The sequence below is a fragment of the Lactuca virosa genome, chromosome 5 (genome assembly GCF_052849685.1).
Source record: "Lactuca virosa cultivar CGN04683 chromosome 5, Lactuca_virosa_CGN04683_v6, whole genome shotgun sequence".
Lineage (NCBI taxonomy): Eukaryota > Viridiplantae > Streptophyta > Magnoliopsida > Asterales > Asteraceae > Lactuca > Lactuca virosa.
In genome coordinates, this window is record NC_136430.1 from 250,784,438 (window position 1) to 250,856,526 (window position 72,089).

Consider the following 72,089-nt stretch of genomic DNA (forward strand, 5'->3'; position numbering starts at 1 on the left):
TAAGCAAGTTAGTCATACCATGTTCAGTGTAAACCCTTATAAGTTTATGATCATTCACATACTGGGCAAGATTGAGGACATCATCATCATTTCCTAGGGCCCGTAATCCAAAATGCATGTCTCCCTTAGGCACTTGAAAATGATAATAGATAACTGGAGGAACTAAGTATCCTAACCCTTTCATAATCGCATCCAGAAAACTCTTCTATATCCACCATATCAACATATGTCACAATACCCTCAATGTAGTTAACATCTGGAAACTTTGTGAACTCACCTCCATGATGTAGCTTGATGGTAAACAGAATATGATGTCCATCTTCAAGTCAAGAGCAAAAAACAAGCTTCAGAAGGGATGATTTCTGGTAAGCAAATCAAGTAAATGATCAAAAACAAAATTACGTACCATAAACCACACTTAGGTCGAATGACGTGCTTGACAACCTTAAGTGCCACATTGGTATATGCATTAACTACGAAAGTCACTTGATCGAAGCTAACAACCTTGGTAATCAGATTCGGGTTCTTGATCTTGAGTTAATGACGAGGGAAATTGAATCGACTCACAGTTTTTAAGGACAATAAATGTGAATTATATTATCCGTATGGTGATAATTACATATGTACTCTCTTTTATTAATATTAAATAAAGGGAACAAATAGGGAATGACCAAAATACCCTCAATTTGACAAGTCAAACATATATTAACGAAAGGAAATAGACAAAGGTTAACCCTTTCTACCAATGACGCAATAAAATGAAAACTTTGGACCTGTGGTGTTAGTCCAAACTTTTTTGGACCAAAGTGGCAACTTTGAGCAAGCCACATGGACCATTTGTGCCACTTAGTCTTTAACATAAAGTTTGATATGGGGACACAAAACTTCAATTGTAGTCGGTAATAATAGTAGAAGGGTAATTCCAATTACATGAATGAATTTCTAATTATGAATGATAAATTTAATATTATTTTGTTTATTTTATAATCATTAAAATTATTATTATTTATATTTTTATTATCTAAATAAGGATCGACTTGTAAACTTTCAAACTATTTCAATATTTCAGCTTATACCTCTTAAATATGCATGTAAGTTATAAGTCATTTATTTTTATTTTTTTTTAGTTTGTATTTTTATTATTTGGACAATTCAATTTAATTTAATTTATAACTTTTAATAAGAGAGGTGGAAGGAAAAAAGAGAACGGAGGGGGGAGGCAAAGGCTATGACAACAGAGGGAGTTGGCAGTAAGAACCACTATGGTAGGAAGAGAGGTGATGGCGATCAAAACAAAGAATGATACGAGGGTGTGGCCGGACTAGGAAGTTATAGGTTCTCTCGTTGCCAGTGACCGTGATCAGAATGGAAGATGAAGGGGAAGATGAAGGGGTGTCACAAGTAGAAGGTTTGGGGTGGGATCAAAAGACGTACAACAGGAGACGAAAGATGCATAATGACTGGGATGCATCTAGCAATTTAGGGCTTTTATTCATTTATTTATTAATTACATAATTGGTCCTTATAATTTATGAAATAAACAAATAATAGAAAAAGAAGGAAGGGGTACGTGAAAATGACAAAATTACCCTCATATGAGAGGCATGTGATGGGGTTTAATGGATGAAAAGTCATGATTTTAGTAAAAAGGACCATTAAAGCAAGTTTTGGAAACCATAAAGATCATTTTTGTCAAAAAAAATAAATAAATAAATAATAAAGACTGAATTTGTGACATTTGATACATTAAATGGACCATTTATATAATTTTATCAAATAAATATGTTGCATTGTATCATACGTTTAGTTTTAAAATCAAAGTATAAAATTATAAAGTCTATAGGTATTTTTTTAGTAAAGTTCAAGAGGTTTTTTTTGATGTTTTTAATTAATTAAGATTATTATATATTTTTATTTATATATCTCAAATTCGAGTTTAAAGTAAAATTTAAAAAATTAAAGGTGTCTTTTAAAATATTTTTTATCTTAAAGGGGTCAAATGAAAATAATAAAAAACATAAGGATCTATGACATAAAGTGATGTAATGGGCTCTCTAACTTTTATGCAAATTATGACGTATACACGATAAAGCTGTCCGGAGTGGCTATACAAACCTACACGTGATGTTGAGTTGCCACTCTTGGAGATGCGTGAACACCGCCCTTAGGGTCGATGCTCTTGCTATGGCATGAGTCCAAAGACAGAATGAAACGTCTAATGGGAGAAGAGGAAAGTGGCAATGGTCATTTTGACCAATTTGTATCCGTTGCACATTAAAAAAAATAAAAAATCTTTTTTCAATTTAAAAACCTATCAACTTCACCTATAAATACCGTATATTTTACTAACATTTTACACTACAAAAAAAACACTCTTCTCATATATTTTTTACCTTCTACCTATGGATTCAAACCAAAATACCCCACTTACTCCAAACACCCCAAACATTCCAAATGATCAATTTGCAAATCTTAGTTACATGCAATTGATAACATCTCAAATCCAACAACAACATCTATTCACCAATCTTTCATACCACCCACGATACCACCAACAACAACAACCATCACAATTTAATCAACCCCAATTTCAAGCCTTTTGTCCCACCCTCGAACCAGGACGGCGGAAACGTCCAGGGGCGGATGACGTCATTGTGTAGTATCATAACAATTGAATATAAATGAAACATAGCAAACCAAACGACATATGTTGAGATAACAAACTTACATTGTTCACATATTGTATTTGTTCATAAGTTACACAAAAGTGACATAAAAGTAAGAAAATACAAAATGCAGCAATCTGGTTCTCAAGGACTAAGATACATGCTTACTGGTTCCATGATAATACAAGTCATTTTGAAAAACGTCAACATTGAATGTTGGGAGTTCATAAGCATATTTGTATGAAAAGATTTGTAACATCTTTGTTTAAAAATGATTTGCATAACTCCTAAAATTCCGATATTTTCTATAAAAATGATTTGTAAGACTAAACAAAATGTATCTATGCATATCCATTGGTTCTTTCCTTTGTAATTGTAAAGTGTATGTTCCCAGAAAATCCAATATTTTATGTTGTATGAAAATTGTAGTCTTACACCCTAAGACCATAAATGTATGCAATAGTGTACTGAAGGGTAGTATGCAGTTTTATATTTTAATACAACCGGTGAAGTGAAAACTTCCCGTAAACTAAGATAGTGTTTTTAATCCCTAAGTGAGTTATTATAACCATGCTTGATGTGACTAGTGGCATGTACGACGTTCTTCAGGCGTCAGAATCGGTAAGATATTTGTCACCCTAGACTGGCATGTCTAGCTGTAGCGAACAGCTTAGGTGTGGGGTTGTCAATCCCCGTATAGATCTATACACAACTATCTCGCTCTCCCTCCAGGAGACTCTGGCTATAATACAAGACTTAAAATATACGCTAGGTCGGTACGGTGAAGAGCGTGTCTCACTAGAGCATTAACGGATTTACGCGAACTACGACTCCCTTGTATTGTATAACGAAATGTTTTCACTATTGAAAATTCATGACGGTTGTTTTATGACACGTGTTTTATGAGTTCATGACATACGTTTTATTATCTACGTTGTATAAGTTTTATGACATGCAGTTTACGACACGCGTTTTATGAATATCATACATACGTTTTATGACATGTGTTTTATGACGCGCAAATTGTACTGTCATCAAGTTGTTTTGTATTCCATTTTGTGTAAACTATTTATAGCATTTTATATAAATAGTCAATGGTGAATATGTCTAGTGGTAATATATGTTTGAAAGATAACGTAATATGCTTGGGTTTAACCCCATCAAAATAGTGACGACAATAATCACGACCATTTTTACTAGAAAAGTTATACTTATCAAAAATACAAAACTTTGTAGTTTTTGCACTTCTTATGTTTTACCGGTTAAATGTTAGTATCACCAAAAATAGTTTATGTTTATCAAACTACTTTATCAACTTTATGAGTCACGATTTTTATAATAACATGGAGTCTTCAACATCTTTTTACCAACAATTTATACAAATTTTAAATTTGTAATAGTGAGACTCGTAAGCATCCAAAGATCAACATATATATATATATATATATATATATATATATATATATATATATATATATATATATATATATATATATATATATATATATATATATATATATATATATAGTAGGCGAATGCCCGCGCGTTGCGTGGGATATAAAAAAAATATTTTATATTAAAAATAACTAAATCATTGTTATTAACAATTAAATAATAATTTCATAAAAAATATAAAAAATGATTTTTAGTATTGTTATTATGTTGAACTATATTATAAGAGATAAGGTTGGAACTTGAAGTTGTTTTGCATATACAAAGTTATATGATTAAAATAGAAAAAAAAATTAATTTTTAAAAATAAATAAATCGTTATTGTTATCTATTAAATAATAATTTCATATTAAATTAAAACGTTTATATTAAATATTATCATTATGTAGAAAATACGATAATAGAGACATCTTTTTATCTATCTTAAATTTTATCATTCTGTACAACATATGATAATAGAGACAACTTTTTATCTTAAATAGTAAAAAAAAAAATGTTTTGTATCATAAATATTATCATAATTATGTAGAACATATGATAATAGTGACGTCTTTTATAAGGTTAAAACTTTAAATTGTATTACATACATGGTTGTAAAACTTGGCTAACACAACCAAATACTCGGCATGTTACTTAAACCCGGCCTCCAATGGAAGCGAGTTTGCCTAACTCAGCCAGAAGACACTCGGATACTTATTAAACTCGATCCAAATCTAAAAGATACGGTCCAAAATCATTTTCAAAATTCTGAAATTTAATTGGTCATTTGTCGACAAAGACAATCTCACCAAAGAATACACTCAACGTCCTACAAAGTTAGATGCAAGGAATATCTCATGGCTTAGTCCCTGTGAAATATTTCACAACCTTTCCTATTTATAGATGAGAATACATTCTCTTGTTTACTCTCACGATCAATGTGGGATGAATACATTTTAATTAAACTCATTTCTTTATTTGCCAATAATTTCATTTTGTTAAATAAAATATTAAATAATAAAAATAAAACGTTATCCAGAAAATTTATTGTTCAATAGTTCCATTTTTCAGTAATCTCGCAAGTTGCTATAAAAATTAAGTTTTTATTGAATAACTTTTTATTAAATCCTAAAATCATAAATTCAGTTAGGTACTTAATATAGAAAGTTTGTTTATATGTATTTTCATGATTCAAAATGTCATTATAAAATGAATTCATTTATAAAATATAATCGAGTATATATTTCATGCTTTTGAATCAAAGTGATTTTTCAAACAATTATAATTTTATGTTTAGGTAGATTTTTTTATATTTATATAACATTATGTAACTTATAATATTATTATAAACAATTTGAATAATCATGAGAGTTTCAAATGTATGTGGTGAAAGGAAAATGCTTCATTTATCGGTCCAAATTGATCAAACTCGGACCGATTCAACTTAATATACCAAACTACATAACGTTTTTTCTATTGAAACCCGGTTTGTATATATTTTGTGTTTTTGAATCAAATTTATTTTTCAAACAATTATAATTTTATGTTTAGGTAACTTATTTATAATATTATTAGAAACAATTTGAAAAATCATGGGAGTTTCAAATGTATGTGCTGAAAGGAAAATGCTTCCTTTATCGGTCCAAATTGATCAAACTTAGACCGATTCAACTCAATATACCAAACTACATAACGATTTTTCAACTGAAACTCTGTTTGAACCTAAAAAAATCTTGTTCAAAACCATTTTCGGGATTCTAAAACTTAAATGGACAGTTTCCAATAAAGACAATCTCACCAAAGAATACCCTCAACACCCTAAAAAGGTAGGCATAAGGAAGTTCTCATGGTTTGGTCCATTTGAAACATTTCACAACCTTTCCTATTTATAGAAGAGGAAACGTTCTCTTGTTTACTCTCACCATCGATGTGGGATGAAGACATTGTAATAAAACACGTTTTCTTGTTAATAAAACATTATTCAACTTATTTAGTAAAACACCCTTTCTCTTGTTTACCCTTTCTTTATTGTTCAATAGTTCCATTTTCTATAATCTCGTAATTTGCTATCCAAAAAAGTAAGTTTTTATTGAATAACTTTTTGTTCAATTCTAAAATCATAAATTCAGTTAGGTACTTAATATAGAAAGTTTGTTTATATGTATTTTCAAGATTCAAAAGTTCATTATAAAAAAAATTCATTTATAAAATATAATCTACGTATATATTTCGTGCTTTTGATCAAATCGAATTTTCAAACAATTATAATTTTATGTTGGGAAATCTTCAGAAAAGTCCCAATATTTACGGAAAAGTTACACTTAAGTCCCAAGATTTTTTTTTGAACGAAAAAGTCTTGAAAACCGGCAAAAATTTGCAGTTTGACATTTTTTGTCCGGTTGAAACCGGTACCAAATTAATTTGGGACTATTTCGTAAACTAACCCAAATTATTGGCACTTTTCTGTAAACAAAAAATATTAGGACTTTTCTGTAACAAAAATATTAGGACTTTTCTAAAAAGAAAACCCTTATTATTATTATTATTATTATTATTATTATTATTATTATTATTATTATTATTATTATTATTATTATTATTAAAAATATAAATAAGAATATTATTTTTTGAACTTGTTATTATTAATATTGTTACTAATACATATAAATGCATTTAAATGAAAAAATAATATTAATGACATTGTTTAAGGGTGGAGGTGGAGGTGGAGGAGATGATGATGCTTTTAGCATTGAAATCGTGAATGTCTGCTTGTATATTTTTACTTTGTATATGATCATTTCACATTTGTTATTATTGTTTTCAATTCAGAATATTAATACTTAACGATTTAAAAGAAGTTGCATATTTGTAAAATTGTTTATAAATAGTTTAAGGTAGAAGGGTTTCTCACTTTGTATATAAAATTGTTTAAGGTAGAAGAATTATTTTCCAAATCCAACAAATCCACTACAAACATCTACATAGGTAACCCATATCAAAATTTAAAAGTATTAATTACAATATCTTGTTTAATAAAAAGTAATAGGAATAATTCAAAAGTATTAATCCAAAAAACATGTCATATTACTTTTTATTAAACAAGATATTGTAATTAATATTTTTGAATTTTGATATGGGCTACCTATGTAGATGTTTGTAGTGGATCTGTTGGATTTGGAAAGTAATCCTTCTACCTTAAACATGTTTATATACAAAGTGAGAAATCCTTCTACCTTAAACTATTTATAAACAATTTTACAAATATGCAACTTCTTTTAAATTGTTAAGTATTATTATTCTGAATTACAAACAATAATAACAAATGTGAAATTGTGACATCCTTTCACAGCCAGAAAAGACCGATATTAATAATAACAAATTTGAATTAAAAACAATAACTTCTTTTAAATTGTTAAATTGTTAAGTATTATTATTCTGAGTTAAGTATTCTTATTTATATTTTTAATAATAATAATAATAATAATATGACTGTTGTTTGTAGAAAAGTCCTAATATTTTTGTTTACAGAAAAGTCCTAATATTTTTTGTTTACAGAGAAGTCCCAATATTTTGGGTTAGTTTACGAAATAGTCCCAAATTAATTTTTGACCGGTTTCAACCGGTCAAAAAGGGTCAAACTGCAAATTTTTGCCGGTTTTCAGGACTTTTTCGTTCAAAAAAAAAATATTGAGACTAAAGTGTAACTTTTGCGTAAATATTGGGACTTTTCTGAAGATTTCCCTTTTATGTTTAGGTAGATGTTTTTTTATATTTATATAACATTATGTAACTTTTTTAAAATATCATTGGAAACAATTTGAAAAATTATGGGAGTTTCAAATGTATGTAGTGAAAGGAAAATGCTTCTTTTATGGTCCAAATAGATCAAACTCGGATCGATTCAACTAAATATACCAAACTACATATTTTTTTTTCTAGTGAAACCCGGTTTGTATATATTTCGTGCTTTTGAATTAAAGTGATTTTTCAAAAAGTTATAATTTTAGGTTTAGGTAGATGCTTTTTTATATTTATATAAAATTATGTAACTTATTTATAATATTATTAGAAATAATTTGAAAAATCATGGGAGTTTCAAATGTTTGTTGTGAAAGGAAAATGATTCCTTTATCGGTCCAAATTGATCCAGCTCCGGTTCAACTCAATATACCCAACTACATAATTTTTTTCTAACTGAAACACGGTTTAAACCTGAAAAAATTTGGTTCAAAACCATTTTTTGAATTCTAAAAGTTAACTGGACACTTGCCAATATAGACAATCTCACCAAATAATACCTTCAAAATCCTATAAAGGTAGGCATGAGGAAGTTCTCATGGTTTGGTCCCTTTGAAACATTTCACAACATTTCCTATTTATAGAAGAGGAAACATTCTCTTGTTTACTCTCACCATCAATGTGGGATGAAGACATTGTAATAAAACACCATTTCTTGTTTATAGAACATTATTTAACTTATTTATAATATTATTGTAAAGAAATTGAAAAGTCATGGGAGTTTCAAATGAATGTGGTGAAAGGAAGTTAAAAAAGGGGGTTTCAAATGCATGAGATTCAAGAAAAAATGCTAGCTTTATAAGTATGTATGATTATATATATATATATATATATATATATATATATATATATATATATATATATATATATATATATATATATATATATGTTTTTGTTATATTTAAGTATCTCGACCCATAAACATGATTTTTGTGTTATGAAAATAATAATAACCATCTATATCTCGATGTTTATGTAGTGAGTGAGTAGTATCAACTTTTTATACATGAACTTGTTCCATATTCAAGCAATCAACCATAGAGCATGCAAATGCAAAAGGACAAACACACTTAGACTTATATAAACCATATAAATCACGATTTTAATGAGCATATGTATGATAATCTTTAACATTCCATGCACATTTTAAATCACAAACAAGTTGGTGCATGCAAATATCCATTGGGCAAACATATTTTGACTTGTATTCCCCCCCCCCCCCCTCTAAAAGCATGTAAAACTCGAAAATAATGGGGGTATGAAGCTCACATTGGTTGTTTTCGTGAGTTGTAGGAAGGTGGAGAAGTGGTTTCGAGTCTAGCCTTGCACAAGCTTGAAGGTTACATAAAAAAGTTGTTTGTACATGAATACCATTTTGACCCTGAATTTGCCAGATTCCTTTCAACAACCTTCTCTGCAATTTCAACCCCAAACTTCTCAACGTCAACAATTTCACGCACAATCTTCACAACCATCTCAAGTTCCATTATCTTAATCCCAACCTATAAATCTCGAGAAAGTGACGATGACGAACGTGTTTTTAAAATTCAACAAGTTCTCGAAAAATATCGCTACTAGATTCTATGTTTTTATATTTTTTAGTAATTTAGGTTTTATTTTCTATGTTTTAGTAATTTAGTTTTAATTTTCTATTTTTTTTAGGTTTATTTTTCTATTTTTTTAATTAATGTAATGTGGTTTCAATTATTGCAAAATATTTTATTATGTTTTATATTATGTTTTTTATTTAATTTAATCATAAAATTATAAAAAATAAAAATAATAATAAAATTGTGAAGTGGTAACCATTTTCAATGTCGAGTGAGTTGGTGGTGGGTTGTTAGTGGAGCTAACATGTCGCTGAGTTGGAGTGCATTTCCGGTGGCTTGAGTTGACTGTGACCACTCCCTGCCTAATTATTGTGAATTTATTTCATGTTGCACATTCTTGGAAACTGTAATAAATGCAGTGAATTTATTTCTTAATTTTTCTAGAAAACGCGGTTTACAACCATCGCTATATGAGTTTTATATAGGCCCCTCGAATAATATTTATTAATTAAATGAAAATAAATATCTCTTCATGGGAACAAAGATCAATGTCTGTTTGACCACAAAGAAGATATAAGAATTCCCTTTCCACTACTAGAAAAATTAAAAATACCTACGATATTTTCCTACGGAAATATTCCGTCGGAAAATATCGACGGAATACCTACGGAATTCCGACAGAAAACGATGCCCTAAAATACTGACAATATTGTGACGGAATACCTACAGAATACTGACGGAAGACAAATCCGTCGGAAATCCGTCGGTAAATACCGACGGAATAGCTACGGAACTGACAAAAAGACTAATTTGTTTATTTTCCGTCACAAATCCATCGCTAAATAGTAATTTATTAATTTTTTACTATTATTATTATTATTATTATTTATTATTATTATTATTATTATTATTATTATTATTATTATTATTATTTCCGTTATTTTTATTATTATGTCCTACGGATTACCTACGATTCTTTTTTTATTTTCGACATTTCGGGCACCGGACGTCGTTTTTTTTCGCTTTGTTTTTTTCGCATCTCTATTATAAATGATTATCTATAGTTTTCCCAACTTATACCTGATACCTAGATGTTTATAGTGACGTACTCATTTTGATCGGTTACACATTTCACACTTTAAAATTACAATCACATTAACATATGTACATATACATACCTACACATACACATTGACATATCCATTCATATATGCCCATAGAAACATAAATTCATATATACCCATACCTATAGAAACATACATTCTTAGACACACATTCACACATACACATAGATTCATATACATACATACACATATATTCATACATAAACACATTGACCAACCTCTATAAATGTATGTGTCTATGGTTATATGTGAATGTTTGTGTAATTGTGTATGTGTATGTATGTATATGTACATATGTGTGTATGTATGTGAAAGGAGTAACTGTGCGAAAGGAGTAACGGATCTAAAGGTGCACGTGGTTATACACACATATATTAGGTATAATTTGGTGATAGTATAGATAATCATGTGAAAGAGAGGTTTGAAAAAAACGAAGCGAAAAAAACAACGTCCGGTGCCCGAAATGTCGAAAAAAAAAAAAATCAATAGGTAATCCGTAGGAAATTACCGACCGAATAGCGACGGACAGCCCCATCCGTAGGTACGGATTACCTACGGATGGGGCTGTCCGTCGCTATTCCGTCGGTAATTTCCTACGGATTACCTACGGATTTTTTTTATTTTCGACATTTCGGGCACCGGACGTTGTTTTTTTCTCTTCGTTTTTTTCATACCTCTCTTATACATGATTATCTATAGTTTTTCCAAATTATACCTGATACCTAGATGTTTAAAGTGGCGTACTCATTTTGATCGGTTACACATTTCACACTTTAAAATTACAATCACATTAACATATGTACATATACATACATACACATACACATTGACATATACATTCATATATGCCCATAGAAACATAAATTCATATATACCCATAGAAACGTACATTCACACATACATTCTTAGACACATAAAATAAGAGGATCTCTCTCTCATGGCCATGACTGCTAGAGTTCAATTGTAGTTTTCTCTAATATATAATAAACGATAATGATGTTTATTAACAATTTAAAATGAGATATTATTCGTTGAGACTTAATAGTCGACGTGTAGTTATAATAATACAATTTATTTTAAATGAGATGTTTATTAACGATAATACATACACATTGTTATGTTTATATTATTATTATTTTCTTTTATATTTATAATATTTTTATTTTGATTATTGTTTTTATTTTTATAATAATAAATATAATTATAATAATACAATTTATTTTAAAAAAGAGAATGCAAATGAGATTTTATTTTATGTTTTGTTTTTATTTTTATTTTAATTTTGGTTGGAACGGTGACTTCACGAAAAAAATCAAATACACCCGCTTAATTCTCTAAATATTTTAGAACTCCCTCTTTTTCTTAACTTTCCCTCTATTCCTCTTTCTCATCAATAATCTCTCATGTCGCCCTCCTTCTCGTTCGGTCTCCTGCTCTCACATCTGCAATCTCCATCATCGATTCCACTTACACGACCGGCCTGCCGCCACTCGACCAAAGCTCCGACTTGCTGGAACGTCTCACCACCGCTGTCACCGCCAATTCAGGAAGACTGGAAGACGATGCTCACCAAACCCTCATCGATCTGCCTCGTCTCTCTCTCTCTCTCTCTCTCTCTCTCTCGCTCTCTCTCTTCTGATATTACATGGGAAGACTTCACTGCCACCGATCCACCATCGTAGGTCAACAACCATCGTCACTTGGGCTCCAACTCCTATCTCCCACCGCCATCAGATTATCGATTAACGAGAAATAGCACAACAGTTACAAGTAGGTGAAGCACCAGTCGAGTTTGTAGTTCGTATCTTGTAACCCTCTCGTCAAAGTCGTAACCCACGTTGTTCACCCATCACTCATCATTGTTCAATTAGCTATCTCTTTTCAACCATAGACCATACCCGCTCAATCGAAGGTTCAATGTGTAACAAGTCTTTATCAGGTCAGATTCTTACTGTTGTGAAGTTTAATTTCTCGATTATTGAATTTGTTATTGTGTTAATATCTTGAGTTTGTTGCATTGAAATATGTTATTGTGTTAGTTTGTCTATTCTTTGAGTATTGCATCTATTAACATCTATGTGAAGTTTAATTTGTCGATTCACTCATGTCTATTCATTGAGTATTACATCTGTTAGCCTATTACTTCCATCTGTATTGTGTAATTAAGAGTCAAAGCAAGCTAGAATTGATATCTCAATTGTTTTGCATTTGTTGCTTCCCCTGTTTAACTGAGATCAGATCACATGGTTTGTGCTTTGTGGTTTGTTGAAGATACAATAATTATAAGTTTATTTTTATTTTTGGTGTAATCATAAGTTCATTGTAAATTGTAATCAGAAGTTCATTGACCTTACACAATTACAGTAATCAGATTGTTATTGATTGGTTTTTATTGATTTATTTTTGGTGTTGACTCAAAACTTGAGAATTTTTTTGGTAGTGTAACAATGAGGAACCCTGACTTTGAAAGAGGAGGAGCTACAATGATATTTTTTATCTGTTAACATTACCCAAAATGATTTGCTAATAAGATGATATTTTTCACTACTATGCACATTAGTAATTAATACTTATTTTCACATTGTTTTCAGGTAAGCTTTTACATTGTTAGTTTGATTCAAGATTGTGGCTCCATTTCACTATTTCAGTGGATAATACTTGCAATATTTGTGGGACAATAGTTGCAAGATAGAGGGCCAAAGTAAGAAGGGAAGACAAGGTTAGAAAGAAAGAACCATTTTATGTTTCTTGTTTGTTGGGCATGCTTTTTAGTCAAGTTACTACATCTTGACTAGTAACTTCTATCATCAAAAGAAATATGGACATGATTCTATTAAAAAATCACTGAAACATTGCAATTGCTTGTCAAATATATAAGTACATTGTCCAAATTGACAGCGGACGTGAAGTATATTGTTATTCTCTACAATTTCCATTTTTTCCATGTCTTTATTTTATAAATGATTGATGTATTGAATCTGCGGTTGTTTTACAGGTCATCAACCAAGGGCTTAAGAATTATAAAAACTTATATTCGCTTGTAGATTTGCTCATGTAAGTGGTCATTCATTTTTATGATTTTTGATGTAAATTAAGTACAAGGAATATTTTATACAAAGTAGGATAAGAGAAGTGAAATGCATTGTATTTGTATGAATTATATTGACTTGTATTTAAGATATTTTTGTGAAATACATTGTATTTGTTTGACTTATATTGGTTGAATAAGAATTTTATTATAAGGTTATTCTATTGGGTTTTTTCTGCATTTTAGACAGAAAAAACTGATTTTTTTAAAATTTTTTTTTTACTAATTTAGTGACGGATTACTGACCGAAATTCCGTAAGTAAATATTCTGTCGGAATTCCGTTGGTAAGTTGGTCAAACCAGGTTCTGTTGCTATTCCGTAGGAAATCTGTCGGTAAAACATTTCGTAGGTATTCCGTTGGTAAATTACCTACGGAAAAGTGTCGTCGGTATTCCGTAGGTAATCCATCACAATTCCGTCGGTAAAATTTACCCACGAGTGTTTATGCTACGGCCTGTTTTCCGTCGCAAATCCGTAGGTAACACCCTATACCTACGGAATACCTACGGATTTTGCGGTAGGTATTTTCAGATTTTCTATTAAAGGTGTCTTTTAAAATATTTTTTATCTTAAAGGGGTCAAATGAAAATAATAAAAAACATAAGGATCTATGACATAAAGTGATGTAATGGGCTCTCTAACTTTTATGCAAATAATTATGACGTATACACGATAAAGCTGTCCGGAGTGGCTATACAAACCCACACTTGATGTTGAGTTGCCACTCTTGGAGATGCGTGAACACCACCCTTAGGGTTGATGCTCTGGCTATGACATGAGTCCAAAGGCAGAATGAAACGTCCAATGGGAGAAGAGGAAAGTGGCAATGGTCATTTAGACCAATTTGTATCCGTTGCACATTAAAAAAAATAAAAAATCTTTTTTCAATTTAAAAACCTATCAACTTCACCTATAAATACGGTATATTTTACTAACATTTTACACTACAAAAAAACACACTCTTCTCATATATTTTTTTTACCTTCTACCTATGGATTCAAACCAAAATACCCCACTTACTCCAAACACCCCAAACATTCCAAATGATCAATTTGCAAATCTTAGTTACATGCAATTGATAACATCTCCAATCCAACAACAACATATATTCACCAATCTTTAATACCACCCACACTACCACCAACAACAACCATCACAATTTAATCAACCCCAATTTCAAGCCTTTTGTCCCACCCCCGAACCAGGACGGCGGAAACGTCCAGGGGCGGATGACATCGTTGTGTAGTATCATAACAATTGAATATAAATGAAACATAGCAAACCAAACGACATACGTTGAGATGACAAACTTACATTGTTTACATATTGTATTTGTTCATAAGTTACACAAAAGTGACATAAAAGTAAGAAAATCCAAAATGCAACAATCTGGTTCTCAAGGATTGAGATACATGCTTACTGGTTCCTGATAATACAAGTCATTTTGAAAAACGTCAACATTGAATGTTGGGAGTTCATAAGCATATTTGTATGAAAAGATTTGTAACATCTTTGTTTAAAAATGATTTGCATAACTCCAAAAAATCTGATATTTTCTATAAAAATGATTTGTAAGACTAAACAAAATGTATCTATGCATATCCATTGTTTCTTTCCTTTGTAATTGTAAAGTGTATGTTCCCAGAAAATCCAATATTTTCTGTTGTATGAAAATTGTAGTCTTACACCCTAAGACCAGAAATGTATGCAATAGTGTACTGAAGGGTAGTATGCAGTTTTATATTTTAATACAACCGGTGAAGTGAAAACTTCCCGTAAACCAAGATAGTGTTGTTAATCCCTAAGTGAGTTATTATAACCATGCTTGATGTGACTAGTGGCATGTACGACGTTCTTCAGGCGTCAGAATCGGTAAGATATTTGTTACCCTAGACTGGCCTGTCTAGCTGTAGCGAACAACTCAGGTGTGGGGTTGTCAATCCCCGTATAGATCTATACACAACTATCTCGCTCTCCCTCTAGGAGACTCTGGCTATAATACAAGACTTAAAATGTACGCTAGGTAGGTACGGTGAAGAGAGTGTCTCACTAGAGCATTAACGGATTTACGCGAACTACGACTCCCTTGTATTGTATAACGAAATGTTTTCACTATTGAAAATTCATGACGGTTGTTTTATGACACGTGTTTTATGAGTTCATGACATACGTTTTATTATCTACGTTGTATAAGTTTTATGACATGCAGTTTACGACACACGTTTTATGAATATCATACATACGTTTTATGACATGTGCTTTATGACGCGCAAACTGTACTGTCATCAAGTTGTTTTGTATTCCATTTTGTGTAAACTATTTATAGCATTTTATATAAATAGTCAATGGTGAATATGTCTAGTGGTAATATATGTTTGAAAGATAACGTAATATGCTTGGGTTTAACCCCATCAAAATAGTGACGACAATAATAACGACTATTTTTACTAGAAAAGCTATATTTATCAAAAATACAAAACTTTGTAGTTTTTGCACTTCTTATGTTTTACCGGTTAAATGTTAGTATCACCAAAAATAGTTTATGTTTATCAAACTACTATATCAACTTTATGAGTCACGATTTTTATAATAACACGGAGTCTTCAACATCTTTTTACCAACAATTTATACAAATTTTAAATTTGTAATAGTGACACTCGTAAGCATCCAAAGATCAACATATTTGAACACACACACACACACACACACATATATATATATATATATATATATATATATATATATATATATATATATATATATATATGTTTTTGTTATATTTAAGTATCTCGACCCATAAACATGATTTTTGTGTTATGAAAATAATAATAACCATCTATATCTCGATGTTTATGTAGTGAGTGAGTAGTATCAACTTTTTATACATGAACTTGTTCCATATTCAAGCAATCAACCATAGAGCATGCAAATGTCAAAAGGACAAACACACTTAGACTTATATAAACCATATAAATCACGATTTTAATGAGCATATGTATGATAATCTTTAACATTCCATGCACATTTTAAATCACAAACAAGTTGGTGCATGCAAATATCTATTGGGTAAACATATTTTGACTTGTATCCCCCTCCCCCCCCCCTCTAAAAGCATGTAAAACTCGAAAATAATGGGGGTATGAAGCTCACATTGGTTGTTTTTGTGAGTTGTAGGAAGGTGGAGAAGTGGTTTCGAGTCTAGCCTTGCACAAGCTTGAAGGTTACATAAAAAAGTTGTTTGTACATGAATACCATTTTGACCCTGAATTTGCCAGATTCCTTTCAACAACCTTCTCTGCAATTTCAACCCCAAACTTCTCAACGTCAACAATTTCACACACAATCTTTACAACCATCTCAAGTTCCATTATCTTAATCCCAACCTATAAATCTCGAGAAAATGACGACGACGAACGGGTTTTTAAAATTCAACAAGTTCTCGAAAAATATCGCTACTAGATTCTATGTTTTTATATTTTTTAGTAATTTAGGTTTTATTTTCTATGTTTTAGTAATTTAGTTTTAATTTTCTATTTTTTTTAGGTTTATTTTTCTATGTTTTTTAATTAATGTAATGTGGTTTCAATTATTGCAAAATATTTTATTATGTTTTATATTATGTTTTTTATTTAATTTAATCATAAAATTATAAAAAATAATAAAAATAATAAAATTGTGAAGTGGTAACCATTTTCAATGTCGAGTGAGTTGGTGGTGGGTTGTTAGTGGAGCTAACATGTCGCTGAGTTGGAGTGCATTTCCGGTGGCTTGAGTTGACTGTGACCACTCCCTGCCTAATTATTGTGAATTTATTTCATGTTGCACTTTCCTGGAAACTGCAACAAATGCAGTGAATTTATTTCTTAATTTTTCTAGAAAACGCGGTTTACAACCATCGCTATATGACTTTTATATAGGCCCCTCGAATAATATTTATTAATTAAATGAAAATAAATATCTCTTCATGGTTCATGGGAAGAAAGATCAATGTATGTTTGACCACAAAGAAGGGATAAGAATTCCCTTTCACGCTGTGAAGCACCTGCAAATAATTGTCTTAGATGATATATATCATATATTAAAACAATTGCAACCAGAATCTGGTCGTAACTCACATCAGTAATTATGTTTACTGGTCATGAGGTTGAGTCCTCCTCAACCTTAGAATGGCCACAACCATGTCGCCGGCTTACCTTTCCAGAGATTCAACTAGCAACCCAAAACTTCGATGAGTCATTGGTGATCGGCCGTGGTGGGTTTGGAAAAGTTTACAGAGGAACCATCATTAGTGAGGCAAGGCTTTTAGTTGTTGCCATCAAGAGGTTAGATTCAACTTCTAACCAAGGAGAAGTAGAGTTTTGGGCAGAAGTTGAGACGCTTTCTAAGTTAAGGCACTGTCACTTGGTGTCTTTGATTGGTTATTGCACTGATGGGACCGAAAGAATCCTTGTTTATGATTATATGCCCCATGGAACCCTTGAAGATCATCTCCACAAACTTCAAACTCCTCTACCTTGGATGCTACGACTCAATATATGCATAGGGGCAGCTCGTGGGTTAAATTATCTTCACACTGGTACAGGAATTAAGCATGGAGTTATACACCGTGATGTGAAAAGCTCAAATATATTGTTACATAAAACATGGGCAGCTAAGATTTCTGACTTTGGATTGTCCAAGATAGGTCCAACAAATCAGCAGTTCACACACGTAAGCACTGTTGTGAAAGGAACATTTGGATATCTAGATCCAGATTACTTCTCAACCGGTAGGTTGACAAGAAAATCCGATGTGTATGCGTTTGGTGTAGTAATGTTTGAAGTACTTTGTGGGAAACGAGCAGTGGATGAAAGTCTTGATGAGGATCACTGGGGTTTAGCAAGATGGGCTCAAGATTCTGTGAAAGAAGGTAGGCTAAAGCAAATTGTTGATGTAAATATAAGGGAGAGAATATCACCTAAATGTTTAAAGGAGTTCTCAAGGCTTGCAGAACGGTGTTTAAATAGCCATCCAAAGCAACGTCCTACAATGGCTGAGGTTATGGTCGGACTCGAGTCTATACTAGTTTTACAGGAGAAAACCAATAATACATTGCACCCTGCAAGCATGACCATATTCGGTAGAAAGATGCCACTGTTTCTCTTCCAGTCAAATGGGGAAATCCATGGTATGATTCTCTGTTCATCATTAAAATATTCAGTTATTCAGTTAATTTATATATATATATATATATATATATATATATATATATATATATATATATATATATATATATATATATATATATATGCAATTTCTAGCTGTACGGTTACAGATCATCATTTACTCTGTGTTTTGTTCTGGACTCTTGCTCCCTTACAGATATATGATTGCTTCATCTATTTTTATTCCTGTAAACTAGACCAATTCACTTCTCGTTAACATGATTGATAGTTACACACCTTTCAAATATTTCTTAAACAAAATGGGGATATAAATTTAAAGCATTTTAATAAAGGTTAAGCAGATCAAGGCGTTTGAGTGAAACACCTTTGACATTGCAACATTTTCAAAAAGTTCTACATTGAAACCACAAGACAAAGTGGTGAGATTTGAATAGAAAAAAGAGTGCATTTGAAGGGGTCCCAAATGAAATGGCTTTTATGTCTTTTTCAAAAGGTTAAGTGGATGAATCTTTTTAATTTTTTCTGCGTCGTTTTAATGGTATGACGTATTGTTAGGAATACACGAGAATATACAAAGACACAATATTTAACGTGGTTCGGTCAATGTTGAAAGCATGAGTTTCCCCTTGATTGATTTTGTGCAATATATATATATATATATATATATATATATATATATATATATATATATATATATATATATATATAGGTTCTATGGAAAACAAAAAACCCTAAAAATAAAAAAAATGCATAAAAAAATACTTAAAGATCACAAAACTTTTTTTTTTTTAATTTTTTATGAAAAAATTGCAGCTTTTACTTTAAATTCGTTGAAATTTTTTTTTGAAAAAAAACCAATTTAAAAAAATAAAATAAAATAAAAATAAAAAATTGATTTATTATTTTTTTTAGCGATTTTATTAAAAAACCTGCGATTTTCTATAAAAAAATAAAAAAAAAAGTTTTGTGATCTCTAAGTATTTTTTTATGTATTTTTATGATTTTTTGGGTTTTTTTGTTTTCCAAATAACCCTTCCCTATATATATATATATATATATATATATATATATATATATATATATATATATATATATAGGCCTAGGTTATTCTATTCAAATTAATTATTGTGTTATTGTATGCATAAATGTGGGCCAATCATTTTATTTATTTTAAGAAAGTGATTAATACATATTATTTAATTAAATATAATTGAAAAATACCATCTAATTTAACTAGAAGGGTATTTTAGTCAGTTAACATAGATTTAATAAAGGAAATTTGCATATTTTAAGGGATCAAAGATTCTATTAATTTTAAAAATCCGATTTTACAAATTATAAGGTTTTTAGTTCGGACATTCTGACAGAATATGTTTGAGTATATTCAAAAATAACAAATTTTTTTGTAGAATAACAAGATTCTCAAACCATCAATTGAAGAATTAAAACAAAAATTACATTAATTTTTATAGAATACATGTAACAATTGCTAAGAATTACATTTATTTTTAAAAAATAAAACAAAAAAAACTTTCAAATCTGGAAAAAAGAACATCAAAATCTAATAAAAACACAAATACATTCTAAAAGAATAATGTTGCTAAGAGGCGTCGTTCAAATTTTGTGGTCCGTTCTTCAAGCATCAGCTTCTGTAGAAACAAATACAATGAATAAATTAGTGAGAAAATATCCATACTCCATTCCAACATAATTGGAATTCGTGATTCTATTCTGATAGAATTGGAATTCATTTACCAATAATTATATTAATTCGGGGAATTCTAACAGAATATGTTCATGATTATCATAAAAAACATTCTTTTTTGATAGAATGCTATAAACGAAGAAATACCATTCAGTTGAAGCATTTTAGCGAGCACTTGGTGTGCATGAAAACAACTTTCAATTCAGTTGAAGCATTCATCTGTCAAATAAGCAACCAAAACAACCATGATTTGTGTTCAACCCATCAAACCCAAAAACTCATATAAACCTATCGATTAAACTTCATCGATTTACAGTAAATCAATCAAAATAAGAAAGAATATTAAAGAAACCTGTGATTATCCAGCCAACAACCCTTTGTTTCTTCTTCTGCTTGCCCATTGATTTCACAGCCTCAATCCAAACACCCATCTGATTTCGGTTCTTCTTCCCTGCCTCCACCGAACTATTGATGCATTTTGTCGAATGTTTTATGTGCGTGATTATACCTGAGAAAGCTGGATTGGAAAATTGGGTTTGTCATCAGTGGTTTATGTGAGTTTTGAATTATCATTCGAAATCAATTGCAAATCCAAATCAATTACGAGTCAATTTCAACTACGGAAAGTTTCATCAACGAGATCAATTATATGTAACATTGATAATTTGAAAAAAGAAAAGTACCAGGAGCCAATTTTCGATTTGGCTTTGACGCTCCCTTGCCGATAAAACGAAAAGATAAACCCTAACCTGTCCTTTGACTTTCGAATTGATATCATCATTGGTCTCTGGTCGGATTCTTATCTTCCTCGTTTGTTATTCCCTTTTGTTTTGATCGAAGAGGGTAGCTGTGGTATCGTCGACAACGATGGCTATGAGGAAGGAAGTGGGTAGTCATGGTGGTCGTATGCTATGAAGATGATGGTGTGGTTATCGGCGATGAAGATGATGGTGGTGCTCAGCAACCGGAAAAACAGGAATATGGTGGTGGTCGTCTGGTAAATTTTGTGGGTCGATGTTTCTATACGGTGGAATCGGTGGAACGAGGGGTTTGTTCAATTTAGGGTTTTCAGAATCGGCTTTTAGATAAAGAGGGGAACGAGATTTAAACTGGAGTGATACCATGATTATAGGGATTATTTTTGGAAGTTATTAAACAAATGACTAACTTACCCTTATTTATTTATTTTATTATTTAATTTTTTATTTAATTTTCATTGGTTCACATTGATGCATACAATAACACAATACTTAGTTAAAACACCTGAACCTATCTCTCTCTCTCTCTCTATATATATATATATATACATATATATATATATATATATATATATATATAGGCTTAGGTTATTATATTCTAATTAATTATTGTGCGGACGTATGGACAATGCTATTCTTTGAGAATGATAAAGAAAATATGTTGTTTGATAATATAAATACGTTCAATCTTACATAACTATTGTCATTAACACACATTCTTACTAATTAAATCGTCTATAAGGTTATTATACACTTATTATTATTATTCTCATTTCTGTCAGAGTGTTGTCAGAATGTTTATTGAGTCGTATTCTATCATAATGAAAATGAGTGAAAAATGATGTGCGAGAACAAAAATAAATAATAATTAACGAGAATGCATGAAAATGACGATATTTTTGTAAGGTTGAACGTATTCGCATTACTAAACAACTTATTTTCTTAGTAATTCTCATAGAATAACATTGTCCACACATCCGCACAATAATTAGTTAGAATTCTTTAACCTAGCTCTCTCTCTCTCTCTCTCTCTATATATATATATATATATATATATATATATATATATATATATATATATATATATATATATGAACTTAAAAAAATGGGCCAAATACAAAATGGGCCGTATATATCTAGGACAATACAACAATAATAATATGACTAATATGCCCTTACAGTTTGAGCGGAAGATTCACGAATGCTTAAACTGGATTTAAAATCAAAGAACAACATAAATGGGAGACCTTTGGTGAAGATGTCAACAAACTGATATCTGGAAGGGACATGAAGAACTCGAACAAGGCCGGTGGGAACTCTGTCGCGAACAAAATAAATATCAATCTTGATGTGTGGTTCGCTGATGTTGAACGGGGTTGGCTGACATGTCAATGCCACTCACATTATCACAATAGATGAGAGTAGCTGATCGCAGAGGTAAGTGAAGCTCACGTAACAAGTTGTTTAACCAAAATATCTCAGCGAAGGCATTGGCGACACCGCAATATTCGACCTCTGCACTGGACCGGGACACATTATTTTCTTGTTTGGACGACCAAGAGATGAGGTTATCGCCGAGAAAGACACAAAATCTTGAGGTGGACCTGCGAGTGACAGGGCATCCCCCCAGTCTGCATCAGAATAAGCAGTGAAAGCCATGGAGGGTGAGGAGTACAACTGGAGGCCATGATCTAGAGTTCCACAAATATACCTCAAAATGTGTTTGAAAGCGTGGAAGTGTGGCTCTTTGTGGGTCGTGCATGTATAGGAAGATCTGTTGGATAGCAAATGTAATGTCGGGGCGAGTAAATGTAAGATACTGGAGTGCCCCCGCAAGGTCGCGGTATATGGAAGGATCTGAAACAGGCGTGCCACCATTCCCTAGTTTTGCTGATGGATCCAAAGGGGTACGACTAGGGTTGGCGTCAATCATGATGGCTCGCTGAAGAATCTCAGAGGCATATTTCTATTGATAGAGGAACATGCCTGACGATGATCTTGTGACAAAATCCCCAGAAAGTAGTTCAAGCCCCCCAAGTCGGTCATGGAGAATTATTTCCCGAGAGCGGTGATGATGTGGCAGAGCAGATGGGGGGTGGAAGCTGTTAAAATAATATATTCGACATAAATCAGTAAGTACGCCATGTCATTGTCGTGGCGCAAAATGAATAAAGATGAATCGAATCTGCTATGCTGAAACCCAAGACTCATGGCGTGTGATGCAAAACGTTGAAACCAAGCGTGGGGAGCCTGTTTGAGGCTGTAAAGGGAATTTTTTAAGCAACAAACATGAGTTGGTTTCGATGTGTCTGTGAAGCCGGAAGGCTGGTACATATAAATTGTTTCTGCGAGATGACCATGAAGAAAAGCATTTTTTACATTAAGCTGGTGTACGGGCCAGTGTCTGGAGACAGCCAGGATGAGCACAGTACGTATGGTGGCTGGTTTGACAACCGGGCTGAAAGTTTCCTTGCAATCGATGCCTAGATGTTGATTTTTATCATTAGCAACAAGTCGTGCTTTATACCTGTTAAGAGAACCATCATCATTAAATTTGTGTTTGTAAAGCCACTTAGAGCAAACCACATTGACCCCTGTAGGACGCGGTACAAGAACCCAAGTCCTATTTTTATTAAGATCCCTATATTCGCCACGCATAGCGGATTTCCAGTTAGGATCTTGAAGGAATTGGATATGAGATTTTGGAATTGGAGAGAGAGTGGAAGTGTGATGGTTTAAATGGTTAACGGGTTTGTAAATACCACTCCGAGCTCGAGTATGCATAAGATGAGTTGAAGACTTATGAATAGAGGGGTTGACGAAAGTGGTGGGGGGGAATCGAGATAGTTGGGGTTGTCACCATAGGTGCTTCCAGAGTAGAGTGAGTAGCTGGAGCAAAGGTTGGATCGGGCGAAAAAGTGACAGAAGTGGGTGATGATGGAGATGTTGATGTAGGTATGGTGGGTGACGATTGTAGGGTGATAGGAGTTGGTATGTGAGAGGTGGTGGTTGATGGATTAGACATAAGGAGCCGAGATGCTATATAGTTGCGTGGATCAAAAATATTGAGAAAATCATAGGAAGGTGGAGCATTGGGTGTCATGGATGCGTAAGGGAAAACACGTTTATCAAATATTTCGTGTCGAGAGATAATGATCTTTTTAGTTTGAAGATCAAGGCATCGAAAACCTCAATGGTTATCGTGGTATTCAAGGAAGATGAAAGGAGTGGAGCATGGTGCTAATTTGTGGGGAGGGTGCAAGTGTGGATAGCATAAACACCCGAAAACACGAAGGTGGTCATATGTGGGGTGTTTTTGATAGATTTTAAAGTAAGGGTATGATTTTCAATGGATTTGGATGGAAGGCGATTAAGGAGATGTGTGGCCATGTGGAGAGCCTCCACCCAATATGTTGGCGGGTGATGAGATTGGAATAGAATGGAGTGGATGAGGTTATTTATAGTCCGGAGCATATGTTCGGATTTACCATTTTGTTGGGATGTTTTTGGACACGGGAAACATAAGTGGATACCATTTTTGTCAAAGATGGCGCAGAGAGCAGTGTTGTCGAAGGTGTCCAGTTGGGACCAATCATCAGACAAATTCTTTGGTGTGGGATTAGTCAAGTGGTGATTAGCACCAAAAGTAATGTCGCAGGCTTGAAAAAGCTCTTTCCAGGCGTTGTAGTTTAGTTCCTCGAGATCAAGAATGATTAGAACATAGGCTTGAATGTTGGTGTTGGTGAAGGGTAAGGGTTTTTCTGCTTTATCTTTGTTGTTGGTTTCCGACATGTTAACATGGGTTGAAGATGATGGTGAACTAGGGACGGCTAGGGTGGATTCCATGCACCATGTAGGATAGGTATTTTTGTTTATTACTTCTTGCCTAACAACCTTTAGCCTACTCTAAGCACTTATCTCGTCAATATATTAGGTGTTAGGTTTCTTTAGTTTTCCAGATACAAATCGATATCCATTCGGGTTAATAATTCTCAAGTCATGTTAAACTGATATGTTGGAAAGGTGCCCCTAGGTTGGGGTTCTAGTCTCATGTTGGACAAAGGTGTTGATTTAAGAGTCGTGTTAGTGGGTGTGTGAGTTAGTTGTTAAGAAAATTAGTTATATGAATATAAGATAGCACAAAAATTTTAATTCTCATATACTTACAAAATCCAAACAAAATTATAGTTCTTTTGATTTGTTCAATTTTAAGAGCTTCTTCTTTTCTGAATTTGTTACAAAAAATATAAATCTTTTGACTTGATTCTGATGAAGGTTGTTACGAATAAAATGAGAAAATAAATCACACATAAGAACATAATTCTAACACAGCTCGGTGAATATTGTGACCTATTTCCACATGACATGATGGAATATTCCTATTCACGAGCTTGAAAATTGATAATACATTTGAAACCATAACTACCATCCGTATTATAAAAGCAAATTACAAAACATAACCCTAACTAGAGTAGGGTCGGGCCTCAACCTACACCAAACACTTATCATGTTGATATCGGGTGTCAAGTTTCTTACTTTACTCGGGGGGGGGGGGGGGGTTCGATAGCCATTCGGCCCTTGAATTCTCAAGTGACATTTATAATTCCCATCTTAACTTGAGTATACTCCAAACTCAAGAAACCAAGAACTCTCACTCCTTCTTCTCATGTTTCTTTGAAGGGATGTATTTCCCGACTTCATGTGGACATCTACCTAATCCAATAGTTTCTCTAACTTCTCTTTTCGTAACTTATTTATCAATATATCTTCTTAATTATCCTTTGTGACAATGTTTAGGATATAAAATTTATCTGCTTCTACAATACCATGAATGAAATTTCAGCCTAACATCAATGTGATTTGTCTTTTCGTGATTGACTTGATTTTTTTGCAAGACACAAAGCACACTGACTTTCACAATACAATATATATACTAATGAGATCGTGTATCCATATACCCTCGTATATTCCGTTAATCGTTGACATGTATTTTTCTTTAGTTGTAGACAAGGCAACAATGTATAGTGTTGACTTTTAACTTATAACATAATTGAATTTAGTAAATATATAACATGTCAATGATCTTCTTTTCACCCGATCATTGTAGTCATCCGAGTCCGCATAGCCAACCAACCCTTACTTTATGTATTAGCACCATGAACCCAAAAAAATGTTAGTTGTTCCCTTTAATTATCATATAATCCACTTGACTACTCCCAACGACCCTTTCCTATATTGCATGTAAATCTACTTACCACACAAATTACACGAGTTACTTCAGGTATCGTAAACACCATATAATACATCCGACTTCCAATAACACTTGAATATGGAACTCTACTCATGTACTTATTTTCCTTATATATAGTTGGTATAGTGCTCCAGTCAAGTTTAAAGTGTGCTGCTAAAGGAGTTTCAACAGTTTTGGACTGATCAATATGGAATGATTTCAAAACTTTCTCAATATAACTTTCTTAAGAGCCTTATATCATCCATACTTTATATCCCTCTGAATCTCTATACCCACTATATTCTTTGTTATACCTATATCCTTCATCTCAAACTTACTTTTCATAAAAAGATTTCAAGTCATTAATTTCAACCATATTCTTAGCTATAATTAACATGTTATCTACGTATAACATCAAATACATACAGGAACTATAAGACAATTGCTTTGAGTAGACACAATTGACAAACTGGTTTCTAACATAGCCTTAGGAAACCATAAACGAATCAAACTTCTTGTATCACTATCTTGTACCCTGCTTTAAACCATATATAGATTTATTTAACAAATATACATGATCTTTCTTGGAGTCAAGGAAACCTTATGGCTGGGATATATAGTTCTTTTATGCTAGATAACCATGAAGAAATGTAGTTTTGACATCAAGTTTCTTAAGTTCTGGATTATGTTCATTCATCATGGATAATATAACCTGAATTGTATTATGCTTCATGACAGGTGAGAAAACCTCATGCTATTCGATTCCTTTCTAGAGTCTTTCCTTCTTTTGTACACCATAATCAATAACCTTTCACTCTAGTTGTATATACAATAAATATACACTTCATATCCCTCAACTTCAATTACCATCATTAACATGAGCATAAGTAGGACAACCAAATATACATAAAATAGAACAACCAGAGGCTTCAATGGATCGTAACTCTTGAGGAGTCTTTAATTCATTTGAAGTTGATGGAGATCTATTCAACAGATAACAAGACGTATTGATTTCTTCTATCTAGAATTGCTTTATATATATTAGCAAATAAACATATACATCTTGCTGATTGCATCAATGTTTGGTTCCTCAGTTCTATCAACTCCATTTTCTTGTGGTGTGTTTCCAATAATGTGGTGTCACACCATACCTTCCTATTTTATAGAATTCATTAAATGGATTATTGGGAAAATCTAACACATTATCTGCTCTAAGTGTCTTGACTTGTTTATCTATATGTTTTTCAATGATAGTCTTCCACTCCTTGAACTGTCCAAAGACTTCATCTTTTCTTTTTAGAAAGTACAACCAAAGTTTTCTTGAGCACTCATAAATTAAACTTACAAAGTACAAGCGTCTACCATGTGATTTCACCGGAGAGGGACCCTATAAATCTAAGTGAACATATTCAAGAATTTACTTGTTTGTATGTTGACTATAACTAAGCTTCACCATGTATTACTTTCCTTTGACACAATCTTCATAGAATTTCATTTTTCCAGTTACATCTCCGTCAAAGGAGCCCTATTTATTCAATATACACATACCCTTCTTACTCATATGCCCTAATTGATGATGCCATAACTTTGTTTTATAATCATGTTGCTCAAAAAGATTAGGATATAACCACCGTTTCTCTTACTAATCTGCCATCGAAAAACTAGATACGATGTTGCAGTTTCCCTTCATTACTATGATAGTAATAAAGTACATTTGAAGACCTTTACATACTCAATGTTCCTCGTGTCACTTCCCTTGATACAACACATCCTTTCATCACCCAACTTTACCATGCCATTTCGTTCTTTAAAGGAATCGAAAAAGTCACATGAGTATGTCATATGGTGAGATGCACCAATGTCCAAGATCCAAGTATCCACATAAATGGTTGTTCTAAAAGTCAAAACTTCACCTCTGTCCCTTTCATCAGGAACTCTCATGAACAACAACAATACTACTACTGTTTATTGATTCTTTTTTAATTTCCCTTCTTTCGTTGTGAAAATCTATTATAAAGTGTCTCATCCTTTGTAATGATAACATTTAACTTTACTTGAATCTTTGGATTTGGAACGTGACTTTGTCCTATTTTCACAATCTCTTTGTTGCTGTGCCCCTACCTAACGAATCTAGTTAGACCCTTCTTCGCCCATAGTAATCCCTTCCTTTTAGTTTTTTTGACAACAAATATTCCTTCACGCCGTTAACAATAATCATTGTTCTACCATATTGTATACTATCAATGAGATTCTCATATAAATTTGATAGTGAACATAAAAAATAAAAGCTTGATATTTATATTTAATCTAAACTTTGATAACCAACATGCTTTAAATGTGACTATTTAGATTCATTTCCTTCTATTCAAGAAGTTTATATATATATATATATATATATATATATATATATATATAAACTTCTTGAATAGAAGGAAATGAATCTAAATAGTCACATTTAAAGCATGTTGGTTATCAAAGTTTAGATTATATATATATATATATATATATATATATATATATATATATATATATATATATATATATACTAGGTGTGAGACCCATTGTTACATGAGTTTATTTAAAAGAAAAACTAAATATAAAATTCTAAACATTTGAGAAGTTTGAATTTATAAGAAAAGTGAGAAAATTATGAATTATAAAAATTAAAGTGTTTTTTTTCTCATTTAAATTTAAACAAATAATTTAGATGAATAAACAAATAAAATTAATGAATCTTTAATTTAGTAATTTTGAAATTAGAAGGAAAGTTCATTAATCAAATTGATATGCATTTATTATTGCATTTAAATATATTTGGAATTTAATAAAATGAAAAACCATAAAATGACATGTGGAATAAAAATTAATTTATCTTTAATCTAAACTTTGATAACCAACATGCTTTAAATGTGACTATTTAGATTCATTTCCTTCTATTCAAGAAGTTTATATATATATATATATATATATATATATATATATATATATATATATATATATATATATATATATATATATATATACTGATTTGAATCATGAAAAAAACCTCTTTGAAAATGTCATTGGAAAGTCCGTGTCTCACCTTTTTAGGCAAGCTAAAAAATTTACAATTTTTGCGTGGTTGACATAAGTCTCGATGCATGTTTAACATAGTGTTGGCCCGCTTATTGGGTTGTTAGAGAATGGCCATTTTGCGAAACAAACTATAGTTACTTACTGAAAGTTAAAATTGAAAATTTTAGGTGAAAACCAACAGTTTCCTTCTAAAGAACCTGTGAAGATTCCACCAAAACAAAGTATTTTTGAAGCGCCTAATATAAAAAGTATTAGAAGTGTAGTGGTGATCACCAGAGATGTTAATGATCTTAGACAAAATCCTGTATATAGCAATCTCGATATTTTTACATATGATGAGATGCAAATGGCTACCAAACGATTTATGTCGGATCAAGTTATAGGTGCGGGTGGATTTGGAGTTGTTTATAAAGGATTTATAGATGAGAATGTGAGATATGGTTATGGTAAAACTCAAGTTGCAGTTAAAGAACATAACCGTAAAGGATTGCAAGGTGATACGGAATGGCTGGTATGTAATTCAACCTGTGTTTCTTTATTTATTATCCTTACATCTTATGAATGTGATTGTTTTTGAATTGTGTGTATATAGGTGTGAGTGTGTGCATAATACATACCAACACTAACTTGGAGTGTGTGTCATAATGTGTGTGGAAAAAATGAATATGTGGTTGTGATGGATTCAAGGTTAACTCGAGGACCACTCAAAACCAAATAATTTTAAAAAATACGTTGACTTCCTTTAGTGGGAAGAGGTAGTTTTATAAGAACTACTAGGTTTAAACCCGTGGAAAACCACAGTTGCAAAATAAAAACATTATTTATAATTAGAAATCCAAAATACTAATCAAATATTTATAAAAAAATAATTTACAAAATAGAAAAATTAGTGATTTCTCAACAAAAAAGATTGAAATATTACATAGAAAGCAAAATCCAGGTATAAAAGGGGTTGGTAACCAATAAAAAAAATTCATACAACCACTAATGACTAATCACAATTGAGAAAAAAAAACATTATTTATAATTCGAAATCATAATACCAAAGGCTTCTAGCCCAACAGTACAAGTATTGTCATTCCTTCTTGAGGTCGAAGGTTCAAGTCTCGTTTTTAGACATATGTGAAATTAGGAGTAATGTAAGAGTACGTTAGATTTGCTGTTTAAAAAAAAAATCAAGTTCGTAATGACTAATCAAATACTTGCAAAAAAATTATGAATTTATAAAAGCAAAAGTTTTGTTAGTTTTTTTAAATACAAACTATAAAAGTGTATTTGATATTATGATCCAAGAGGATTTTACAATAAAAAGAACAAAAAATCTCAATAACATCTCTTTTTGGCACCTTGATGCAAAAATCTTAAAATACCAAAATCTTGTTATAACAAATTAAACATACACAAAATACATGCCAACCATAATTAACGAAGTTGCATAAATTATTCATTTTATGAGCTGTATTACTTTTTCCACTATCCTCATAGCAAACGCCTAAAGCTTTTTGGTGTAATAAAGTTTAATTGAAAAATTGCAAAGCCATCAAACACATGAAAATTTTAATAGATCACTAAACATAAAGAGTAACAGTTTACATTGCATCCATTTTGAATTTTAGAACTTCCTTCGATCAGTCAACTTTCAAAAGCTATTGTTTTAACAAGAATTTTGAACAATTTTCTAATATTCCCTAGCAAGTAGGTAGCTAGACACAAAAGACCTATCCCCAAGTGTAATAACTTTAATTGGGCTGTCAAACTGTGGCCACTTATAGAAATCCAAGACCTGTAATCAAAATACCATGAATCGGATAATGAAAACCATAGAGATCTGAAAATCACAAACTAAATAATCAAATATAAGGTTAAATGCAAGAACTGTTAACATTGTTTTAGTTACATGTATTCGAACAAATTAATTTTAGATCTTTCTATGACATTGTATGTAATTAAGAAAACATAGTAACATGTCTTATCAGAAAGTTGTTTTGATCATCATGAACGTATATTGCTACTTTTTGGAAATATTTGCCAATATTTCATTGTTATTCTTATGAATATTGTTCTGGACTTTGTCTAGAACTCAATAAAAAGTGGGTAACAAACTGAAATATTGTTATAAAAAAAAATCATTTGATTATAGAGTAGATAAAAACTTATCCCATCACATAGATAATTCACTAACTTTTTGCAAGAAATAGCAATGTACTTTCCCTAAAATAGGCAATGTACTTCTTTAGCAACATGGAATAAGAAAAGCAAGATCGTTATAACTGTATAAAAAGTAGATTAAAAAGATCATACCTTCCATCCGCAAGATGACAAACCTAGATCTTTGGAACTAATCTCAAAAGGTGTATAGGCCCATACATAAAAAAAATCCAGTAAAAAGAAGCATTAAAAGCAAAATTTGCAGTAAATATGATTACACGTCAACAAATGGAAAGAAGCACACAAACTCATAATGAAGCATGCCAACAAATTGTAAGAAGAACAAACACTCAAAATTTTCATTAGCGTTATAGCGATGTAGAAGATAAAATGAACAGTGAAGCATATAAAATAAAGGTAAGAAGCCAACCTTTAGAAAATCACCAACTTGTGTCATAAAATCCTTGATTATCCTATGAAGTTGACACACCCATTGCATCATGCATGTAGTACACCTTTCCTGCACAACATCCAATACATGAAAGATATTATAAATTAGTATAAAGTACTTGAAAATTACAATGTACACATATCATTTTTGGTGAACCTTAATAGAAATACATTAAATGTTAGTCAAATCGGTGCTCAGTATCCTTCCTGTATATTATTTTTCGTTATTTAAAGCTCCTAAGTCGGTGATTGACGGGTAAGAAAAGATCAGAAGAAACTTCATGTGGGGAGATAGTGACAAGAAAACGAAGATAAAATGGGTTGCTTGGGATGTTAATTTAGGTCCGAAATGTTCAGGGGGTTTAGGTATTGGCTCTCTCTACTCGCTTAACATTTCCTTGTTGTGAAATGGCTGTGGCGTTTCATGGTTGAGAGAGATGCCCTTTAGAGAAGAGTGGTATGTGGCATTCATAATTCTCACAAAAAACCAGTCAAGAACTTGGCCAAAAAATTCGATCCCTGGTACTCGGGGTAACATCTTGAAGGTTATTCCTGACTTGCAAAATCTGGGGGTAAATCTTGATGATATTTTCGAATTGTGTATGGGAAATGGGGCCAGAACTCTGTTTTAGCTAGACAAGTGGATAGGCGGTGATTCTTTAGCTTCTAAATGCCCCGGTCTTTTTGAGCTTGACAAAAGAAAAGGCTGTTTTGTTTCAGAGCGAGTGGATCCTACAGATTTGGTGTGGGCTTGGAAACGGCGGCCCAACGAACAATCTGAGTTACTGGAGTTGGATTGGCCTCATGGGTTGATCGCTCAACATATGTGGTCGCCGGATGACCATTGACGGAATTGTCGGCTCTCAAGTAATGGCACGTTTTTTGTTCATGATCACAGGGTGATTATTGACGAAAAGGTCACATCCCCAATTAATAATCCTACCATTTGGATTCATACGGTGCCTTTGAAATGCATTTGTTTTGTGTGGAGAGCGTCTATGGGGGGGCGTATTCCAACTGGCTTGGCTCTTTCTCGTAGGGGTATCTCGTCTCGTTCCACGGCTTGTGTTACTTGACACGGTGGTGCGGTATCCAGTGGCGGATCCAGAAAAAAAATATTACTGGGGTACATCTTATATAAAAAATGAAACAAAAATTTGAATGTAAAAAAAATCAGAAATTTTGAGATTTTTTGTGAGCTTTTTCGAATATTACAAAAATAGTTTTTTTCAGCACAAGTGGGTGCCAAAAGGTATAATTTCAACAAAAGATTAATTTTTGAAGGGCTGGTTTAGTAAAATGGAGGCTATAATAAACTTTTAAGTGGGGGCCATGGACCCCCCTTCTTACACTGTGGATCCGCCACTGGCGGTATCCCTTTCCAGCGTTTTGACACGGTGGCTGATATCATTAATTTTGCGGCTAATTGGGGACTATCCCAAGAAAGGCAAATTTCTCATCTCTATTTGATGCGGTCCCTCTAGAGCTTGTGGAAGGAAAGGAATGAGTGGGTGTTTAACAAATTGCATTCTAGTCCCGGTAGATTGACAGATAATATTTATCTTTTGGTTTTCAATTGGATTCAGCATAGAGAGAATTTCGGGGAATGTAAATGAGTTGATTGGTGTTGTTCTCCCTTTAAAATATTATAATATGTTTCTTTTGTTTTTTGCCCTGCCTCTGTTCTTTTTAGGCTCTCTCCTTTTTAGACAGTGAGTTAAAAAAAATAGAAAATTGAAAGAAAATCTGACTTCCAAAAATATCAAATTAAGCTTTAGATTACCCTTATATCAAGGGGTTTGCGAAATTTTAAACTGAAATTTCAATTTTGGGAGTGCGAAGGAGTTCCGTCTATCGATTAGTAGCTAATTTCAAGGAAAACAAAAGAATTCAAAGAAAAAGTAGGATAAGTTGGTAATTTAATTTTTAGGTGAAATAATATTTTATAGAGGCTGTAAAAATATTTTTTATTAGAATAGGAGAGGTGATATAATCACTCAAAATAGCTAAGTTTAGGGAGTTTTATTTATTTATGTATTTATTTTCAAGAAAACCGGTAGCTATAGAAAGAAAATCAAAATAGTGTTTTTTTAATTTAAAACTGGCATTTTTGAATTGTTCTATATATTTTTTTAACGGCTGGTTAGTGATTAATATAACTAAGTTAGTAAAATTCGTCAATGTCTAAAATTAGAACTCAGGACTCCCAATCTAAAAGACAAAACTTCTACAAAGTGGGGTAGTCTAAGCTAGATGTCATATGTTTACCCTCCTCCACAATAAATATCTTTAAAATGTTCTTTCATTTTTTTACACTACAATACTTTGATGGTGTTCGCATGCATACCTTTGCTTCCATGTATATATGGCGAAATAACTTGAAGGTGAAGTGATTCATACAAAACAAATTTTTTCCGTACACAACAATTTATGCTTTATACAGTTGTACAATACAATATTTTATGCTTTATACAGTTGTACAATACAATATTTTAAAGCATAAATTGTTATGTATGAAGAAAAATTGTTGTGTACAAATCAACTTCAAACATGAAATGTATGTTTGTATTTATGTGTGTATCATGTATGTATGTAAAGTTACTATGTATGTATTTATATAATGTATGTATGTTCTTATATAATTTCCAGGCTGAAGTAAATTATTTAGGACAACTACAACACCCAAATATTGTGAAGCTTATTGGATATTGTTGCGAGGAAGATCATCGCCTTTTGGTGTACGAATATATGGCATCCAGAAGCTTGGATAAACACCTATTTGACAGTGAGCAGATTAATAAATTCTTATATTTTTTGTATTTTATTTAAGAATTTATGGCAATCCGAAATTTATGGTGTTAATGTCGAATCTTTTTGGACCTAACAAAAAATTTATAATTTTTTCCCATTAACATACCAAAGGCAATGCGATCTTTTCTCTCATGTTTTGGTCTAAAGGTTCTAATGAATATTTTATTCGCAAACAAATAATATATATATATATATATATATATATATATATATATATATATATATATATATATATATATATATATATATATATATATATATATATATATATTAGAAACTAGCTTTTTTTTTTATTGAATTTTGTTGCACTTCCATTTTCACGTGCACAAAAATGTTGAGAATTTGTAATATTGTAATAATTTTTTTTTTGTTATGTTAAAGGAGTATGTACTACATTGACATGGTCACGGAGAATAAAGACTGCATTGGATACGGCAATAGCGCTTGCTTTTCTCCATGATTCTGAAAGACCAATCATCTATCGGGATTTCAAGACATCAAATATCTTGTTGGATGCGGTTAGTATGGATAAATAATATTTTTTAAAAAGTTGAGAAAATGCGGCACAAAGATTGAAGGAAAAAATAAATGAGACAAAATTTTTGGTTTTCTTTGTCAAGGCTTTCTTGTTGTGTATTAAGTAAAGAAAACAGCATTATACCGTTTACCAAAGTCTTGTCCGAATCAAATCAATTAAAAAAAAGACCTTAATGTGAATAAATTTGCAGGAATTCAATGCAAAATTGTCTGATTTTGGACTTGCAAAAGATGGACCAATGGGGGATCAAACACATATATCAACACGAGTTATGGGTACATATGGATATGCAGCTCCTGAGTATATCGCGACCGGTGAGGCCAATTTCAAAGTAGACATACAATATATATATATATATATATATATATATATATATATATATATATATATATATATAATATTTGCATTTGTTTCTAATATAGCATTGTATTTTAAATTTTTTTGCTTAGTACATTGAAAAAGTGCTTAACTATAAAAGTGTGCTCATTTTTTCGTATATTGTTAATTTGAAAATTTTACCAAATTATAACAATGAAATTTGTTTTGTATTTGGATGACATTGTTATAATTAGGTAGATTTTTAAAGTACAATGCAGTAATAGAAAAAATAAAATTAGGATGTTATAATAAACAAATAAATAAAACTGTGTTGCTATTTGTTTTAGTTAACCCTTCCTTTCAAGGCTATATGTGTATTCTCATTTATTGGTATATCATAACATGTTACTTTTATTTATTTTGGTTATAGCATTGCACTTTATATTTTTTTAAATTAGACGTTGAACTTTGAAAAATGCATTTAGCTATAGCATTGTAATTTCAATATTTTTTTTCTTATTAGGTTTGTATACTTCAAAAATCGTGTGCAGTTATCACAGCGAAAATATCTTTTTTTTTTTATTTGGAGGACATTTATATAATCAGATAGAGTTTTAGAGTTTTCAACGTACAATGTAGTAATACAAAGAAATGAATTTAACATTCTGTAATAAACAGATTGATGAAAGTATGCTGCTACTTCTTGTAGTTAACTCTTTCTTTTAGGTTCCAAGAAATAACAACATACTTTTGTTTATTTGTGTATTATAGCATTATAATAAACAAATTAATAAAAGTACGGTATCATTTCTTGCATTTAACCTAATATGTTTTAGGGCTAAATACAAAAAAAAAGCAATGTGCTTTTATGTATTTGTGTATTATAACATCCTATTTTCTTTTCTTTCTATTATTGCATTATACCTTCAATTTTTTTCTTACTGAAACATTGGACTTTAAAAGTACACCCAACTTATATCATTCTATTTCCAATTTTTATGTTTCTTGTATGAATTTTTTTATGGCATTGACAGGACACTTATCAGTAAGAAGTGATATATACGGTTTTGGGGTGGTGCTTCTTGAGATGTTGATTGGTCGAAGAGCCATGGACGCAAGTCGACCTAGCTGTGAGCGTAACTTGGTTGATTGGGCTCGACCACATCTAATCCACAACAAGAAACTTGTGAGAATACTTGACCCAAGAATCGAAGGTCAATATTCCTCAAAAACTGTCATTAAAGTTGCCAATTTAGCTTACCAATGTGTAAGTCAAAACCCTAAAGACAGGCCGATTATGACTCAAGTGGTTGAGACACTTGAATCCATCCAGACCCTCGAACTTGGTCAAGATGATGCTCTTTTTCAAAATGGGAATGAGAGTGTGAATTACTTTTATTGAAAAACTTGAGGAAAGAGCTTTCTTTATAGAAAATGGTTTTCAAACTTACAACAACATAAATAAAGCAAATGAAAAAGGGAATCATAATTCCTAATAATACAATTATGCTCGTACCGCACATATGTCAAGAAACCACCGAAAGAAAACTCTAATGGATAAGATTAATCTTTTCTTTAAAATATCCCAAAATACTTTTCTTTATAACTTCCTCCTATTGTTATTTTGACTTTTATTTGAGTTTGGATAATGTATAAGTAAAACAGGATAAGACCACCGTTTGCCACATTTGCTGATGAAACAAGATAAAGAACGGGTTCTCCCTACTTGCATTGAGCAAGATGTTGCGTTTTTTTTTTGAGATCACTTCATTCACATCGTTGGGGAGAGACAGAGAGGGGTCAGTAATAACTCACAGGCGGGGTAAAAAGGTCCATCCTTCATTCATATCTTTGTTTTGCAAATTTTTAAGTAACTCGGTTGGGAGTACCTTTGTGAAGATGCTTACCACTTGATCTCAAATCGCCACATGATTTAATTGTAATTTCCCGTTCTTTACTTTTCCCCGGACGAAATGGAATGATAAATCTATATGTTTTCTTCTAAAATAATCAATAAAAGTGTGTATGCGATTTTAATGTGTGTATCTCATTAATCACAATGTTGGTACTTATACATCAAAGATCTGTTTGGATCGGATTACAAATAATCCTATCAGATTACAAAACAAACTAATAGATAAGAATTACATTCAAATACATAATAGCTAGATAAGAAGATAACATTGATATACTTCAACATCCCCCCTTAAGTTGGAGCATGGGGATCGAAAATGCCAAACTTTTCCACCAATTTGTCAAACTGAGTTTTGACAAGTGCCTTAGTTAGAATATCTGACAGGTGCTCGGATGTGTGAACATATGATGGAGCCACTAGACCTTCAACAATAGCATCACCCACAAAATGACAGTCTACTTCTATATGTTTAGTTCGCTCTGTTGGATTAGGTGTCTAAGCCCATAACTATATATGGTATGTACTTGACCCGATTGTAGCATGGTACTTTTGGGTTGCCTTCATCAAAGCAACTTGATTGGAAGAATAATGGAGAAAGAGGATAAAAGTGATTTATTAATATATTATATGAATAATATATTAAAAGAGAAATCATATTATTTAATTAACATTGGTCAAGATTTAATTTAGAATTAATTTTGTGGTCAAAAGAGGTTAATTGAATTAAGGGGACTGATATTGTAATTATCAGATAATTGCAAAATGGGCTGAGGATCCCTAAAGATAGGGGCGGACAAAATCTTATGGATAGCCCATAAGAATTAGTCCAAGGCTAGGGTTCTGGAAGATTCCTATGGGCTGCTTAGAGCCTAAGCAACCGGATTAAGTCTTTGACTGAAACCCTAATTACTCACCTATATAAAGACCCCCTTGACTTCACATTTTTGGCTACCACAACCCTAGAAGGATTCCTAAAGCCGAAAATAGCCTTTCCTCTCTCTCTATAATATTCTCCAATTGTTTGATTTTCAAAGCTAAAAAAATGTGATTTTTGGCCACTGACTGTTGGACTCGTTGAGTCCCATATGGGAACTCGACGAGTCCCATATAGGAACTCGACGAGTTGGATCATATGTGATGAACTCGTCGAGTCCATGCCATGAACCCGATGAGTAGGATCTCTTGTTTTTAGATTTTCGAGTTTTTTGGTCAAATTTGGATTAGGATCATTACCACAAACTGTTTTGAATGATAAAATTTGATTTTTCTGATATGGTAATGATTATTCTCATCCAAATTGAATGATGATTGGCAAATTTTAAGATAATTATTTGATTTTGTGAAATGTTAATTATTTGTAGAATTTGATTTGAATCATCTTGCTATATGAAATTAGATTAGGTCAATTTTGTGATATAGTTAATTATATGATTAATTTAATTGTTATCAAATTGATCCAAGAGAGTTTTGAAAGGTTTCAAAACTTGCCCTCAAGTTTTGGAATTTGAAAAGTCTCATTTATGGAACTTTAAATTCTAAGTTATGGAATTCAAAAGGTTTTGAAGAGTTTCAAAACTTGCCTTCAAGTTTTGGAATTTGAAATGTCTCATTTATGAAACATTAAATTCTAAACTCTAGAATTTTAAAAGTTTAAAATTCAACTCTTATACTATTATAATATTAAAAGATTAATACTTATATATATATATATATATATATATATATATATATATATATATATATATACATATATATATATATATATATATATATATATATATATATATATATATATATATATATATATATATATATATATGACAATCAGTCTTACCGTTAGTAGGCCGCATTCACGAAGTTGGTCTATAAGGGGGATATAAGGAAATTGCCTATAAACTGGCGATTGAATGGGTGTCCACTCTCACCCACTGCGTCCTTGACTGGTGGAGGGTCGTTAGCCGAGCGGGTAGCGGAGGTCATTAATACTCGTTAAAAAGTATAATGATAATTATAAAAGTAACTAAATGTTTTTATAAATTCTCAGTCTTAGTTACTTTAGGAAAAATGTGAAATTGGTGCTATTCCATGAAATTGCACTTTGCACCTTGCCAAGTCGTTAGTGGAGCGTGTGTGGTTAACCGACACACTAACTTGGACTAGCAAGGGTGGCAAAGGGTAGCTTGATGTTTGTCATAGATCAATGGAGCGTGTGTGGTTAACCGACACATTGATTAGGTGATAAATGACATCAAGAGTACCAAGCACAATTGCATGGTTATCCACACATTATTTGTGATCCTCGGTATCCCAGTCACAAATTTGAATGGCATAATCGAGATTTAAACATGCCATTGAAAAGTTCAATGAATCTCAAAAGAATCTTGGAATTTCAATTCATTTAAAACTTAATCCTCAATTTCGTTTTTCATGGTGGAAATTGGTAATTCGTCATTTACCTACCTTCAAATATTTTGCAATTGGATTACGGCATCCCTCTTCCGAATTGTGAAATATTGTGTTGGGTCCTAGCTTTAATATTTCATTTGGATGTTATATTAATGATTCTTATCTAATCTAAAATTTGTCTTTCTTTTCAGATGTCTACCCCAAACGCTACTGACTCCAACCCTTCCGGCTCTTTCTCCCTTATGAACTTATGTGGGAGGGTGATTTTCGATGGGTCGAATTTCAATGACTGGATTCGAAAAATTCGTATGGTCACTCGTTACGAGGATAAGGAATATGTCCTCGATAAAGAGCTAAAGTAGGTTGATGAAGCGACTGCTACTCCTGAAGAAATTGCTGAATATAGGGCTCATGAGAAGGACGCGACAAAGGTGTCGTGCGTCATGCTTGCCACTATGACAGCTGAACTCCAAAAGTCCTATGAGGACTACTATCCTTTCGAGTTGCACCAAGACATGATGGAAAGGTACCATCAAAGTGCTCGACATGAAAGGTATGAAATCATTTCCTCCATGATAACAACCAAAATGAGGGATGGAGAGTCCATCACGGCCCACTTACAAAAGATGCAAAGGTTTGTGGACCGCTTGCTGAAGTTGAATGTCAACTTCGATGAAGAGTTGGCTATCAACATTATCCTATACTCTTTACCTTCTTGTTATGATCAGTTCAGAATGACTTATCATATGAACAAGGAGGAATTCTCTCTAAGCAAGCTTCAAGGCCTTATCGGAACTGCTGAAAGTAGTTTCAAAGGAAAATATGTTGTACCTACTCCTACTGCTGCTTCCCTAGTCTTGGCAATTGGACATGGTAAAGGGAAGAAAAGGAAAGCTCTTTCAAAGAATCACAAGGGAAAGTCTCGTGATGGATCCTCTTCTAGTGAGTCCAAAGGTGGTTCTATTGCTCCCTCATCAAATCCAAAGGAAGCAGAGTGCTTCCATTGTCATGAAAAGGGCATTGGAAATGAAGTTGCCCCAAATACTTGTAAGACATCAATGATGGGAAGATAAAGCCCACCTTCCCAGGTATTTATACTATTATGTCTAATAACTTATCACATGCTAATTCTTGGGTCCTTGATACAGGATGTGGTTTTCACATTTGTTTTGATTTGCAGGGTCTAAAAAGAAGTAGGGATGTGGAGCATGGGAAGATGAACCTGATCATGGGGAATAGGAAAGTGTCGCCTGTCACCAAGATTGGAGTTTATTCTTTATTGCTTAGTAATGGGTTAGAGTTAGATTTGAATAATTGTTGTTACTCGTCAGATATGGCGAGAAAGATTATTTCTTTTCATGGTTTGTATAAACAAGGTTTTAGATTTTCATTTAATAATGAAATTGGTTCTATAAATGCTTTTTATAATGGTATTTTTTATTTTGAAGCATTGCCTTGTAATGGTATATATGAAACTGTGATGGTTGTAGACAACTTAGGAAATAATGTATTGCATATTGATTCGTCCAATGGTTTGGACAAAGCATGCTTGTGGCATTGTCGTCTTGGACATGTCAACAAGAAGTGCATAGCCCAACTCCAAAAGGATGGAGTGTTGGAGTCATTTGACTTAAAGTCGTATGACACGTGCGAATCTTGTTTGCTTGGAAAGATGACCAAGTCACCTTTCATTGGTACTTGTGAAAGAGGTGAGGGTTTGTTTGATCTCATACACACCGATGTATGTGGGCCCTTTAAATCCGCCATAAGGGATGCTAACCTCTTCTATGTGACTTTTACTGATGATTATAGCAGATATGGGTATATCTACTTAATCAAACATAAGTCAGAAACCTTTGAAAAGTTCAAAGAGTTTAAGCAAGAAGTGGAGAATCAATTGGGCAGGAAGATAAAGATGCTCCGATCCGATCGAGGTAGTGAGTATCTTAGTATCGAGTTCCACGACTATCTTAAGGAATGTGGAATTGTTTCACAATTGACGCCGCTTAGGACGACGCAGCTGAATGGTGTGGCTGAGAGGTGCAATCGAACCTTGTTGGACGTGGTTCGTTCCATGATGAGTTGAGCTTCGTTACCTATCTCATTCTGGGGGTATGCCTTATAGACTGCCGCCCATATCCTTAATCTAGTCCCAATTAAGAAGGTTGCCAAAACACCTCACGAAATGTGGATAGGGAAGGTTCCTCGTTAGCACACAGAAATATTTTGGATATCTCGAGAGACTCACGACAAGCTCGAACCTCGTAGTGAGCGTTGTATTTTAATCGGCTACACACAGAAATATTTTGGATATCTCTTCTATAGACCGAGTGACAATGTCGTCTTTGTTGCGAGGAGAGGGGTTTTCCGTGAAAGAGAACTCATATGCCAAGATGACAGTAGGAGGCAAATTGACCTTCAAGAGCTTCAAGAGTTAAGTGATGCAGGAACCTTAAAAACTAGCGCTCAACCCCAGAAGGAAACTCCTGTTGAACCGGTTGACGAGTCCTTACCTCTGAGACGTTCCATTAGAGTTAGAATGGCACATGACTTTTATGGTTTCCATATTACTACAGATGGTGATATGTTTATCAATGATAGTAGATTGATAAATTTGAATGAACCTAACAACTACAAGGAAGCCATGGCGGGCCCCGAGTCTGCAAAATGGAAGGAGGCTATGGACAGCGAAATTCAGTCCATGTATGATAATCAAGTTTGGAACTTGGTTGACAATGTACCGGGTCGCAAGACAGTCGGGTGCAAGTGGATCTTCAAGAAGAAGACCGACATGGATGGGAAAGTACATACATAAAAGGCGCGATTGGTTGCGAAGGGCTTTACTTAAACTCCTGGAGTTGACTATGACGAGACCTTCTCACCAGTAGCAAAGATCAATTCTATAAGGGTTATGCTAGCCGTAGCTGCGTTTCATGATTATGAAATATGGCAGATGGATGTCAAGACCGCTTTCTTTAATGGAAAGTTGGCTGAAGATGTTTACATGAGTCAGCCAGAGGGTTTCGTCAATGCAAAGTACCCTACTAGAGTGTGCGAGCTTGAGAAATCCATTTATGGATTGAAACAAGCATCTCACAGATGGAATCTTTGTTTCGATGAGAAAATCAAAGAGTTTGGATTTTCGAGAAGCGAGGATGAGTCCTGTGTGTATGTTAAGGCTAGTAGGAGTATAGTTAGCTTTCTGGTATTGTATGTACATGACATACTACTCGTAGGAAATGACGTCCCAACCTTGCAGGAGGTTAAGTCCTGGCTTGGGAAGTGTTTCGCTATGAAGGACCTCGGGGAAGCTGCTTACATTCTAAGGATAAGGATATTGAGAAATCGGAGCAAAAAGACTAATAGGACTTAGTCAAAGTACCTACTTGGACAAGGTGTTGAAACGTTTCAGCATGGAGAATTCCAAGAAAGGAGGATTGCCTATCCAGAGCAATACCAAACTAAGTAAGACTCAAAGCCCGAGTACAGATGCCAAAATAGCATAAATGAGTCGAATACCATATGCTTCCACAGTTGGCTCGATCATGTATGCTATGGCATGTACTCGGCCTGATGTGGCCTTTGTTTTGAGCATGGTCGGCGGATATCAGGGGAATCCTGGTAGAGCTCACTGGACTGTGGTAAAGAACATTCTTAAGTACCTGCGGAGGACTAAGGACTGGGTCCTTACCCTCAGTAGGAGTGATGAATTGAGAGTAACAGGGTATAGTGATGCCAGTTTTCAGACCGACATAGATAATTTCCGCTCTCAGTCGGGCTGGGTGTTTACCCTAAATGGAGGAGCAATAACATGGAAAAGTTCCATACAGGAGACTGTAGTTGATTTAACGTGCGAATTAGAGTACATAGCAGCAAGCGAAGCGTCGAAGGGGGCAATATGGCTAAAGAACTTCATCGGAGACCTTGGAGTTGTACCAGCTGTAAAGGAACCTATGGAGATTTTCTGTGACAACGAGGGTGCGGTTACCTTAACCAAGGAACCGAGGGATCATGGCAGATCCAGGCACATCGACAGAAAATATCACATCATAAGACATCGAGTAGAAGAAGGACTCCTCATAGTAAAGAGGGTATCGTTAGAAGAGAACCCAACAGATCCCCTTACAAAGGGAATGAGTAGGGTTAAGCACTTGCAACATGCTAGGAGTATTGGGCTGGAGGACGATATTAGTTTTAGTGATTAGATAGCTATTTAGAACCTTGCAATAAATAAAATGTAATTGACATTTAATGATTAAATAAAAGGATTTTTATTTATGAGTAAAGTTACTATCTTGTGTCAATCATTTACTATTGTTTCATTTTGCATGTTTTGACTTCCAAAATAATAAGATTATTTAATTTTTCCACAGTCGATCATACTTTGGAAGTAGGTACTGAGGCAAGACTGTCATGAATTGAATTGTAGATTGTCTAAAGCATTTAGACATAGCAAAAGTTTGCTACAAAGTTCATGAGTGCTCCTGAAATAAGATTTGATAATTGGATTAAACCCACGCTCACATGAATCACTTCATGGAATTTATCACGAGTGATTTTGAAACGATAATATCGTATAGTCTTCAAACCAAGATATATGAGTTGTTGATTACGAGTTGGTTGTGCATTGATAGTACGAAAACACATCAGTAACTTGATGTTATAAAACGTGCTGTTGTGTATAATTTAACAAGTAATTAGTACAAACATATATGTCGAAGTTTATTTGTTCCTTTTATCCTAAAAGGATTAAAAGCGATATCTTGGGCCCCTCGATTATTTTGTTTTGACTTATGTGTCGGGCCCGGTCAGGACTAAATTGATGTGTTCAATTAAGTTCTATGTCAAACAAATCAGAAATCAGAAAACAAATTGTTGGACAATAAGTATGACTATGTTCCATGTATTTGTCCACATGATATCTTGAAGAACATAGGACTATATGATCCCTTATCTAAAGGACGCGTCAGAGTTCGATGACGGCTTTTGAGAGCTACGATTGCTAATCGGATTTTGAAGTTGCATTGGCAGTTATAATTATTAGACTTATCCAAGTGGGATACTGTTGGATTAGGTGTCTAAGACAATAACTATAACTGGTATGTACTTGACCCGATAGTAGCATGGTCCATTTGGGTTGCCTTCACCGGAGCAATTTGATAGGATGGATATTTGAGAAAGAGGTTATTTGTGATTTATTAATATATTATAAGTATAATATATTAATTGATAAATCATATTATTTGGTATTGATCAAGAATTAATTTGGAATTAATTTAGTGATCAAAAGGGACTAATTAAATTAACGGGGACTGATTATGTAAATCAGTGATACATATAGTTTTGGCTAATGATCCATGATTGATTAGTAATGGACTAATCTTATGTGAGAGTCCATGAAGTGTTAGTCTAAATGAGTTATTGGATTAAAAGCCTAAGTAAATGAATTAGGGTTTACAAGTGACCCTTGGAATTCTACACTATAAATGTAACCCCATTGTTCTTGGTGTTTGTGACTCATTTGAGGCATCACATTTAAGGTGATAAGCTCTTGTAAGGCCAAGTTCTACAAGCTACAACAAAGAGGTAATCATCTTGTTTTTATGTTTCAATTATCAAAGTTGTATGCTAGTTAGGTTTCATGCTTTGGAAAAATGAAATTGCATGTATAACTAGAGAAAACTTAGATCCAAAGCATTAGGGTTGTATGTGCACCATAGGGATGTTATAGTGCTCAAAACCCATCAGATGTAACGTTGCCCGCTTCACTCGTATGCCTTAAATAAGCAAAATATGGACTCTATATTTAGTACTACTTATTTTAATTTTATTTATAGTAAAGTTAATGATTTTATTTAATGTTATTGTTAAATACAATTTTTCTTTTTATAAATATTTCATGCGTTTAAAAAGTAACAACTAGACGGAGTTTCATAAAACATTTTACAAAAATCTTTTAGAAGTGGTCAATAACTAAAAGATTTTTAAACTAATAAGTTTTTGTTTGATAAAACTAGTGGAAAAATGAGAAAGAAAAAACTATAGATAAGGTTAACAATCTTGGATGCTCTAATAGGAGACCTATTTTTCCATCTTTCAAAGTCAATTTAAGACTGCAAATAATGTGTATTTTAGCAATAGTACAAATGCAGTTTGTGATATCATGTTGCACATTCTTGGAAACTGCAACAATTCCTGTGAATTTATTCCTTAATTGCCTAAGAAAACGCGGTTTTCAACCACCTATATGACTGTTATATAGGTCCCTAGAATAATATTTTTAAATGAAAAAAATTCTCTTCTAGGGAAGAAAAATCTATATGTCTACTTGACCACAAAGAAGGTATAAGAATCCTTTCACACCGTCAAGATGAGTCCTCCTCAACTTTAGAATGGCTACAACCATTTTGATGATATATTTAGAAGTAGTAACCAAAATCTGGTTCTAATTCACATCTGTAATTATGTTTACCGGTCATGAGGTTGAGTCCTCCTCAACCTTAGAATGCCCAGAACCATGTCGCCGGCTTACCTTTCCAGAGATTCAACTAGCAACCCAAAACTTCGATGAGTCATTGGTGATCGGCCGTGGTGGGTTTGGAAAAGTTTACAGAGGAACCATCATTAGTGAGGCAAGGCTTTTAGTTGTTGCCATCAAGAGGTTAGATTCAACTTCTAACCAAGGAGAAGTAGAGTTTTGGGCAGAAGTTGAGATGCTTTCTAAGTTAAGGCACTGTCACTTGGTGTCTTTGATTGGTTATTGCACTGATGGGACTGAAAGAATCCTTGTTTATGATTATATGCCCCATGGAACCCTTGAAGATCATCTCCACAAACTTCAAACTCCTCTACCTTGGATGCTACGACTCAATATATGCATAGGTGCAGCTCGTATGGGTTAAATTATCTTCACACGGGTACATGCATTAAGCATGGAGTTATACACCGTGATGTGAAAAGCTCAAATATATTGTTACATAAAAGTTGGGTAGCTAAGATTTCATACTTTGGATTGTCCAAGATAGGTCCAAAAAATCAGCAGTTCACACACGTAAGCACTGTTGTGAAAGGTACATTTGGATATCTAGATCCAGATTACTTCTCAACTAGTAGGTTGACAAGAAAATCCGATGTGTATGCGTTTGGTGTAGTAATGTTTGAAGTACTTTGTGGGAAATGAGCAGTGGATAGAACTCTTGATGAGGATCACTGGGGTTTAGCAAGATGGGCTCAAGATTTTATGAAAGAAGGCATGTTAAAGCAAATTGTTGATGTAAATATAAGGGAGAGAATATCACCTAAATGTTTAAAGGAGTTCTCACGGCTTTCACAACGGTGTTTAAATAGCCATCCAAAGCAACGTCCTACAATGGCTGAGGTTATGGTAGGACTCGAGTCTATACTAGTTTTACAGTACAAAAGTAATAATACATTGCACCCTGCAAGCATGACCATGTTCGGTGGAAAGATGCCAATGTTTCTCTTCCAGTCAATTGGGGAAAACCAGGGTATGATTCTCTTTTCATCATTAACATATTCAGTTGAGTTATATATCTGAAATTACCAGGGTTGAAGTAGGCAAGTCAGATAGTGCAGTTTACCAGCTTTTTATATCTGCAATTTCAAGTTGTACTTTTACACATCTTTATTTATTCTTTGTGTTTCGTTCTGGACCCTTGTTTCCTTACACATATATAATTGCTTCCTTTGCTTTTATTCCTGTAAACTAGACCAATAGACTTCTTGCTAGGATTTATTGTTACATACCTTTCACATATTTCCTAAACAAAATGGGGATATAAATTGGCAGCATTGTAAAAAGGTTAAGCAGATAAAGGCGTTTGAGTGACCTTATAGCAATTAATCATCTAAGTGTTGGGTAAGTTGTCATGTGAGAATAAAATTTCCAGTGCCATATTATTTTGATACAGAGTATACTGAATATACCCTTCCAGATAAGAAACCCCGATTGATGAACATGTATTCAGAAAATTGACTATGATTTGTTTCTGATCAAGTCATTGGTGGATGATAGTCGCATACTTGTCTGAACCAGTGTTTATATAAAGTGTTTGGGGAGTACTGACAAACCCTTTGACATTGTTCCATTTGCAAAAAGTTCTCATCACTGAAAACACCAAGCCAAAGTCGTGAGCTTTGAATTGGAAAAAGAGTGTATGTGAGGGGTCCCAAATGAAGTAATTGGCTTATAAATGTTTCAAAAGGTTAAGCTGAGATTGATCAACTTTTCTGAACATTGTTCATCTCAGTAGACTTGGAATGGAATCTTTTCAATTTTTTTTATGAGTAACTTATCAACAGTGTTAGGGTTTAAGCACTTTTAACGTGGTCCACATGCACTTCAACAAAAGATTCAAACGATTGCTGAGTAATAAATGCGAACGAAAAATATAACATAATATTTAACATGGTTCACACGATTAGAGTGACCGGATACGTCAGAGAGAGAGAGAGAGAGAGAGAGAGAGAGAGAGAGAGAGAGATTTTAGGAGGCTTTCTGATACACTAGGTTATACGAATTCAAAGGATATAAATACTAGTAAAATGAAGTAAAAACTGTCAAGGTCAAGCCCAGAAAAATAGTTACATGGAAATTATTTGACTTGTTCATTTCTAAGAGCTTCTTCTTAATTTATTAGATAGAAGCTTAAGGTCCTCGGAGTCACTCTTTGAATCTAATGAAGGTGAAAGTCAAAAAATTTACCGATTTGATTTTCTCACCATCAGCATTACAAACGAACACTTCTCTGAGGCTAATAAAATTTGGCAAGGTCAATCAGATTCCATGTATAAGGTATTTCCAATCAGATATATAGTGACATATCATTCCAGTTATCCAAAGGCTAATAAATACATTAACTTGGTTATTCTTTTCAGGGAAGGCTACAAAATGGGCAAGGAATAGCAATTACACAACTTTCTTATAGTTCCGAATTTTCTCACCAAGAATATATAAATAATGTGTTATTAATGGGAAGGCTTGAAACACTACTAGAAAAACAGCCTTTTACGATGCGCAATGCATGTCGTAAAATGCTCAGACGACGCGTAAATGCGTGTCAAGGAAGGCCCTGTCATAACGAGAGACGACACGCTTTTGCGCGTTGTCTATAGACGATGCGCATTTACGACGCGCAGTTACGACACACATTTACGACGCTCATTTACGACACACAATGCGTATCAAGGAAGGCCCTGTCATAAAGGAAGACGACATGCATTTGCGTGTCGTAACCTTACGACACACATTTAGGACACGCATTGCGTATCATTATAGCCCCTGTCATAAATGAAGATGACACGCATTTGCGTGTCATAAACATAGCAACCAAATAACGATACACATTTACGACGTGCATTTACGATACACATTTACAATGTGCATTTACGTATAATACATAAACAAATATAATACCAAACATTCAATTTCATCTAAATGTCAAATAATAAAAACATTGTACACCAAAAGTCAAAAGACAATGTTACCTAACATTTCACTATTATATTGTTTGTGGATTCAAAATATCACCGATAAATGAAGCCTATGACAAAAGTGTTGGATAAGGTGTATAAGTCCATAACTATTTCTGGTATGTACTTGACCTGACCCGGCATGGTCCATTTGGGTTGCATGGCACCGTGCAATTGGATAAACTAAAATGAGAGAAATAACACTTATGGTTTATTAATATATTATAAGTTCTAATATATTAATAATATTATTTAATTAGTTTGATCAAGAATTAATTTAGAATTAATTAAGTGATCAAAAGATAACTAATTAAATATATGGGTAGATTATGTAAATCTTCCATATCTTATATAGTGGGCTAAGAGGCTCCATGGATTATCAAGTTGGGTTCCACCCATAGGATGCTCCATGGATGCTCCATGGGAGTTACAAACCCATGGGTCATGGAAATGAAGAGTCATGACACATTAGGGTTTACATGGTGTAACCCTAGATGTGTCAACACTATATAAGAAACCCATTCTCCACCAAAATAGGCTACACTAAGAAACAAGAGGGCTAGAGCCGATTTTGCAAGTGTAAGATTCTCTCAAAGTTTAGTCCTTTGCATTTGGTGTTGTGTGAAGCATTTGAGGCATCACACTTGGGGTGCTAGGCTCACAAGGTTTCAAGGATCATAATCAACAACAAGGTAAGTTATTCTATCTTTCATTCAAGTTAAAAATGTTCCCCATGTATGCTAGATAGGAATATAACCTTGGAATTCAACTTTGCATGATTGTTAGACAAACATAGATCCAAGGTTATTAGGGTTGCATGTACACTTAGGAAGTGTTAGAATCCTTAAAACCCATCAGTGGTATCAGAGCATGGTTCGTTTGTTGTTTTTTTTTTTGTGTGCAAACAGCTTGAAAAAAAAATCGTTTTTCTGTTTTCTGCTCGTATGAAAGTTTGCACATTTGTTGCTGGAAATGGACTAGAAACATTACCCTAAACTGTTTTGATGTTTTAAAGCTTGTTTTAGATGGTGTAATGTTTATGCTAATCCATTTACAATGACAATTATTAAAATTACAAGTTTTTTTAAGTGTAATTTTTGATTCTTGAAAGTGTTCATATTCATGTTCTTGAACTTATGAAGATTAGATGATCATAGGAATTGTTTGTAACCTTCATGGTAGTTTAATTCATGATCATAATGTGTTTTAATGGAGTCCATAACTTGTCCTCAAGTTATGGAAAACCAAAAGTCTCACTTTTATTAAAGCCATTAAAAGAACACAAAAGTTATAAAAATGAAGAGTCTTCATTTTTATTACTCAATTAATTCATAAGTTATAAGAAATGAAAAGTTTTGGAAGTTTACAAAACTTGCCCTCAAGTTTTGGAACATGTAAAGTCTTGATTAAAACTTTAGTTCCAACCCTTAGAATTTTAAAAGTTAAAATTCAACCCTTATACTTTATAATATTATAAGTTACTAATATATATATGTATAACGTCAAGTCGTCTTACCGCTAGTACGCCTCATTCACGAAGCCGGTCTATAAAGGGGGTATAAGGTTGTTGCCTATAAAATGGTAACTTAATGGGTGTCCACTCTCACCCACCGCTTCCTTGATCGGTGGAGGGTCGTTAGCCGAACGGGTAAGACAAGGACTTATAAATTCTCATTAAAAGTATGATGAATATTATAAAGTAACTAAATGCTTTTATTAAATTCCCAATCTTAGTTACTTTAGGAAAATGTGAATAAGGTGCTAATCCATGAAATTACACTTTACACTTTGTTTAAGTCGTTGGTGGAGCGTGTGTGGTTAACCGGCACACTAACTTGGACTTAACAAGGTAGGTAAAGGGTGACTTAAGGTTTACCATAGCATCGGTGGAGCGTGTGTGGTTTACCGACACATCGATTGAGTGATAAACCTTGAGGGTACCAAGTGATTTGCATGGTTACTTCACACCTCGTTTTGTGATCCTCGGTATCCCAGTCACAAAACTTGGAGGGCACACTCGAGATTGAAACATGCCTTTGAAAAGTTCATTGAATCTCAAAAGAATCTAGGAATTTCTAAGAACCAATTAAAAACCTAATATCTATATTTCGTTTTTCATGGTGGAAATTGGTGAATCGTCATTCACCTACCTTTCAAATATGTTATAGCTTGGATTACGGCATACCTCTTCTAAGTTATAATATATTGTGATTGGATTCTAGCCTTAATATTACATTTGGGTGTTTTATTAAGGACTCTCTTAATATCTAAACTAATCTTGTTTTCTTCTTTCAGATGTCTTCAAACAATGCTGCTTCTGGCTCTAATCCTAATGGCTCCTTTACCCTTATGAACTTGTGTGGGAAAGTCACTTTTGATGGATCCAACTTCAATGAATGGATCAGAAACATCAGGATGATTACCCGCTACGAGGACAAAGAATATGTCCTTGACAAGGAGCTTAAGGAGATTGATGAGACCACTGCAACTCCCTAGGAGATCGCTGACTTCCGGGCACATGAAAGGGATGCTACAAAAGTGGCATGCATCATGTTGGCCACCATGACAGCGGAACTCCAAAAGTCGTATGAGGACTTCTACCCTTTTGAAATGCACCAAGATCTGATGGAAAGATACCATCAAAGTGCACGACAAGAGAGGTATGAAATCATATGCTCTATCATAACAACCATGATGAAGGACGGGGAATCCGTCACGAGCCACATGCAGAAAATGCAAAGGTATGTGGATCGGTTGCTAAAGCTTAATGTGAACTTCCCTGAGGAGCTTGCAATAGATATCATTTTGCACTCCTTACCATCGTGCTATGATCAATTCCGCATGACATATCACATGAACAAGGAAGAAGTCACCCTCAGCAAACTTCAAGGACTCTTGAAGACCGCCGAAAGTGGTCTAAAGGGTAAGTCGGTTGTTACTACTCTTACTCCTACTCCAACTGCGGCCAATGTCTTGGCAATCGGGCATGGCAAAGGGAAGAAGAGAAAGAACCCTTCTAAGGGTACCAAGGGTAAGACCCTTGAAGGCTCCTCTTCAAGCAAAACCAAGAAAGGTTTTGTCACTCCTTCTGCTAACCCTAATGAGGCTGGATGCTTCTATTGCCATGAAAAGTCACATTGGAAGCAGAACTGCCCAAAGTACCAGCAAGATGTGAAGGATGGGAAAGTTAAACCCAACCATGCATGTATTTACACTATCTTATCTAATAACTCACCCCATTCTAACTCTTGGGTCCTTGATACCGGTTGTGGTATTCATATCTGTTCTGATTTGCAGGGACTAAGAAGAAGTGAGAATGTGGAGCATGGAAGAATAAACTTAATCATGGGGAATAGGAAAGCTTTACCTGTCACCAAGATTGGAGTTTATACTTTATCACTAAGTAGTGGGTTTAGTTTAGATTTGAATAAATGTTGTTATTCGCCAGAAATGGCAAGAAATATTATTTCCTTTCATGCATTGTATAAACAAGGTTTCACCTTTTCATTTGATAATGAAGTTGGTTCGATTAATGCTTTCTTTAATAATGTTCTTTATTTTAAAGCATTACCTTGTGATGGTGTGTATGAAACTGTATCTGTGGTTGATAACTTAGGAAATAATGTATTGTGTATTGATTCTGTTAATGATAATAACTTGGATAAAGCATCATTATGGCATTGTCGTCTTGGACATATAAGCAAGAAACGCATAGGCCAACTCCAAAAGGATGGAGTATTGGAGTCATTTGACCTAAAGTCAGATGATAGTTGCGAATCATGCTTACTTGAAAAAATGACAAAGTCACCCTTCACAGGCTCTTGTGAGAGGGGTGAAGGTTTGTTGGATCTTATACACACGGATGTGTGTGGGCCCTTCAAACATGCCACAAGGGATGCTAATCGTTATTATTTGGCTTTTACTGATGATTACAGTAGATATGGATATGTCTACTTAATCAAGCATAAGTCAGAGACTTTTGAGAGGTTTAAAGAGTTTAAACAGGAAGTCGAGAATCAATTGGGCAGGAACATTAAGATGCTTCGATCCGATCGAGGTGGTGAGTATCTTAGTTCAGAGTTCCTCGACTATCTTAGGGAATGTGGGATTGTCTCACAATTGACACCTCCCAGGACACCGCAGTTGAATGGTGTAGCTGAGAGGCGTAATCGAACCTTGTTGGATATGGTTCGTTCCATGATGAGTCGAGCTTCGCTACCAATCTCATTTTGGGGGTATGCCTTAGAGACTGCCGCCCATATCCTTAATCTAGTTCCCACAAAGAAAGTTGCCAAAACTCCTCATGAGATGTGGACTGGTAAAGTACCCAAACTAGACCACATTAAGATTTGGGGTTGCGAGGCTTGCGTGAGACACGAGACTCATGATAAGCTCGAACCTCGAAGTGAGAGGTGTATTTTCATCGGCTACCCACAGAAATCCTTTGGTTACCTCTTCTACAGACCTAGTGAGAATGTGGTCTTTGTAGCTAGGAGGGCTTTCTTTCGAGAGAGAGAGTTCATAAGCCAAGGAGACAGTGGGAGGCAAGTTGACCTTGAAGAAATTCAAGAGTCAAGTGGTGAAGGAACTTCAAACCTTAGCACTCAACTTGAGGAGGAAACTTCTGTTGAGCCAATTGACAAGTCTGTACCTCTGAGGCGTTCCACAAGGGTTAGGAATGCACCTGAGCATTACTATGGATTCCATATTACTGCGGAAGGTGATACACTTATCAGTGATGAGACACTGATAGGTCTGGATGAACCTAACAGTTACGCGGAAGCCATGGCAGGCCCTGAGTCAGCCAAATGGAAAGAGGCAATGGACAGCGAGATACAGTCCATGTATGACAATCAAGTTTGGAACTTGGTTGAGAATGTACCAGGTCGTAAGACTGTAGGGTGCAAATGGATCTTCAATAAGAAGTCCGACATGGATGGTAATGTACACACTTATAAGGCACGACTGGTTGCAAAGGGTTTCTCACAAACTCCGGGAGTTGATTATGATGAGACCTTTTCTCCAGTGGCCAAGATTAAGTCTATTAGGGTTCTGTTAGCCATAGCTGCATTTCATGACTATGAAATATGGCAAATGGATGTCAAAACCGCTTTCCTTAATGGAAAGTTGGCTGAGGATGTTTACATGAGTCAGCCAGAGGGTTTTGTCAATACAGAGTACCCTAATAAAGTGTGTAAGCTTGAGAAATCCATTTATGGGTTAAAGCAAGCACCTCACAGATGGAATCTTTTCTTTGATGAGAAAGTCAAGGAATTTGGCTTTTCTAGGAGTGAAGATGAATCTTGTGTATATGTCAAGGCTAGTAGGAGTATAGTTAGCTTTTTGGTATTGTATGTGGATGACATACTACTCATAGGAAATGACATCCCAACTCTGCAGGAAGTTAAGTCCTGGCTTGGGAAGTCTTTCTCTATGAAGGACCTAGGAGAAGCTGCCTATATTCTAGGGATAAGGATCTTGAGAGACCGGAGTAAAAGACTAATTGGACTTAGTCAGAGTACTTACTTGGATAAGGTGTTGAAGAGATTCGGCATGCAGGACTCCAAGAAAGGAGAGTTACCCATCCAGAGTAACGCCAGATTGAGTAAAACACAAAGCCCTAGTACTGAGGCTGAGATAGCAGAAATGAGTCGAATACCTTATGCTTCGGCTGTAGGATCGATCATGTATGCTATGACGTGTACTCGAACTGATGTACCCTTTTCTTTGAGCATGGTTAGCAGGTATCAGGGGAACCCTGGCAAGGCACACTGGACTGCGGTAAAGAATATCCTCAAGTACCTACGTAGGACTAAGGACTGGGTCCTTACCCTCGGTGGGAGTGAAGACTTGAGAGTTGTAGGGTATAGTGATGCTAGCTTTCAGACTGATAGGGATAATTTCCGCTCTCAGTCAGGCTGGGTCTTTACCTTAAATGGAGGAGCAATTTCTTGGAAGAGTTCCAAGCAAGAGACAGTGGCTGATTCAACTTGCGAATCAGAGTATATAGCAGCTAGCGAGGCAGCAAAGGAGGCGATATGGCTGAAGAACTTCATTGGAGACCTTGGAGTTGTACCAGCTATTAAAGAGCCAATGGAAATTTTCTGTGATAGTGAAAGTGCAGTTGCCTTAGCCAAGGAACCAAGGGATCACGGGAGATCCAGACACATCGACAGAAAATACCATTTCATCAGACATCGAATAGAAGAAGGACTCCTCGTGGCAAAGAGGGTATCATCGGCTGAGAATCCAGCAGATCCCCTCACGAAGGGACTGACTCGGGTTAAGTATCTCCAGCATGCTCGGAGCATAGGGCTGAAGGATGATATTAGATTTAGTAGTTAGATAATCTTGAAATTTGTAAAGTGTAATTGACATTAGATGATGAATAAAAGGTGTTTTATTTATGAGTAAAGTGTTGCTATCTCTTGTCGATCGTTTACTATATTTCTTTTGCATGTTTTGACTTCCAGAATAATTATGTTTGGTATATCATATTATTCGAACCTCCACAGTCGGTCATATGTCGGAAGTAGGTATGAATCAAGACTGTCATGATTGGTTGCAGAGGTCTAAGTTGTTGGACATGGCTACAACACTCATGAATGCTCATAAGTTCTGAGCATTGGACTCAACCCACGCTCACTGGAATCACTTCATGGAATTTATCTCGAGTGATCGTGAGACGGTAATATCATATAAGTCTTCAAACCTAGAGATATGATTTGTTACTTATGAGTTGGTTATGCATTGATTGTACGTTAACGCATTGGTAACTCCATGTTATAAAACGTGCTTTTGTGTATAATTCAATGAGTGGTAGAACAAACATATGAGTCGAAGTTTATCTGTTCCTTCTTGGATTAGAAGCTGATATCTGGGCCCCTCGATGATTTTGTTTTGACCTATGTACCGGGCCCGGTCAGAACTAAGTTGATGTGTTCAATTAAGTTCTTTGTCAAACAAATCGGAAATCGGGAAACAAACTGCTGGACAATAAGTAAGACATTGTTCCATGTATTTGTCCGGCTGATATCTAGAACAGAGGATTATATGATCACTTATCTTAAATGGCGTATCATCATCTTATCAGTTCCGAGAGACCTTGAAAGAGCTATGATTGCCGATCGGTTCCTGAAGTATTGTAGTTATAGTTATTAGACTTATCCAAGTGGGAGACTGTTGGATAAGGTGTATAAGTCCATAACTATTTCTGGTATGTACTTGACCTGACCCGGCATGGTCCATTTGGGTTGCATGGCACCATGCAGTTGGATAAACTAAAATGAGAGAAATAACACTTATGGTTTATTAATATATTATAAGTTCTAATATATTAATAATATTATTTAATTAGTTTGATCAAGAATTAGTTTAGAATTAATTAAGTGATCAAAAGATAACTAATTAAATATATGGGTAGATTATGTAAATCTTCCATATCTTATATAGTGGGCTAAGAGGCTCCATGGATTATCAAGTTGGGTTCCACCCATAGGATGCTCCATGGATGCTCCATGGGAGTTACAAACCCATGGGTCATGGAAATGAAGAGTCATGACACATTAGGGTTTACATGGTGTAACCCTAGATGTGTCAACACTATATAAGAAACCCATTCTCCACCAAAATAGGCTACACTAAGAAACAAGAGGGCTAGAGCCGATTTTGCAAGTGTAAGATTCTCTCAAAGTTTAGTCCTTTGCATTTGGTGTTGTGTGAAGCATTTGAGGCATCACACTTGGGGTGCTAGGCTCACAAGGTTTCAAGGATCATAATCAACAACAAGGTAAGTTATTCTATCTTTCATTCAAGTTAAAAATGTTCCCCATGTATGCTAGATAGGAATATAACCTTGGAATTCAACTTTGCATGATTATTAGACAAACATAGATCCAAGGTTATTAGGGTTGCATGTACACTTAGGAAGTGTTAGAATGCTCAAAACCCATCAAAAAGTCGAGGTACCTAACATTTCACATGTATAGTTAAACAAGGCGCGTAACGACCATATCAAGAAATAGCTCTCTTGTTCTCCTGATGATGTCTTTTGATTACGAGCAGGAACAGTCTTTTCCTACGAACAAAACAACATTCTAATGTTTGTTACATTAATGCAAGAAATAACAATGTACTTTCATATATTTGTTCGCATCATAAGTTCATTAATTACAATATTATAATTTTGTAGGTTTTTCAAAGTATGATCTCTTCATAAAATAATATTGAAAGTAGGATGCTATAATAAACAAATAAATGAAAGTACCCTGCTATTTTTTGCATTTATCCCAGTCAACTAAATTACCTTCAATTATCTTGAGTTGCATCCTTTTTAACAATGTTCCATTTGGATTTTAAAGCTTGAATGCTTAAAACATAAATTGAAATTTAAGAAGCAACAATAGATATACATTTGTAAATTTGGTATTTGGATCTAGCAACAAAATGAATAATGTAGTTGGCGGTTACCTTTAGTTACTTGAGATTTGTGTAACGCGCCTACCTGTTTCACTTAATGCAGCAGTAGTCATAACTTTCTTCCTGTATGAACCACCATCATTTCATGCCCATCTACATCTACTCCTCTTAATCAACTTATCTTCACCATTGCTAACCCAAACATGCAAAGCCACAAACAACAATTAATTATACAAACATAGATTCACAATTATAAAATAAATTAAAAAACTTTACCTTGAAATCATCACCATAAGAAACACTAACAGCCATGACACGACTTGGATGGAAAATAATAGCAGAAACTACTGCATCCCTGTAACCATCACATGTTAAAAAAATGTTATACTGGAAAAAAAAATTCTCTATACATATTAAATAAAAAGATTTTATAAACAACAAAAAAACAACCTATGGGGCACATATATAACAATACACAAGGTAAAATCATTGTTGTGTGGCCCACATTCCCAAAACTTGAGTGTTACAAAACCTCCTATTCCTTGTTCATACATTCTGGTTTCAACAGTACCCATCACAGGGCCATGTCATTTGTTAGTATCTGCTATTTGTTCATGGTGTTTGGGCGAATGGTTGCTGATTTTGTTTCCAGAATCCACTTTTCGTAATTTTCAACCTAAGAAATTAGAATGTGATAAGAGAATATAAAAAGTAAAGTATATAAAAAATAGAAATAGAAGATTATTAATATCACCTCAGCTAGCATCTTTGCACAGAAATCTGGGTGGAGCATATCGAATGTGAAAACTCCTGGAACAGGTTCAGCCATTATGTTTCTGATACTTTGATTTTTGCTGACATCATCATTAGCCATGAATGCGTTTATGAAAGAGGGCACAAAGAAGCTTGAGGGATTCAGTTCATATAGTTCTCTGTGAAGAGGCTGAAAACCAAGGAAAAAGAAAATAAGTGATTGCTGATTATATAACATATAAAACATAAAATATATATCAAATATATTACCTGATAACTGTATATGATTCTTTCCCTATATATGTTGTGCTTCTTGGCCTGTTGAAAGTGATGAAAAAAGATGGATTAGTTATTAAAATAGACTTTAACATATAAACTTCAAGTCATTTAAGACGATTAAGGAAGAATTTCTTACTGTATTTCATTCGTTATAATGGTCGATAATTAAAGAATTTTTCTATATAGGGAAGTATTATATTAATGATATGAATTCTAAATTATTGTAGGTTATTGAACTCATATGAAGAAAAAGGTGCTTAACAAATGTAATCCCCAGCCTTTTAACATAGACTTGAATACAATCACTCTATGCATAAACATTTTGTCAACTTTATGTGTAAAGCACTAATTGTGTTTGCTTCCCAAACATAAAAAACGCAGGGAACATAGAAAGTACGGGTACTGTGACAACCCGAAATTTTTTTGCCTTGTAAAGTTAATCCAATCAACAAAACGTCAAACTTAAGTTCATTGCCTTCTGGCCTTGTTAAGGGTCATTCTATTGACTTTTAAGCCTAGTACATCCAATGAATGAGTAATAGGAAGTACCTGCTAGAGTCACTATACAACCTTCAAGCCTTAAACACCACCAAAAAGGAGTTCACGACCATGACACATGAGTTTACGGCCGTGAACTCAAGGCTGGTCGTAAACTCCCCCTTAAGTCTCATTTCCTTCACTTTTCTTTCATTCTTACACTTTCAACTCAAGAAACTTCCATTCTCTCTCAAGTATCATCGAATTCTTCATCCCCGATCTTCAAAAACGTAAGTGATTCTTCCATCTAGTTGTTGTTATTCTTCTTAATCATGAATCACCCTTTGATTCCATCCATGAAAATCATCTTTTTGGGTAGATCTTCAAGATCTTCATCTTTCACCAAGAACACCAAGAACACACACTTGTTCTTGGTGGCCGAAAACTCCTCAAAGGCCTTCAAAAGTGTGAGTATTCCATCTATCATCTAGTTATACAAGTTAAACACTAGATTATGGTCTTGAAACAACCACCTTAGCATAAAACATCAAGAGTTTACGGCCATGGAATCTCCCTTGGCCGTAAACCCATGTTTTGGTCACAAGTTGGCCGCAAACCCTTCTCATATCCAAGCATTTGACCTTGAACCCCTAATGGATGATAGATAGGACCTTAAAACATCATGTTGTGCATAATGTTCATGAGTTTATGTAACACCCGTTTATTTAATAAATAAACAAATTAATTAATGATTGTATTATAGCCCTAAAATCAATAATTATTTAGCAGGGTGTGATTTCGAGGAGCTAATTGTAAAGATTTTAGAAGTCGGGGATTAAAAGTGTAAGTTTCGAACTCAGTTTGTAAATATATATGAAGACAGGGACCCCGTGGTAATTAATTGGATTTAATTTAAAAAGGAAAAGAGGTGGAGGGGGTGAATATGTCATATTTACGACATTAGGGGTTGTTTGGTAATTCATGGGTCGAATTTGAAAGGAATTTATGAGATCAGGGGCTAATGGGAAAATATTAGATTTAAAGTGAAGAAGATATTGTGGGGAGGGACTAAAAATGGTAAATGAGTGAAAGTTTCAAGAATACGGGACTTATACCCCGCGACTCTTCCTTCCCTTTCATTTTAATGGAACAGGACCCCTAACCCTAATTGATGCTCAGCCGCCACCATAAGAAACTACCCCTAGCCGCCATCATCGGTGTTGGGTCCGACCGCCGCCTCCTTGACGTTGAAGCTGGAGTCCACTGTACCCAAGATCGTCGGCGAAGCTGCTGCCAGCGACGAAGAGCAGCACAAGGATGCCAGCAGCGGGCTGTCGCTACCCTTTTCCGGTGAAACGAGCTATGTTCGCCACTGTGTAAGTCGTGTGTGTGGATACGAAGTTCTCGGTAATGATTGTAACCACCCATCTACTCCTTTCTCTTCGTTCTTTCTATGATTTGGAGTAGTTTATGTCGACAGGGGCTACTGGTGGTTTTAGATCACCGTTTTTGGTGTTTCCGATCGGCACTTGCCACCGTAGTGGCTGGGTTGGGAGTAATTCGGTGTCCAGCTCTTGTTTACGAGTGCGTGTGTATGTTTGCTCGGCTGGGGACAAAGATAAACCACCGCCACCACCGTGAGGTGGTGGCTATCGTCGTAACCGCTGCTGCTTCTGCCGTTTTGGTGTTGCTGCCGCCGCCTTGAGCCGCCTGGTGGGTGGCTGGAGTGTTGGATGCAATCTGAAGTTTATGTGCGTGTGTTCTGTCTAGTTGGAATACCAAGAACAGCCACCACCACCACCGTGAGGTGGTGGCTGCCGCCATGTGCCGCCTGTATGTGCTTATTTTGTTTAGTGTGTGTGTGTCATCTTGAGATTTAGCCTTGTAAAATGTAATTGGAAATGGAATAATGAGAAAGAAACCCTAACCACCACCGTAAGGTGGTGGCTGCCGCCTCCTGCCGCCACCGGCCGTCGTGTCGGGTGGCGGTGTGCCTCGTTGATGTTGTGATTTGGTTTGGATGTTTGGACAGGGGACTAAAACCTTAATGGGCCCAAAGAAGCCTTAATGGGCTTAGCGAAACCCTATTGGGCCTAATGAAGCCCTAATTGACATTAAAGCCCAAACATGTGTCTAATGGGTCTAATGGACCCTAATTGACCTTAGGAAACCCTAATGGGCTTAAGGACCTAGCTATTAGGCCTATTGGGCTCAGATGGGGATTGAAAACCCTAATTAGGGTTTAGAAAACCCTAATATTGGATTTATGGGCTTGGACCTATCGGGACCCACATTTGGGCCACTGGAATGGAATTGTGTGTTAAGCCCAATCACACCATATGATTTATTTAGAAGAGTGATGGACTTAATGGATTAAGTCCTTAATGGGTTAAGTGAGAAACACTTAACCCTAATCGTCATTTTATGTGAAACCCTAATTTCACTTGGGTTTATTGTTGGGCCTTTCTATTGGGCCTTGATGATTGGGTTATTAATGGGCCATCCAAAGTCAAGCAATTGGACTAGAATAATTTAATGGGCCTAGGGTAAGGCACATGTAAGGGGTTTGGGCCCAATTTGGAAAATTAGGCCATAGATGGGCCATAGTTTGGGCCTTAATGATTATATGAGGTTGGGCCTTATGGTAAGACCTTTTAAAGGTTTGGGCCCAATTTGGAAAATGATGGGTTTTGCGCATTCTAACACTCCTAAGTGTACATGCAACCCTAAATACCTTGGATCTATGTTTTCTCTATTATACATGCAATTATGAACTTTCCAAGGTATTACCCTATCTAGCATACAATACTTGATACTTGGGTAATCAAATGGATAGAATACATACCTTTATTTGATGTAGCTTGTCTCCATGAAGCTTGAGTGCCTAGTGCCCCAAGTGTGACACCTCAAATGGTTCACACAACACCAAATGCACATGGAATGACTTGAGAGAAATGGAACACTCCTTGAAATCGTCTAGCCCTCATATTCACACATTAGTGCACGATTTCTTGAGCCATGAGATTCTTTTATATGGTGGCTATTAGGGTTACACCATGTAACTCATAACTTTACCCATTCCTTATGCTCCATGGATTTTAACCTCCATGGAGTATCCATGGGTCATCCCATGGACTTAGTCCAACATAAGGAATCTTGGATCACAAGCCCACATATATAAGAATGAATGATTTACACAATCAACCCATATATTTAATTAGTCTCCTTTTGATCAATTAATTAATTCCAAATTAATTCTTGATCAATACTAATTAAATAACCTTATTAATATATTAGAACTTATAATATATTAACCAACCTTAAGTGTTATTTCTCTCATTATAGTCTATCCAAATGCATGATGCCATGCAACCCAAATGGACCATGCTGGGTCGGGTCAAGTCTTACCAATTATAGTTATGGATTTAGACATTAATCCAACAGTCTCCCACTGGATAAGTCTAAAACTATTATTGCGTATGACTTCAGGAACCGATCAGCAATCGTAGCTCTCAAAAGCTTCTGTCGAACTCTGACCTTGTCGATGAACTCTGACCTTTGTCAATGACTTGTCCATTAGATAAGGGATCATATATTCCTCCATTCTAGATATCATATGGACTGAGACATGGATTATCAATCATTCTCTCTGTCCATTTGTTGTTTCCCGATTTCCGATTCATGATGACTGACTGATTGAACAAATCAAATCAGTCCTGGCTTGGCCAAGCACTCACATGTATCATCTTTAAATCATCGAGGGGCCCACAGATATCGCTTTTATCCCGAAGGTAAAAGGAATGGATAAACTTCGACTCATATGGCTTGTTCTACTACTTGTTGAATCATACACAAAGGCATGTTTTATAACATCGAGTTACCGAATGCGTTTTCGTGCAATCAATGTACAACCAACTCATAGTAACAACTCATATCTCTAGGTTTGAAGAATATAAGATATTATCGTCTCATGATCACTCGTGATAAAATCCATGAAGTGATTCAAATGAGCGCGGGTTGAATCCAATACTCAGAACTTATGAGCACTCATGAGTGTTGTAGCACCACTTTGTCCACCAACTTGGACCTCTATAAACCAACCCATGACAGTCTTGATTCATATCTACTTCCAACATATGACCGACTGTGGATGGTTTGAATAACTTAATCATTCAGGAAGAGCGACTTAGTTATTATGGAAGTCAAAACATGCAAAATTAAACACAAGAATAAATGAATCAAATATGGTATCAAACCCTATGAATATAAATAAACACTTTTATTTATCACCATACTGATTACTCATTATTCATTGTTTCGGTTTTATCAACTTTATACTTGAATTAAAAACACTAGTTGTCCCATGCTCCAAGCATGTACACTATGTTTTTCTTAAACAATAGCTTTGCCATACACCAAGTATGCACTCTATGTTTGTCTTTGATCCTTACTTTGTGAAATAAACCAATTGAACATAATTTCAATGATTCTAATTTCACACTCCCAAATCCTTATCGAAAAATGTGAGAATTTCAAATTCCTATCATTTATCGAAATCTGTTTAGATTTTAAACTTATATGCACTGACCCTCCTGTAATGAATATGTACAAAGTCACAAAGACTTGTCAACAATCATTATAAGGTATTCCAATGGAGATCAACTCCATGGAAACTAAGTCTCATATTCAAAGTACATTGCTTTGGACATGCTTCTTGCATTAAGTTTTCTAATCTTACACAGATAACTGCCACCTAGGGAGACAACTCCATATTCTCATTTTGACTATCACTTCTGAATAAGAGATGCCTCTTTTCAGAATATGTCAATATGGTCCTTCCAAAATTAGCACTATACTTCCAACTGTGCCTGAGCAACCAATCTTTGGTAAACCTCAGATTGTCCTCGACAATTGCTTCATCATTTTAGTCATATCCAATTCTAGACCTTTTCCCTTCTTAATGCCTCTGGGCATTTTGAAAAATTTAGAAATGACAAATATTATAGCACATGCAATCGATCCTGTACCCAAAGCAAATGGTACATGATTCATGATGTCTCACATAAAGACATGATTCTAGACCAGTCTTTTGCTACAATATTTTTATTTGCCATGTTTTCAAAATTTGACTATGAAGAGGGATGCCGTAATCATAATCGAATTTTGAGAACGCAATATATAGAATTTCCTTAAGTTGAACCAATCCAACATGAAATTCATATATATATTCTTGACTAAAGATGATTAAGGTCTCAATCTAAGCCTTTAGAACTGAAATGAAGTATATCCTCTCCCTTAATTATAGCAAAACAACTTTTTTCAATCCCTGCAGCCTCACGAATTGAAACTTTTGTTTTCTATAATTAACATTGCTAACTTGCAACACTAACAATAATTATCATGCTCCCACTAACATGATGATTATTAGCATAACACTTATGCTCCCACTAGCTTTGACATGTACTCAGAAATCAGCTGGACTTCTAGAAATCAATACTTTATTGACTTTCTTACCAAAGTTCAGATTTCTGATACGAGATGCTTTGATAAAACTTTATCAAAATCATACACCTTTCCTTAGATAGCATGCATGTGTGTCTAAACAATTTCAGAACTATGAAAAGGGATGCCGTAATCATAGTCTCAATTGTTTAGACCTTTTGCCATCTGCTTCAAATCTACTTGGTGGAAGTGTTTCCTCACCATAATTTTCATGAATCGGAGAGAAACCTTATGACCCTTAGATTTTATGGTGTATGTGTTCTTATCCATGTGAATCGTCAAAACCATAGTCATAAGACAAGGATAATGACAAATCCAAACTCATATGGACTGAACTTATGCAATCTTAACTTCTTGCCACCTGGCAGTACATGGCCTGCCATTGCTTCCAAGTTGTTATGCAACCAATTGAGAACTTTCAGAACTCCTATGCAAAGCCAACTTTAACTGGAATGGGCACAGAATATGTCAACACGATACGTTATAAACCTCAAGTCGTGTGCTAGTGAAGAACCTTAGGTTTTATTCTTGATTAGTTCTTGAAATTCTTTTTAGGATCTTTAAGACTCCCACTATCCTCTTGACATATAAGACTATCTTGCCAAATATTCAAGAGATAGTGCGGATTCTTTATCAAGACAAACACTTCACACAATTGGCCTTAGTTGGTCTTTGTTTTATCCAAAACATCACAACTTACCAATTTCAAATGTACAAGAGTAGGACACTTTTACTCTTACATTTGACAAGTGTTTTAAACCTTTCTTTAAGATATGTCACTCAAGTTACAATCTTGGAGTATGACTCTAAGAATTGTTTTGGAACGAAGTATGACTCATCTTCCTGATCTAACCATTTCAACAATTCATGACTCCTCTTCTTAGTCATAAGAATGCACTAAGATGACCTTTAGAGGACTAATTGTGATATGATTTCTAAATCATTAAGATGATCACAAACATGATACTAAAGTACTCTCCCATCTTTTCAGATTTGAGAAACTTTTATCTTTCTGCCTAATTTGATTCTTCCCATTCGTTCTGCCATACATTGAGACTTTTCCAATGTTTCAGAATTATACTTAAACTTGTAAGTATAACCATATTTACTAAAATTTAGTAAATCATGACGAATAGTCTTAACGAGCTTTGTGGTGGACTTGACCAGTGCACAAGAATGTGTACTCGATCCCTTTAGTCCTTAACTTGACTCACACATCCATGTGAACAAGTCTTAATTTTCCAATGCTTGAAAGTTCTCATTCATCATACTATTCAACTTGCATGATTCCAAGTTTCTATCCAACTGAAGCCTTGGGAATGAGAATCTTTCCTTATTTGGTAAATTATGACACTACCACAAACGAAAGAATCAAGTCCATTTTTTTTTTCAAATATTGCTATCAATGGAATCATATATACAACCATTTTTCACAAATGCCACTTGTAAGGATATTTAAAATAAATATAAAATTAAAAACTTTTATTTTATTTCAAAACTTTGTGGAAAAAACTTATCCTTATAGTGCAAATGCATACGGAAAAACTTGTTGTTATCTATTCCTAAGCAATATATCATAACTCCTAAGTAACAGCTTCAAAATTCTGATGCGATCGAAATCCATCTACGCGATCAGAATCAGCATATACTTCCTTTAAGCTTTCTCTCTATTCTTTGATTCTTAAAACATCAACATGTGACCCAGTCACATCATGTAATGAGGATCTTAGAATAGAAACTTAACAGAGTTAGATAATGGGCTCTACCTGAAGTAGAGTCAGACTTATTGACTTTAACATCCTTAGGTAAACTTGGCAGCTTTGCAATCAACGCCCCTTCCTTTGGCAAAATAAACATATGGACCCTTTGGTAATGGGACTATCTCAGACTTAGCCTTTCTCCTTACCATTTGGTCAACCGGGTTGACTATGGCCAATCCCTTTCCATTGGGAAAAGAATGTTTTTTCTGGATTTCCAGTGTCACCATTGTCACTGTCCATAAAGTTTTTGGGAAGTTGATCTTCTAATCAAATTTCCTTTACTATCGTTCCAAATCATTGCTGATTCAGCAGCACCAAGCAAATAGATATGATCATTAAGGTTCATGTCATAGTCTGTTTCATAGTAGTCCCAAAGGAACTCACTATGTGACTTAGAAAGTGATTGAACATCCAACTTTCTCAAGACTTTGACACCCAACTCTCCCAGCTTGTCAATATGTGACTTCATCTCTAAGATGTAATCACACATAGACCTTGCTTGCCATTAGGGCTTGAGTGACCTTGAACTTGTGGGTTAGGGAGAATAATTGGAGGAGGTGGAGGAAGTAAAGTTCCAAGAGATTTGGGAAGATCATAGATGTCTGAACTAGACATCTTTTGGGAGATATTCAAGATAGTTGATCTAAAGTCCTTAATATAACACCCAATATGAAATATTAAGGCTAGGATCCAACAACCTATTTATAACTGGAAGAGGGATGCTGTAATCTGAGTTATAAAATAGTTGAAGGTAGGTAAATGACGATTTACCAATTTCCACCATGAAAAATGAAATAATGTAATTAGATTTTTAATTGGATTTGAAACTCCTAGATCTTTTGAGATTCATTGAACTTTTCAATGGCATGTTTCAATCTCGAGTGTGCCCTTCAGGTTTTGTGACTGGGATGCCGAGGATCACAAAACAAGGTGTGAAGTAACCATGCAAATATACTTGGTACCCTTAATATTTACCCCTCAATCGATGTGCCGGTTAACCACACGAGCTCCACCGATACTATGATAAATATTAAGTTACCCTTTGCCTACTTTGTTAAATCCAGGTTAGTGTGCCGGTTAACCACACACGCTCCACTAACGGTTTAAACAAAGTGCAAAGTGTAATTTCATGGATTAGCACCTTATTCACATTTTCCTAAGTAACTAAGATTGGGAATTTATAAGTGTTTAGTTACTTAGTATTTATTATTAATACTTTTATTGAAGGGAGAATTATAGTCCTTGTCCTACCCGTTCGGCTAACGACCCTCCACCAGTCAAGGAAGCGGTGGGTGAGAGTGGACACCCATTAAACTGCCATTTTATAGGCAGTAACCTTATACCCCCCTTATAGACCGGCTTCGTGAATGAGGCCTACTAACGGTAAGACTGACTTGCTCTTATACATATATTTATTATTAACTTATAATACTATAAAGTATAAGGGTTGAATTTTAACTTTTAAAATTCTAAGGGCTAACTTGGAATTAAAGTATTCATGGGGAAAACTTTACAAATTCCAAAACTTGAGGGCAAGTTTTGAAAATATTCAAAACTAATTAATTCCATAACTTATGTGTTTAAAGTAGTTTCAATTAAAAAAAAACTCTTCAAGTTCCATAACTTGAGGACAAGTTATGAAAGACTTTAAACTAATAAATGAATGTAACTTTTCTTTGTTTTTGTAACTTATGGAACTAATTAAGGTTACACATTTTATCATTTAATGAAGTGACTCTTGAACCTCCATAACTTGAGGACAAGTTATGGAGTCATAAAACCATTTAATGAGGAAAGACTCTTCATTTTTGTAACCATTGCCAACTTTTTATGAGTTTTATGAAACTTAAATGTGACTTTTCATATAACTTGAGGACAAGTTACAAAAACACATTTTAGAATCAACTCTTAGATTAAAATGGATTGAAAACACATAATCAATTAACTTTTCTATTAATCTAATAAACTCATATGAACAAAGATAATTCACATCAATTTTTTTTTCAAGTAATTAGCATAACTTTTAAACTAATACAATTCGATTTTTCAGCTAATTTTGCAAGTATAACAAGAAAACAAGCCTTGGCTCTGATACCACTGATGGGTTTTGCGCATTCTAACACTCCTAAGTGTACATGCAACCCTAAATACCTTGGATCTATGTTTTCTCTATTATACATGCAATTATGAACTTTCCAAGGTATTACCCTATCTAGCATACAATACTTGATACTTGGGTAATCAAATGGATAGAATACATACCTTTGTTTGATGTAGCTTGTCTCCATGAAGCTTGAGTGCCTAGTGCCCCAAGTGTGACACCTCAAATGGTTCACACAACACCAAATGCACATGGAATGACTTGAGAGAAATGGAACACTCCTTGAAATCGTCTAGCCCTCATATTCACACATTAGTGCACGATTTCTTGAGCCATGAGATTCTTTTATATGGTGGCTATTAGGGTTACACCATGTAACTCATAACTTTACCCATTCCTTATGCTCCATGGATTTTAACCTCCATGGAGTATCCATGGGTCATCCCATGGACTTAGTCCAACATAAGGAATCTTGGATCACAAGCCCACATATATAAGAATGAATGATTTACACAATCAACCCATATATTTAATTAGTCTCCTTTTGATCACTTAATTAATTCCAAATTAATTCTTGATCAATACTAATTAAATAACCTTATTAATATATTAGAACTTATAATATATTAACCAACCTTAAGTGTTATTTCTCTCATTATAGTCTATCCAAATGCATGATGCCATGCAACCCAAATGGACCATGCCGGGTCGGGTCAAGTCTTACCAATTATAGTTATGGACTTAGACATTAATCCAACAGAAAATTGGGCCATATGTTGGGCTTTGACTCATAGTTGACTTTTGGGCCTATGGATTGAGCCTTGGGCTTGAATAAAGCCAAGCATGGGGTAATGTAGTAATGACCCAAGTACGTACTTATAGTTATGTAGTGGAACCCAATTATTAATTGGGTGATGTTTGATATTGACAGTTCGAGAATCTGTCATCCAGCAGCTGGGATTGAGTCTGTGGGATTTCAGCAGTGTGGGATTGTGTCTATGGGACTTCAGCAGTGTGAGGTGGGTTACCTTCCAGTAGCGGTGGGTCTACGGCCACAATTTCGGCCCACCAGTAGGAGTTGTATGTTAGATGATTGTCTTTGTGATATTCATCTAGGTTTGCTACTACCTGATATGTTATATGCTGGCATGTTATGTTATATGTGATAGTGGTAGGAGGGGGAGAATAGTCCCCAAGTTCGGTTGTTAGGACCGAAGGGTAGGTCGGACACCCCAGTTATGTCTGACAATATGTTATGATATGTTTGTATGCTGGCATGATATGTTATATGTGATAGTGGTAGTAGGAGGGGAATAGTCCCCAAGTTCGGTTGTTAGGACCGAAGGGTAGTTCAAACACCCCAGATATGTCTGATAGTAATGTTCATGTTATGATATATGTGATAGTAGCAGTAGGGGGTGGAATAGTCCCCGAGGTTCGGTTGTTAGGACCGATGGGTAGGTCAGCACCCCAAAACGGCTTGACACAGGTAGGTCAGCACCCCAGAATGGCTTGACACGGGTAGGTCAACACCCCAGAATGGCTTGACACGGGTAGGTCGGCACCCCAGAATGGCCGTACTGGGTAGGTCGGCACCCCAGAATGGCTGGACCAGGTAGGTCGGGCACCCCAGAATTGGTGGCAGTATGTATTGTATGTGATTGTATGGTATGTGGTATGATGGGGGAACTCACTAAGTTTTGTGCTTACAGTTTACAGTTTTGGTTTCAGGTACTCGTTTTCAAAGGAAAGGAGTCGGCTTGATCGCAGCGCATCACACTATGTTTTCCGCACATGAGATCTTTGGGATTACACTCTGATATGGTTTTATGATAATATGTCTTGATTACTGACACTTTGGTTTGACACGAGATACTATTATGAATGTTTTTATACTGATGCTTTTATGTAATAACTTATTTAAAAATGAAATTTTTGGCCTTGAATTTTGGGATGTTACAAGTTGGTATCAGAGCCTTGGTTTGAGGGATTCGGGCACACTCCCGGGTGTGTCTGAACTCAAACTAAGGACTTGGTATGAGAATTTTCAAAAGTAAAATCATTTTATAAAAAGAAGTTTGAAAAGAATTTGGAAGAGAAAAGAACTTTGAAAAGAGCAAGGTGTGTATGATGCGTGCAATCAGCCGAGCTCAAGTAAGTTTTCCCCAGGATACCCATACATGTTATGATATGATTATGAGAACTGCATGCTAGATTAGGGCTAAGGATCTAGGAAGGATGCCTTATATGTCTATTGTATGTGCTTGTAGACTTGCATGCTAGTACTGATCAGTCAGTGATAGGATGACCTGTTTAGGTTATGCCTGATTGTATGAGCCTTTGAATTGAATGTACAGATTCTTGATTAGAGGATAGAAAGGTTTGATTGGAATATGATGGTTAGATTTTCCATTGTCTGAATGTTGTTTTCTTTGTGCTTTGTGGGACTCTTAGTAATGTGAGCTAACTATTAAGTGAATATGCTAAGTCACATGTGGCACAGGCTGGATAATCTCAGAGTGATAGATTTAACCTTATTGCGCAACTCTTGTTTGAGTCCAACCGTTCTAGGGATGGGTCTAATACTCGAAGGATTATCTGATCTTTGTTGCATGTGGCTATATTCATGAGGTAGCTAGTTGACATTACTGGGAATCTTTCAGCAGCTGAGGATTGGGTAGGTACGGGAACCTAGGAATGCCTAGGATATGTTTCAGTGGGTTCGTAGTGAGGCTCAGTGAGACTTGGGTGTACCAGTTTGAGGAAGTGACTTAGAGGATTCGGGAGGATTGCTGAGGAAAGTATGGATAGGTGTGGAAGGTAGTATTGGGGCCGTACTACTGAAAGCACAGGATCCATACTCGAATCAGTGAGAGTCTTGGAGAATCTGAGAAGCTTCGGGGAGAAGTTAGTGACCCGGTTTGGGGATAGAGTATGTTCAAGTGTTGCAGCTTAGCCATTGGCAAGTAAGCTAGTGAGTGTGACAGGGTGTCAGACCCTGAAGGATATGACTTCCAAGAGTTTGTAGATACGAGATCGATTTGGAGCACTGTGAGAAGAGATGTTCGTGCTAGGTGAGTATAGTAGAGGGTCCCGGGAAGAGACCCATGACTTCTGATCATCAGGTGAA

General features: G+C 34.5%; 1 protein-coding gene, 1 long non-coding RNA gene and 1 pseudogene across 2 annotated transcripts; all 3 read left to right on the forward strand.

Moving 5' to 3' along the window:
• Positions 1-11,927: 11,927 nt before the first annotated feature.
• On the forward strand, positions 11,928-13,734 carry LOC145116574 (uncharacterized). The gene is made up of 3 exons (XR_013712194.1): positions 11,928-12,508; positions 13,161-13,288; positions 13,565-13,734. It is a non-coding gene; the product is annotated as an uncharacterized LOC145116574 (long non-coding RNA).
• A 3,913-nt stretch (positions 13,735-17,647) lies between these two features.
• LOC145117593 (serine/threonine-protein kinase PBL34-like) lies at positions 17,648-37,893 on the forward strand. Its single transcript, XM_079053891.1, has 6 exons — positions 17,648-18,825; positions 29,759-30,102; positions 34,839-34,974; positions 35,382-35,518; positions 35,729-35,852; positions 36,891-37,893. Exons 1-6 carry the CDS (start codon positions 17,784-17,786, stop codon positions 37,256-37,258), a joined length of 2,151 nt encoding a protein of 716 aa, XP_078910017.1. The 5' UTR covers positions 17,648-17,783; the 3' UTR covers positions 37,259-37,893.
• Positions 37,894-46,538: 8,645 nt separating this feature from the next.
• Positions 46,539-47,735, forward strand: LOC145112609 (receptor-like protein kinase FERONIA pseudogene; annotated as a pseudogene).
• The last annotated feature ends 24,354 nt before the right edge of the window (positions 47,736-72,089 follow it).

Bases quoted from the DNA above. Each gene is read 5' to 3' on its own strand.
- LOC145117593 (XM_079053891.1), top strand. From the start codon at position 17,784: ATGTTTACTGGTCATGAGGTTGAGTCCTCCTCAACCTTAGAATGGCCA. The intron at 30,103-34,838 runs GTATGTAATTCA...TATAATTTCCAG, and splicing joins AAGGTGATACGGAATGGCTG to GCTGAAGTAAATTATTTAGG. The intron at 35,519-35,728 runs GTTAGTATGGAT...ATAAATTTGCAG, and splicing joins CAAATATCTTGTTGGATGCG to GAATTCAATGCAAAATTGTC.